The sequence below is a fragment of the Hordeum vulgare genome, chromosome 7H (assembly GCF_904849725.1).
Source record: "Hordeum vulgare subsp. vulgare chromosome 7H, MorexV3_pseudomolecules_assembly, whole genome shotgun sequence".
NCBI lineage: Eukaryota > Viridiplantae > Streptophyta > Magnoliopsida > Poales > Poaceae > Hordeum > Hordeum vulgare.
Window position 1 is genome coordinate 81,996,476 of NC_058524.1, and position 72,089 is coordinate 82,068,564.

At 43.8% G+C, this 72,089-nt stretch overlaps 3 protein-coding genes across 6 annotated transcripts; 1 reads left to right on the top strand and 2 right to left on the bottom strand.

The window, feature by feature from the left end:
* Window positions 1-9,443: 9,443 nt before the first annotated feature.
* LOC123410057 lies at window positions 9,444-10,606 on the bottom strand. Its single transcript, XM_045102940.1, has one exon. It carries the CDS (start codon window positions 10,420-10,422, stop codon window positions 9,583-9,585), a length of 840 nt encoding a protein of 279 aa, XP_044958875.1. The 5' UTR covers window positions 10,423-10,606; the 3' UTR covers window positions 9,444-9,582.
* Window positions 10,607-16,602: 5,996 nt separating this feature from the next.
* Window positions 16,603-21,316, top strand: LOC123407365 (probable glucan 1,3-beta-glucosidase A). Of its 2 annotated transcripts, XM_045100477.1 has the most exons (10): window positions 16,603-16,995; window positions 17,085-17,191; window positions 17,290-17,409; window positions 17,993-18,172; window positions 18,309-18,467; window positions 18,568-18,737; window positions 18,839-18,991; window positions 19,573-19,925; window positions 20,040-20,219; window positions 21,079-21,316. In XM_045100477.1, exons 1-10 carry the CDS (start codon window positions 16,923-16,925, stop codon window positions 21,162-21,164), a joined length of 1,581 nt encoding a protein of 526 aa, XP_044956412.1. In that variant the 5' UTR covers window positions 16,603-16,922; the 3' UTR covers window positions 21,165-21,316. The 2 variants fall into 2 exon arrangements, with proteins under 2 accessions (XP_044956412.1, XP_044956413.1); XM_045100478.1 differs by lacking the exons at window positions 16,603-16,995; window positions 17,085-17,191 and adding an exon at window positions 17,761-17,842 and having other exon boundaries at window positions 17,298-17,409.
* LOC123407367 (chaperone protein dnaJ 1, mitochondrial) lies at window positions 21,258-31,021 on the bottom strand. 3 transcript variants are annotated; one of them, XM_045100479.1, is made up of 19 exons: window positions 30,667-31,021; window positions 30,514-30,553; window positions 30,131-30,223; window positions 29,928-30,019; window positions 29,150-29,233; window positions 29,022-29,060; window positions 28,630-28,800; window positions 28,513-28,554; window positions 28,341-28,428; window positions 26,435-26,499; window positions 26,284-26,346; window positions 26,145-26,217; window positions 25,507-25,598; window positions 24,409-24,480; window positions 23,869-23,925; window positions 23,515-23,563; window positions 23,370-23,439; window positions 22,043-22,132; window positions 21,258-21,760 (listed from the first exon to the last, which is right to left on the bottom strand). In XM_045100479.1, the coding sequence occupies exons 1-19, from the start codon at window positions 30,724-30,726 to the stop codon at window positions 21,661-21,663; spliced, it is 1,440 nt and encodes a 479-aa protein (XP_044956414.1). In that variant the 5' UTR covers window positions 30,727-31,021; the 3' UTR covers window positions 21,258-21,660. The 3 variants fall into 3 exon arrangements, with proteins under 3 accessions (XP_044956414.1, XP_044956415.1, XP_044956416.1); XM_045100480.1 differs by having other exon boundaries at window positions 21,258-21,797; window positions 30,667-30,924; XM_045100481.1 differs by lacking the exon at window positions 21,258-21,760 and adding an exon at window positions 21,801-21,904 and having other exon boundaries at window positions 21,992-22,132; window positions 30,667-30,924.
* Window positions 31,022-72,089: the final 41,068 nt, after the last annotated feature.

Below are 72,089 nucleotides of genomic sequence, written 5' to 3' on the forward strand. Positions count from 1 at the left end.
CAGGATTAAAAGCTATATTGCGAAGGGTAAACCCTCCTTCTTCACTGTTGCTGAAGATGGCGCCTTGTACTTCAAGGGTCGCCTATTCGTCCCAAATAAGAAGGAAAATCTCAGAATGTCCGGTGAGGTGATGAAAGAAGTTCACGATACACCATTGTCTATTCACCCGGGTAGTACCAAGATGTACCAAGACATCCGGCAAATGTTCTGGTGGCCCAATATGAAACAAGACATTGCACGATATGTGTCAGAATGTGATATTTGCCGGCGGATCAAAGCAGAACATCAAAAGCCTGCTAGAACTCTGCAACCTATCTTTATTCCTGAGTGGAAATGGGACCATGTTGAAATGGACTTTGTCAATGGTTTTCCCAAGGCTCAGAAAGGAAATGATGCTATTCTTGTCATCATTGACCGACTGTCCAAAGTTGCACATTTCCTGACTATCAAAGAAACAATTAATGCTAGTCATCTGGCAGATCTTTATATGTCAAGGATTGTTTCACTTCACGGTATTCCATTGGTAATCAGCTCGGACCGTGGCAGCTTGTTCACTTCAAAATTCTGGGAAACTTTTCAGAAGGCTATGGGGACTCATCTGTCCTTCAGCACTGCATTTCATCCTCAATCCTAGGGACAGGTTGAATGAGTCAACCAAATTCTCGAGGACATACTTCGAGTTTGTGTCATTTCTTTCGGTAAGAAATGGGAGGAATCTCTCCCGTCTGCCGAGTTATCTTACAACAATAGCTATCAAGCTAGTCTGAAGATGGCCCCTTTCGAAGTATTGTATGGACGAAGGTGTCGAACTCCTCTGAATTGGTTAGAAACCGGGGAACGATCACTCTTCGGTCCGGATATTATTCAACATGCCGAAGATCAAGTCCGCATTATTCATGAGAATTTGAAGGCTGCTCAGTCTTGTCAGAAGAGTGAGTATGACCGTCATCATCAAGATATGGTCTATCAACCTGGCTAAAAGGCTTATCTTCGTGTCACACCAATGAGAGGTGCACACCGTTTCGGGATCAAGGGTAAGTTAGCTCCTCGCTATATTGGTCCTTTCACTGTTCTCGAAAGGCGTGGAAGAGTGGCTTGCCAATTGGAACTGCCAGCGAACCTTTCTCAAGTTCACGATGTCTTCCATGTTTCTCAGCTACGCCGCTGCTTCAAGGATCCTATTCGAGCAATGGATCATGATATGCTTGATCTGCAACAAGACATGTCTTATAAAGAGCATTCGGTCCGCATTCTTGACCAAGCTGAACGTAAGACTCGTCGCAAAGTCACCAAGTTCCTTAAAGTGCAGTGGTCAAATCATTCTGAAGATGAAGCCACTTGGGAACGCGAGGATCATCTTCGTGATGAATACCCCGAGCTTTTTCCTTCTACCTCTTAATTCTCGGGACTAGAATTCTTGTTAGTAGGGGAGAGTTGTGACATCCTCAACTTTTGCTACAGTGTTGCTTGTAATTAAGCTACAGTAACCACACGCTAATGATGGCATGTCACCGTGATTCCCTATCGTTGATCTCGCGTTAGTTCAAAACAATTCGAATTCGAAATTTAAAAATAAAATCAAACGGGGAAAGTTATCGAATGCAAAAATAAAGATGTCGGGTGAGTTATAAGAATCCCCTAATGATTTATAAAAAAATCACGCATTTTTAGAATTTATTAAAACCCTATATATTTAAAACAGAAATAAAAAAATTAATAATAAAAATCAAAGAATAACCCCCCCCCCCCGGGCCCAACTAGGCCTAGTGGCCCAGCTGACCACCACCCATCGGCCCACCTATTGGGTGGGGGTATAAAGCCCCCCTCCCCCACGAGGGGCGAAACCCTACGACGCCCCATCCACTCCCTGTCGTCGCCGTCAGGATGAGGGAGCCCTCCCTCGTCACCCCCCACCAACCGCTCGAGCCCCCCCACCTACCACTTCCCTCGCTCCCACCTACCGCGCTCGTTTCCCACCCCCCGTCGCTCAACCTCCCTCCTCCATCACGCCTCACCCCCCACCCAGCGCTCCCACTCCGCGCCGGCCTCCCTCCCCTACCGCGGCTCCCCTCCACCACGCCCCATCTCTCCCTCGCGCCTCGCTACACCCCCATCAGCCGGAGCCCCGCACCGTCGGCCCCTCCCCTCCAGCGACCCCCCTCCACTCGCCGCCTCCCTGCCTCCCACTCCCTACAGCCGGCGGCACTCCACCATCTCCCCCCTCGGCGCCTCCTCCTCCCGCCGTCGCCCCGCGTCGTCCCCGCGCCAGGCCGCACCGGGGTTGTGCCGGCGCCTCCGGCCGGACCCTCCTCCTCCCCGGCCGTCCCTCCGGCGACCTTCACCGACCGCACCGCACCGCCGGCTTCCCCGTCCTCGTCCTCAACGTCTCCACCGAGCCTCGCCGAACCCGCCCCCCTACAACGTTGGTCAGAACGCCCATCTCCCTCTCCCGGTTCCATTACGACGATTGCCGCCGCATTCCGACGTCATTAGGCTCCGGTAGATGGAGGAGTTTGCCTCCTCTCTCTGTGTTGAGAGTTCCCTGTTAGCACAGAGGTTGGAGATGAGAGAGAGGGAAAATAAAAAATGAAAAGATGTATATGTTATGTATGTATGTATATATTAGATGCATGTATGTATTTTGTATGTATGTATTATTATGTATGTATGCATGTATAAAAAATACATTATGAATAGGTGGTTGTGCGTGTGTTTTGTGTGTGTGTGGCCATCGTGCCACTTACCTGTGGGGCCAGCCCCACCCCAGTGTCTATGACAGGGAGGCCCCACACCCTCTGTAAAATAAATAAATAATAAAACAATATAAAAATAAAATATATGTTTTTGCTAAATAAATAAATATATATATTATTTAATTAATTAGTTAATTAAGTAAATAGATTATTTAGATAATCTGTTAATTAGGATAATTAAGTTATCCTATTAGAGTATGACACGTGTGTCCCCCACTAAATTAATTTGATTAATTAATATTTAATCTTAATTAAAAACTTATGTCTATGACACATGGGACCCACTGGTCAGTTGACTAGTCAGCTGCTGATGTGAGCATGACATCATGCTGATGTCATAATTGCATTTAATCAAATTAATTAAATATGTTTTTAATTCCTAAATATGGAATAAAACTTTAAAAAATAATATAAAATAAACCGTAAGTCAGATCAAAATATTTTCAACATGAAAGTTGATCAGCAGAACGAGACGAACCCGGATACACGGTCCATTCGTCTGTCATGCGTCCCTAGCATAGCAAACGTGGAACTTTTCCATCATTATCAGTCTGACCAGTAGTAGCCCGAGACCCGAGAAATATCGTCATATATTCTTCCGACCCGTCTACGACATATGTTGCTGCGTTAGCTCATGCCTAGTCTGCATATTGCCATGTCATGCTTAGTGTTGCACCTGTTGCTGCTATTTATTGTTTCTCCCCCCTCTTCTTACCGGTAGACCCCGAGACTAACGCTACTGTCGGGTACATCTACGACCCTGCCGACCATCCTTTTGCCACAGAGCAGCAAGGCAAGCAACCCCCCCCCCCCCTTGATCATCCCTATATCGCCTATGACTTTCTTCTTACTCCTTGCATTAGAATTTTGCTACTGTTGTAGTTAGCTTCTATATATGATGCATAGCCTATTCTTGATGAACTGCTGCTTTCACTACCACACTTTAATCTATTTAGTATAGGCGGAGCAGTCATCCCCTCTGACCCCGTAGTCCAGTTTCCCTGCTTTGCTTTCAAGTCTCGATCCTTGATCAACGAGCGAGACCCGGCACCGCACTTATACCCCCCTTAGTTGTGCGACGCTACAAAGATACTATCGGGTACCGAGGGTGACACCTCGCGAAGTACTCCTGATGATATCTCTGTAGTACAGCTAGTCGGTCGTGGTTATCGAGAATGATTCCTCTTTCACCATTCCCGACGATGCCTCTGTCGTGCAACCCCTCAAGTGTGGGACTCTCGAGGGTGATTCCTCTAAGTCCACCTTGACGGTTACATCGTTCGGAATCCAACAAGGGTGATACCTCGAATTCCCCCGATGTTACAACCACACAGTTACTTGACCATGTTACTGGGGTCATTGGTGATTGGTTGTTAGGCGGGTGTATTCCCGCGTGTTTGTGTCGATGGCCTAACTAAAATGATAATGGATTTGGGTATTTTATCTGGGTTGGTTGGAGACCTTTTCGCACTAACCGGCTACGCGGGAAGAATTATGGATACTCGATGTCGCGGTGTCAGTCGAAGCTTTTCAGATGTCAGCAATAGAGCGGCGCGCGCCCGAGTGGTCCCCAGATGCATCGTGCTTGTGATTAAGGGGTGCTAGGACTGACTGCGACCGCCCACGCATCATGCAGGAGCGCGGAGGGCAAGTGGGCCCACGAACCCTTTGTGCTTAGGAGTTAGACCGGCGGGCTGGCCTCTCTGTTGATTTAGAGTTGTGTTAGAGTTAGACCGGCGGGCTGGCCTCTCTGTTGATTTCTAGCCCTCGAGGCCCGTGGCTTGTAATATGAAGCTGATATTGTTTTATTTGTGTCTAGAGTTGTGTTGTGATATCTTTCCGTGAGTCCTTAAGAGTTATCGTACGCGTTTGCGTGTATGATTAGCGTACGATTAAAACGAGGGCGTCACACCCCCGCCCCTAACCCTAGGGGAAACAACGGCCACATATCCACCCTCCCCCTATATATATGAGAGGAGTGGGAGGCAGCCAACACTCTAATCCTTGGCAGCACCCTCCCTCTCTCTCTCTCTCTCTAGTAGTTCTTCTCCTGTGTCGCGTCGCCACGGTGCTTGGTGAAGCCCTGCCGAGATCGCACCACCACCACCATCACCACGCCATCGTGATGCCGGAGAACTCAACTACTACTTCACCTAAGCTCGCTGGATCGAGGAGGTGGAGACATCATCGAGCCGTACGTGTGTTGAACACGGAGGTGCCATCTGTTCGGCGCTGGATCGGGATGGATCATGATTGGATCGCGAAGACGTTCGACTACATCAACCGCGTTTCTTAACGCTTCCGCTTAGCGATTTACAAGGGTATGTAGATGCACTCCCCCTCTCGTAGCTATACATCTCCATAGATAGATCTTGGGTGCATGTAGGATTTTTTTGTTTTCCATGCAACGTTCCCCAACGGTACCCACGGGTAAAAATACCCCTTTTCACAAAACATCAATTCGAGCAGTACATAATTATTAAAAATAATCGATAAGCATAATATGTAAACAATAACGCATCATAGATAAAAACACATCGCATCATAAATAATGACACATTCTATTGGATCAAGAACACATAGTTATAAAGAGTAGCAAAATGCCATACGTTTTAAGTTCATAAACTCACGACTAAGTGTGGAGGTAATTTTGCTTGTATTCATACGACATATGGGTACATGAGTATGCGGATATGGGTTATACCATCCCATACTGTACTCACTCTACCCGATGGGTTTTAAATTTCCGTGTTTATATATCCATGGGTAAGTATTTGTGTCATATCCTTATCCTAATATGGATTTTACACACCGGGTACGTGGGTAATGAGTATCCATTGCCATCCCTAAATGGATCGATGTTGGATTTGATCTTTGATGCGTATATTTTTTTAGTACATCATCGATGCGTGTATGAGAAGGAAAAATGTCAGTACCATGATGAATGAAAACTTGACGGGCCCTATGAGGTATGAATAATTCGAAGAAATGCTCGTTTTTTTCAGTTTTACACGTGACAGATTGGATAATTACTCCAACTTTAGGGGTAGTTTGGATAACAAATGAAAAATTTAGAGACAATTAACGAATATGTTTTTTCCACTTACTCATGGTGGATGGGTAATTTAGTTCAACTTCAGGGATAGTTCTGATGACAAACAAAAAAACTCAAAGAAACAATTAATGAAGAGTATATTTTCATTTATAAGTGGCATGATGGGTAATTTAGTTCAATTTTATGGACAACTTAGGATAGGTGGACAGACAAAAAAAAAATGGAGAAACGCACGTCATTTATTATTAGGTATAGATATAGAAGTACCTTTACCTTGGAAATTAGCACCATGATGGTCTCATTGGTACACTCAATAGACTCAGTCCCCGACAGCATTCTGATGACACCTCTGGTCACCTCGTCCCGACATAAGGCCAACTCCACCGCACGACCTCATTCTGTCCGGCCCCGTCCGTTTAGGGTAAAAGGGACAAACAGGTCAGCCCAGCGCGAGACAGCCCGGACCCATCCTGTCTGTTTCGTGTTCGGCACGACCCATTTTGAGCGCAAACTTGCGCGGGATTTGGGTCGCGGCGGACACCAAACGGACGCGCGCTCGTCCGCATCGGGGACGCGCGGCAGGCGGCCACCAACCTCCCACCCACCCGCATCAATGCGCACGAGCAGCCGGGCCCACCTGTCATCCGCCTAGGGGACACTCGTGGTCCTTCTTAAATGAGGAAGTCGTGGACCGGTCGTCCATTGTTCCCATCGCCACCCCGCGGCCTCCTCGAAACCCGACAGTCCCCTCGCGAAACCCTAGCCTCCTCCTCGAGCTCGCTGGCCGCCGCAGCCATGGGTCTGTGGAACTACGGCCGCAAGGGCACCCACGACCGTGAGGCTGGCTCCTTGTCGGGACACCGCCGCGGCTCCGTCCAGGAGGAGGCCGTATCGCCACCGCGCCAGGCCGCGGTTCCCTTCTCCATCGCTCCCAGGCCCGCCGGCCATCGCGACCTGCAGTACCTCAGCGTTGAGGTCTGCCGGCGCTACTGGGAGACGAGGATGCCGGTCCTGTGGAGTGATGTCCACCTCCCCAACGCGTGGCATCTCTCCGCCGACCGCGTTCCCATCCCTCCGGTGCCGACGAGCGGTCGTGCACGCCGCGAGGAGATCGAGCGCCGTCGCCGCCTCCTCCCCAACGACCTCTACTACGACCCAAGGTACGCCGCCGACAGCGCCCTCTCGGACACATGGCTCAGGGACCAGCACGATGTGCGTCGTGCCTCGTACTTCGCCGGGACGGTCGCGGGGCCGCGGCGGGCACGGGAGGTGCGCGGGCGTACACGGGTGCGCGGCCTCACGCCCACGTCATCGCCTTCGCCGTCTTCGTCACCACCTCCACCTCCTCGCATGACGGAGGAGGAGGCCCGGCTCATTCAACGCATCATGAAGGACTCCATGAGGACGCATGATGAGCGTCAATGGCCGGGCCTGGACCGCGCCATGGCCCTCTCTGCGGCCGGCGACGTCGCCATCCCCGAGCCGATGGAGGAGGAGGAGGTGGCTGCGTTCCCTCCGGAGCTGGTGGGCGCGTCGTGGGGCTGGTCGTGCACCGCGGCGGAGATGGCGCAGGCAGTGGGGCCGTGAACTGGTGCCCCACGCCACGGCGGTCACTGGAGCGGGAGGCTTCGCCACGGGAGGAGGTGTTGCAGGCCAGCTTCGAGCACGCCCCTGCGCACCAGGGACCGCCGACCCACCTTGGACACCGCCGCCCTACGTCGACCTCGTCAGCGCCGGCGACGACGATGACGCCGGCGACCAGTGAAGACGGCGACGGCGACGGCAACGACGGGCGGGCTACTTTTTTATGTTAATTATGTCAAAAACTGGGCCGTCTTGTGACCGTGAAAACTGGGCCTTTATTAATGTTAATATTATTATGTTTTAAGCTTTTAAACTGAGTTTATTTATTTTTAGTTGAGTTTTTTTTTAAATCAAGTCTAACACGGACTTGATTTGGGGTGCGGCCGCGCGGTGGACGCATGCACGACCCAACGGACAGAGGCGAACATGGGAGAACCCATTGTCGTCCCAAACGGACAAAATCCGGTCAAATCGGACGTCTGTTTGGGGTCGTGAGTTGGCCTAAACTTCCATGACATTGGAAAACGTGAGCTGGGAACCCGTCCGGTCCTAGAGCCTTTTATTGGGGACATATGAAAGAGAGCCTGTTTGACCTCGTCATGCGTGTAAGGGGCGGTTAGCATGTCATTCTTGGCATGTGTGACCCAAATTGGGACTGTGTCAAGCACAAGTTTGCACCAGTTCTGATGTACTCCCTCCGTCTCGGTGTATAGGTCATCTTACGTTGTGCACCGTGACCAAGATGGAGAGGAAAACAAAAAAATTGATGTTATTTTGCTAATTAATATCATTGCATGCAATGAACTAACCATCGCATGTCGACCTAGTTAGTCTCAAGTCATTAAAAACATATACGCCGCACGTCTCTTATTGGTTGATTCCTTTATTCATGTCAAAAAACAAAAAACGAGATGAAAGTTAATGCATCGTGCCTAAGTGTTTTGGGATTATTTGGTTTTCGTAAGATGACTTATAAACCGAAACGGGGGGAGTATAAAAGTTGGTTGACAACTCTTCATCTCTGTTTTATCCTTAGTCATAATGCCATTGGGTTACGTGAGCGCTTTGACTAAATTGTTGCACGTTGATATGGGAGGCAGCTCCGGCTCTGGTGCGACGCCTCCTGTAGGCCGTCGGCATAGCCAAATGTCGGCCCTTCCCACCCCGCACACGGATCTACGAGGCGTGCCAAGTCTGCTCCGTCCGCTCGATGGCCTCCTCTACCTCCTGGAGCTGCTCCGTGCGGGCAGCGGTGGGTTCTAGTGCCCGCTTCGTCGGTGCTAACCACGGCGGAGATGGACGCTTGGCGGCTTGGGAGGATCAACGTCGAATAGCTCCGGCTCGGCAATGAGCAATACGAGCGGGGGGGAGAGGGCAGAGGTGGCAAGGGTGGCCAAGCTCAAGCGCAAGAAAGACCGCATCGTCCAGCGCTGTCAAGGCTACATCGTCATCTCCTTCTCCTCCTCCGATGGGGCTGACTCCGACGACTTCGATGTCGACCCACCTCCTGCTACGGACAGCTACAACATCACCGACGACGGCAAGGGCAAACGGCCGACGAGGAAGTGGTGAAGCTCACCATCTCCTTTTAGATAATCTAGTATTGATATGTAGTTAGAATGTGCCGGATCTCAAGTTGAGGTGCTTAATTATGTCTTTTCAATGATGTTTATGTAAATTATGCCCTTTTGATACTGGTTTATATGTCTGTTTCTTGTCAATTTTGATCGTGTGATGATCTACGTACTATGTTGTATGGATTTGTAGGGATAAAAGGTGTCGGACATGAGATACATGACACCAATTTAGGAAGTGTTCGATCAGTACCACAAACACATCCGGACAGGTGTGCGGACGTTTAAAGGTCCGATTTGCAAGATGTGGCTGTACATGCTCTCACCGCCATGGTCACCGGGCACAAGCACGCTGCGCGTAGGCGTATTGCCCTATAGCAATGCCGTCGTCGATCCGTCCTTTCTGCAGGTTGAGAGATGTGCGATCTGCCAATATACGATGTTTTGGCAGTTCTCTCTAACAGTACGTGGCTGCAGTAAACAATCCAAAACTGTGTGCTGTACTGCTGTTGCATTCTCTGTGGGAATGATCCATCAATCAAAAATGCTGTACAGAGCAAACGAAATATTCTCTCTACACAATCAAACGAGACGATGGGCCGAGCGGCGGCACCGGCTACCGTGCCCCGGCGGTGCGGCGCAGCGCGTGGGTGTAGTTGAGGATGGAGTTGATGCGCTCCAGCTTGAGCTCCTCCCGGAACTGCCGGATGAACTGCTCCGCCCGCGCGTCCACCTCCGCCTTCCCTTCGACGTCCTCCGTTCCCCGCCCACATCCGTAGGCTCCTCGCCCTTTGACCTTCCTCGGCACCGTATCTGCGGCGGACTGCCGCTGCCGCCCCGCGCGCGCCAGCGCGTACGCCTCGTCCAAGCTGATGGACTCCCCGTCTCCAACCTCGGCCTTAGACGCCGCCGCGGACGCGTCGAGTGCCGCCCGCGCCGCGCTCTGCGGCTTGGTCGTTGTCGTGGCCGACACAGCAGTTTCTTCTTGAGGGACTGACGCTGGCTCGTGCTCCACCATCCTGTCCACCTCCTGTGCCGCCGGTGCCGCGAAAGGCGCGCTCTGCGGCGAGGTGGTTGTCGCGGCCGCCGCTACAGTTTCTTCTTGCGCCACTGACGCCGGCTCGTGCTCCACCCTGCTCGCCTCCCGCGCTTCTTGCCCTTGGAACGTACCGTTGTACTGGTCTTGCACGTGGTGGAGCTGCGACGCCGCCGGCGCAGAGCACGCGACGCCGTAGTCGCCCAGCGAGTGGAAGGGGAAGTTGGAGACGGAACGCAGGCTCTCCAGCACGACGGTCGAGGCGGTGCGGACGAGCCTGCGCCGGGCGGCCGGTTCCGGCCCCCGGGACGACGACGACATGAGCGCGATGGCGCCGACGAGGAGGTTGAAGAGGATGAACGACGCCGCGCCCGGGCTCAGCCACGGCGACATCGGCCACCACCCGAGTTCCGGCGCCATCAGATCGAATGGGGATCCTCCTCCTGATCTTCTTGCTCTGCGCGGGGACTCGATCGCGCTGTGTCGGCTGTCGAAGCGATGAATAATGCGGGTGCCTTGGCTCTGCTCAGCTCAGGTGAGCTGTGCGTGCGTATATATAGGCTCTGGATTTGCCGGGCCGTGACAGCTCCTCGCGCGGCCGGCTGCCAATAAACAAGGCAAAGGTGGGAACACACCCAGGACAGGATGGAATAGCTGCATTCCTGCGCCGCGTACGGCACATCGCTGTTGCTCTCTGCTTTGCTCCTCGCGGCATGTGACTGGGTGCGTGGCTTGCGGCAACTTGGGCCGGCCAGGTAGGCGGCCAGCGAGAAGGTTCGCCGCGCCCCGGCGTTTCAAAATTTGCTCACGTGTCTCCCTCTTCAGGCGTGTTTCAATTTGGGCTTACTAGTGGAGCACACTCGCGTACACACGGTGAACGGCGTCGGCCGGTCCATGTCTCTCTCTGTTCCCCTGTGCCCTGACAGGTCCCATTCTTCGTATCCCCGATCTTATTCTACTGTACCCGGCGACGAGGCAGGAGGTGAAATCGACCTTTTTTACCTGCTCATGGGGTGATGGAGAGAGCGGTTTGGACTTTGGAGTCTCGTCGGCGACACGCAGGTCGGACTGGCGTGCAAGACACAGGGCTGTGCGCTGTGGGAATGCTAGTGACGAGTGGTCAACGTGTGCAGGAAGATCTCGGTGTGTCTCGATCGGAGACCGAAAAACATCAGCGCGTACCGGTAGATTCCGACCTAACCTCACCTAGCAACGAAGAGGTGTCGCAATTTGTGGAGTCCTTGATTACGCGGATCCGCGTTAGATATCTATATACTAGTGGCGGCCAGCGTAGCATGCGCCTTGGCCACGCATGTCATCGCCCACGAGTGCGTGTCCTGTCGACGACGACGGGCAGAAAATAGCAGGTCCTTCCACCAACTCTAGCACACCCGGTATAACACGATCTGTATCCTGCATTTATAGTTCATGAAAAAAGCATTTTATGGATTAACAAAAGTCACGACTGAACAGAACCCGCATTATAAAATCGTATGTATAAGCGTGCTATTTATTAAAATTGATTAAAAAATATAAGATCAAATATCCAAATCACAATACAACAATCATTCATATTACAATCATTATTCAAATCTTTGAAATAAAGTAATAATTCAATAAAAAAATGTTCTAAATACAACAATGATGAAAATCACACATGAACTAAATGAAATGAATAAAAAATGGCAAAAATTACTACCATGTCTCTGCCAATGATACTCGATGAGATGCTCCTGAAGTTGATAGTGGGTGTTTGCGGCGAAAAGGGGGTGGCCGCAAACTTGCGAATCCGAGGCGGAGGTGGGCCGGACGTGGTGGGGGTCAATCCGGTTCAGCGGGCATCCGGGGGCGACGCGGCTCGACGGACCAGATGGGGCGGCGAGGCGACGCGATGGAATGAGCTTAGGAGCGGTCCGACGACGTGATTCCAACGACGAGTACGTCCGAAATTCCAGGCGGCTGGCGGGTGGCGGCCCTGTGGGATGGGGGAAGGGAACCGACGCAGGCTGAAATGTCCCTTCCACCAACTGCTTTCGCGAGATACACGGCACCGACGAGGCGGGGGCGAAAATAGTGTATCCGCGGGTTAGAGGGGCGCTTTTACCGTGCCCCCTTAAACTTCTTTTAAGGGTCTATGGCGTTTAAGGGGTTTGTTCGGTACCCTTGTCACCGTGGAACTATAAAATGGCGGTTATTTTACGGGTTGAGGAGATATACGTGGTATGCTAGAGTTGCTCTTAGAGCATCTACATCCGGATTTTGCAAATCCGGCCCTCAAATGTCCGATAACGCGCCCAGGCGCGCACACGGATAAATGATAAAAATCGACAGCAAACATAGTATATAAAAATCGACGCACACGGATTATTTTCCATAGTGACAAGTGACAGTAAATTTCAGCACAGTATATAAATTTTTCCTTACCAAGTTCCACTCACCAAAGGCGCTTCACTCCCCGTCAACGGCGCCAGAAAAGAGTCTCGATGACCCACAAGTGTAGGGGATCTATCGTAGTCCTTTCGATAAGTAAGAGTGTCGAACCCAACGAGGAGTAAAATGAAATGACAAGCGGTTTTCAGTAAGGTATTCTCTCGAAACACTGAAATTATCGGTAACAGATAGTTTTGTGATAAGGTAATTCGTAACGGGTAGTAAGTAACAAATGTAACAACAGTGCAGCAAAATGACCCAATCCTTTTTGTAGCAAAGGACAAGCATGAAAAAACTCTTATATAAAGAAAAACGCTTCCGAGGACACATGAGAATTTATGCCAAGCTAGTTTTCCTCATGCGCATATGATTTGCGTTCATTACTTTGATAATTTGATATGTGGGTGGACCAGTGCTTGGGTGCTGTCCTTACTTGGACAAACATCTCACTTATGATTAACCTCTCTCGTAAGCATCCGCAACTACGAAAGAAGAATTAAGATAAATCTAACCATAGCATAAAACATATGGATCCAAATCAGCCCCTTACGAAGCAACGCATAAACTAGGGTTTAAGCTTCTGTCACTCTACCAGACCATCATCTACTTATTACTTTCTAATGCCTTCCCCTAGTCCCAAATAATGATGAAGTGCCATGTAGTCGACGTTCACATGACACCACTAGAAAAGAGACAACATACATCTTTTCAAAATATCGAACGAATACCAAATTCACATGATTACTTATAATAAGACTTATCACATGTCCTCAGGAACAAGCATAACTACTCATAAAGCATATTCATGTTCATAATCAGAGGAGTATTAATAATCATTAAGGATCTGAACATATAATCTTCCACCAAATAAACCAGCTAGCATCAACTACAAGGAGTAATCAACACTGCTAGCAACCCACAGGTACCAATCTGAAGTTTTGAGACAAAGATCGGATAGAAGAGATGGACTAGGGTTTGGAGAGGAGATGGTGTTGATGAAGATGTTGATGAAGATTGACCCCCTCTCGATGAGAGGGTCGTTGGTGATGACGATGGCTTCGATTTTCCCCTCCGGGAGGGAAGTTTCCTCGGCGGAATAGCTCCTTCGGAGCTCTAGATTGGTTATGTCGAAGTTTCGGCTCGAGACGGCGGCACTTCGTCCCGAAAGCTCTTATATGAATTTTTTTTCCAGGTCAAAACCCTTCATATAGCAGAAGATGGGCACCGGAGGCCTGCCAGAGGGCCCACAAGCCTGCAGGGCACGGCTAGGGGGTAGGCCGCGCCCCCTGGCTTGTGACCTCCTGGTGGATCCCCTCCGGTATTCCTTTCGTCCAATAATTTTTATATATTCCAAAACAATTCTCTGTAACTTTTCAGGACTTTTGGAGTTGTGCAGAATAGGTCTCTCGAATTTGCTCCTTTTTTGGTCCAGAATTTCAGCTGCCGGCATTCTTCCTCTTCATGTAAACCTTGTAAAATAAGAGAGAAAAGGCATAAATATTGTACCAGAATGTGTATTAACAGCCCATAATGCAATACATGTTGATATAAAAGCATGATGCAAAATGGACGTATCAAAGCCTTGCAAGAGCCGAGCGATGCGGTCTTGCTTGCTCTTCAGCTTGGCCACCCTTGTCGCCTCCGCCGCTACCAACACCCTCTCCTGCTTGGGTTGCTCAATGTCGAGCCGAAGGTTCTTGGCATTGATCCTATTGAGCCGTCGAACGTTCGTCTCTATCGTGGTCAATGACGGAAGGTACATCCACTAGAGGAGACGGTTGTGACATCCCCTGATTATGCTATAGTAACCCCTATAACCAAGCTATAGTGGTCACCATGATTAAGCTAATCATGTTGCTAAACAATGCTTGACCACTATGAATTTCATATCTCATTTCAAATCCCACCAACTAAAGCCATTGAATTTTATTGTGACAAAATAAAACCTCAAACATGCAAACTAAAATGTTCAAGGTGTTGTAAATATTCCTTGGGTAATTGCTTGGTAATACCAATATTTTAGGAAATGGTTATTTTCCAAAACATTTAAAATAAAGGTCAAAGTCATATTTTCAGCGGAGAGCCCACTCCATTCCAAAAGCCCGGACTGAAGGGAGGAAGGAATCTCTCCCTTATAAGCTGGTTGTGGCCTCCTCTTGTAAGGAAGGTGGGACTAAAATCGAGCGAGCCTCATTGGCCTACAACACCATAACATCCCATCTCCTTGAGAAGCCCCTCAATAAGGCATAGCGATGTGCGAGGTGGGACTAAAATCGAGCCAGCCTCACTGGCCTACAACACCATAACATCCCATCCCCTTGAGAAGCCCCTCAATAAGGCATGGCGATGTTGGCTCTAATATCAAATGTTAGCGTCCAACTCGGCCTAGCCCACTCCATTCCAAAAGCCCGGACCGAAGGGAGGAAGCAATCTCCCTCTTATAAATTGGTTGTGTCCACCTTTCGTAACCAAGGTGGAACTAAACTCGAGTCAGCCTCACCGGCCTACAGGAGCCCTAACACTAGACATCTACTTAATCAACCAAAAGCATCCGTGTGGTCCTTCTCTCTTTTCTCTTTCTCTTTACATGCATGGCCCCCCTCTCCCCTCTCTCCTCTCAACTGAACACTACATCATAAATAGCACATCACATTACATCATAAATAGCACATCACATGTATGATTTTCACCTATTTTCTCTCCTCCCAGTCGGATACTTTGCAATTAGCGTTGGATGACTTCCTCTCATATCATGTTCGTCGACCACGTCCGGACATAAAAACGAACATATATCAAAGGAACTAGCAAAGGGCCCCGTGCGTTGCAACGGAAGAAAAAAATACCACACGTTTTTAATCTTTTATAATCATTTTGATTTATTAAAATAATAAGCTAACTAACTAATGTAGTCAGTCCTGTCCTATTTTGTTGATAAATCAACCCATCCATTGTTAATTCCACCATGATGAGAAATTAAGCGGGACAAGCAAAGCAAAACAAGAGGCTACGTGAATTGATCAATGGACTGTTATCTTATTTCACTCATGGGGTAGAGAATGTGGGATCAGATGACAAACTGAAGGTGGTGTTCCATTCTCCGTCTCTACTACAATACAATCTTACATTCAATACATTCATTCATCAGCAAATAAATCCCCACAAAACAAAATTTCTTGGCGGTGCTTGGCACACGGTTGGAGGCATGGGGAGGGGATCTCACCAGATGATGAGTTCCTGTCGGAGGTGGGGATACGATGAGGGGAGCAAGGGTTAGGCGCCTTTATCTGGCCATAAGGAGTCGTCGTTGCCGCGCCATAACCTCGGAGTTCCCCGCGTGAGCCATGGAGGCCCGCCTCCACCTGCAAGTACTTCGCTCCGCCGCGCCGCCGCCGTTCTGCATCGAGCAGACGCATCATCCCCAGTCACTGTAGCTGTCGCGTTGATTTGATCCAGAAGTTGTGCTCGAGCGCCGAAACGCGGGCAGCAAGCGGACAAAGGTACGGCCGCGGAGGCGGGTGGGTTGAGATCGACAACAGTGGTGGTTGAGGTCGGCCGCGGCGGCGAGTGGTGTGGCAGCGGCCTGAGCACACGTCGGGTGGACCAGGGTCGACGTGATGCGCTCGAGCGCCGCAACGGGGGCAGTGAGCGGGGAGAGGTACGGCCGCGGAGGCGGATGGGTTGATATCGGCAGCGGTGGCGGTTGAGGTCGGCCGCGGCGGCGAGTGGTGTGGCGGCGGCCTGGGCACATGCCAGGGTGGCCCAGGGTCGACGGGAGGAGGCGATGGGTACGGGTATAATTTTTGCAGCGAATCATTTTATCCTTTTGCGTTGCAGATAAATGATGGAGCGCGGGTTGAACAACAAAAATTACAGGGACTTTTTTATAAAAATGCCACGGTGGGTTTTCCGACGGAAGCAATAGCCTCTTTATTGATAGGTAGGTATAGATTTGTGGATCGACGTTGGACAAGCCTAACCCAACGGTAGAAGACCGACACAGTAATGGATAAGTAGTAAATAGTGCCCGAGCGATCACAGCCGTCGAGCGACGCTAACAGCTGATGGACCGATGACGGCCGTCCGATAGCCGCGAAGCGTTAACCGAAGATGCGACCCCGTTTTACTGAATACGGTGACGGTGACCTGCGTCAGGTCCCTGACAGCAACGCACCGCCGCCGCGAGCTACCAGCAGAAAGCAGCTCGAACGAAAGCGAGCTGCTTGGCCTGCCTGGCCGGCGTGGCGCGGCGGTGCTCGTCAGTCGTTTGCGTCTCCACCATTGCTTGGGATGAACTTGGCGATAAGGAAGGTATAGCAGCACTGCGCAAAAGGCGAGATTCGCTGCCTCCCCGGCCATGCCATGCCGCACCCATCTCGGTGTCCGCCCCCGGTGGGCTTGGAATCTCCCATCCCTTTCGCTCTACACAAGCCCCACTTCCTCCTCCCCCGCGCCAGCCCCCGCGCACACCATCTGTTCGACGTATTGCCGACATGGGGCTCCCTCGCGCCGGCGCCCTGATCTTTGGCCTTCTGTGCGTGCTCCAACTGTCGCATTCGTCATCGGGTAGGAATTGCTCAGCCGGAACTGCTTAAAAGGATGCGGTTGTTCTTGCCGTGTTGGTGGCTGCTTAGGTTGTGCGCTTGCCTTTGCAGACAATGACTTCACCAAGGTCAGGGCGGTGAACCTGGGAGGTTGGCTGGTGGTGGAGGGGTGGATCAAGCCTTCCTTGTTTGATGGCATCCCAAACGGTGACATGCTGGTAGGTCCTCTCTCTTGTTCTCGGACCCCCCATGTTTGTTATATAGTGCTGTGCATTCTGCTTTGCCTTCTCGTGATGTGCTATCGGATTCGCTTCAGGATGGCGTGCAGGTGCAGCTCAAGTCTGTTGCTCTCCAGAAATACGTGAGTGCAGTTGGTGGTGGCGGCGGAAATGTGGCCGTAGACCAGGATGCTGCTTCGACATGGGAGACTTTCAAGGTGAACTGTCAAATGCACTTTGGTGCCTATTTGGGAAGCAGAATGGTTGATTATCTTCCTCTTATCTTGTCTTTTGGGATATCTTGGAGAAAACATCACTAAAATAGATGCATTCGTGATTTTTTTGAGCTCTCCATTTTTCTTCTTTTCTAAAGAATTGAGATGAAAATGCACTACAGAGTAGCATTTTCTTCAACCCGTCAAAGGCGATATTCTGATTCATGAAGTTAATTGGGTTTTTAACTCACCAATGTGACTCGGGAAGACCTGGTTAAATTAGAACTACCACGAAGTGTAAGGACCAGTATAGTACCCGAAGGCCTAAGGGAAAACTGAACTCTTTTTACACAGGTCAGAGAAAAAAAAATGGCGCTTAATAATAGGCAGGTGGCCGAATTGTACCATGTATGTGTGTGTTTCCCAATGGCAGAAGGTACACTTTTAGAAAACTGCACAAGTCTTCTGGAGCTGTCTTCATAGTGTGAAATAAATTTATCTTACCTGAGGAAAAATAAGGGTACTCAAATAAAACAATAATATGTTAGTTTGTTCCTGATTGCATTTGTCTTGCCGTTATTTTCAGCTGTGGAGAGTTTCTGATAGTGAATTTCAGTTCCGGTGCTTCAATGGTCAGTTCTTGACAGCAAGTAATCAAGATGTGATCTCAGCAACTACAGATTCACCAGGAGAGTCCGAAACATTTTATATTGAACGGAATAATACAATGCTTCATATTAAGCTTTCAAGTGGGAGCTATCTGCAGGTATTGATTATGCTGTCGATATGATCTTCAGATGTCAGCAATTATGTCAGCAATTAAGCTTTCTATAGAAATGAAACTAATTAGCTAAAGCTTCAGCATTGCAACCAGGAATGTTGATGTATACTCCATTATTCAGGTCACAAACAACAGTCAGCTTACTTCAAATTATCGTTCCCAACCTGGATGGGGTGATGATATGGCAACATTCCAGATGACAATAGCTGCCAACAATTTGCATGGAGATTACCAGCTTGCTAATGGGTATGGACCTGTGCAGGCAAAATCGGTCTTGACTGTAAGTTTTATAATTTCAGAGCCGTGTCACCTCCTCCCAGTCTGTAGTGCAGATTTTTATCCCATACAAGCATTCATTTGCTATTTTACACAATTTGCAGGAACACCGAAAGAGCTTTGTTACTGGAAATGATTTCTTTCTCCTCTCGCAAAACGGTATAAATGCAGTCAGGATTCCAGTTGGATGGTGGATTGCATATGATCCTGATCCACCCGCTCCATTTATCGGTGGCTCCCTTGAGAACCTTGATAGAGCATTCTACTGGGCACAGTAGGTCTAGCCTCTAAACTATTCTTGATTGTTACTCCCACAAATAAAAATCTTTTAAAGTTTGAGACTGCACCATATGGTGGATCTGATTTTGAGATCAGGGTTTATGGCTTGAAGTGCATCATCGATCTTCATGCGGCTCCTGGATCTCAAAACGGAATGGAGCACAGTGCTAGCAGGGATGGTTCAGTAGGTTGGCCTTCAGAGGTTAACATACAGAAAACTCTTGATGTCATTAAGTTTTTAGCTCGAAGGTAACATTAACTCTTCCACTCTCTCCCCCTCCCGCAAAAAAAATAAAAAAATAAAAATCTTTCACTTTATTTCCTACCCCTGTCCCAAAATAAGTAGTACAAAGTTGAGTCACTTATTTTGGGACGGAGGGAGTAGTTGCGAAGTTTTTGCTTTGTGTGGACGAAATATTTCTTGATGATTCCATTGGTGACATCAGGCCACGGAAGTAAATAAAGTTATCACTAAATTGGAAAAAAGACTCGGTTCTCATTCTCGATCATTCTGTGAAGGATTAATTTCTTTAATCACTCAAAGATATTACAAAAAAGGCGGTGGACAATGAGTAGTGATAGGCATTTGCACATCGTGGCATTGCTCCTTTTTCAACAGTATGTACTCTTGGTCACTAGAATAACAACTAAAAAGGCAACTTCGGAACATATGTTAACAACGTCTGATCTGTTCACTAATGAAGAGACAGGTGAAACTAAAGAGCCATGTTTTGGAATCGCTGACAGTTTTTTCACACGAACAACATGTTTCTATATATCTACCACAATTTTCTCAGTTCTAACAAGACACATTGTGTCTTTATCTGCAGGTATGCAGACGATCCCTCGCTTCTAGGTATTGAGCTTCTGAATGAGCCTTCTGCAGGAACAGTCCCACTAAACACTCTGGTGTCATATTACAAACAAGGCTACAAAATCGTACGAAGTTACTCGGAGACAGCTTATGTTATATTCTGCCAGAGGATAGGGAATGCAGACCCAATGGAGCTTTATCAGGCTGACCTTGGTCCAACTAACACTGTTGTTGACTTGCACTACTACAATCTGTTTGATCCCTATTATGAGAAGCTTAACGCAACAGAGAACATACGGTTCGTTTATGAAAAGAGACTGCCTCAAGTGCGGGCCTTGAACGGCGCAAATGGACCTCTTGTTTTTGTCGGTACGTCCCGCGTACTATTACAACTTATGTAAAAATTCAGACAGGTCATTTGGATTTTGGTCTATCATTTAACTGTAGGTGTTTCTCAGTTTACCCTTCTATGTCATTTCTCAGGAGAGTGGGTGAATGAATGGAATGTGGCAAACGCTTCACAAAATCAATACCGATCTTATGGAAAAGCTCAATTGGAGGTCTTCGGAGAAGCCTCCTTTGGCTGGTCTTATTGGACAGTAAAGTGCAACAGTGTGCACTGGGATTATGAATGGAACGTAAGGAATCGGTATCTTATTATTGGTAAGCAGTTTGTTCTTCAGTTGCCTTCAACTCCAGTCACGTAGGCCCCATTTGATAGCTCAGTTTTTTCTAAGTATTATGAGAATACTACAGTTTGATTTGCTTGAGCTATGGGGGGGGGGGGGGGGGGCGCTGTTCATCCTACCTACTCCCTATACAATAATGAATTAACGACAACTAATATGAAACGGAGGAACTGCTTCATTTGCTTGACAAAAACGCAAGCACATGTGTACAATAAGCCATCGGTTGAATTGGAAGCATCTTCCAAAAAATAAAATTATTTGGCCCAGTTTGGAATGGAAGAACTTAAAATATAGGAATAAGAAAAAACACGGGAATTAAAATCATTTTTAAAAATCCCTTGGAAAAATTTCAAAATTATCACTTGGGTGTCATGCGAGGAAAACAAAGAAAGTGTAGATACAAAGAGAAGAATACATGAGGTAGGACCTCATGTTTGTTTTCCTCCAAAATTTCTACGGAATGGCATGTTTCATAGGAATTTTAAAGGAGTGTAGGATAGCAGTTCCTTTGTTCCAAAATGCATCAAGATTTTTTTTTTCTATAGGAATCCTATCCTTTGAAATTTCTAAGTTTTTTTTTAGACAATTTTGTTGTTGTTGTTGAAGGGTCATAAGTTTTTTCTTTTTTACATGGTTGTAACTACCTAAGATTACCCGATGGGCTGAGCCACTTGCATCCAAGCTAGCAACATAGACGAAGTGAAGCATCTTCTGCTATTGTTATTGACACTCGTGTTGCTTAATGCCGTTATTACTTCCTTTTGTAGTTTGATTCAATACATTTTCCATGTCACGTGAAGTGTTTAACATCATATATCTTTTCTTCTGTATAGGGGGGTCGCCATTGGAAAGAGCAAATTACATTATTCTTGTGGCAGGATGTCTTGTGCATCTTTTGTTATTGACGTTGATACGATAAATACACGGCCAAAAAATAGTACACATGTGAAAGGAAGATTTATTGTAGTGTCAAATACGACTCCACATGTCAAAGACCCAATCCAAGGGGTCATTAAACCATGTCAATCGAGTGATATATATTGCTCTAATGAGAAACAGCATGTTTAGTGCATAATTAATATTATACATAATATGACGTGCAACGAATATCCTATCCAACATCTTGCACAACACGATTACTAGTGCACTGTTAAGGAGCGCCTTGACAACAATCTAGTATTGATGCGTCAAAACCAACTCCGCACATCCTTTGTGATAATCACCTTCCCAATAAAAAGGACAGCTCGTAAATTATTTCGTGCGACTTATGTGTTCCACAGGAACCAGTAATCCTCCTTTCCGAGGCTCCAAAATTGTGAATGCTCATGGCCAAAAAAGAACCTTGACCAGGTACTACTGCCCTATTCAGTTTCTGATATAACCGCTGCTTGATACCACCACACAGGTTCGAAGCCTTAACTCAAAGTCTTGCTCAGCATCAGATAAATCAGCATGACAAAGCCAAGCCCGATCATGAAATTTTGGTTCTTCATATTTTCAACAATAAGCTCCGACCTGTAAGTATCAACCAGTAGATAGCTGCTCGTAAAGCCTGTTTGAAATTTCATCTTTATTACTACCATATGATGCAAGCAATAAAACAGAACGATGAATGTTGTGCGGCAGATGAAACTTTGCTTGCACACCAGGCCTACCAGGCTACAACGATCAGAATAAGGTAGAGTCAGCACACCAATCAGTGCATGAACATTAGCTAAGCTTGCAGTTTTCATTTATGTCATATACCTCCCATGATGGTCAAAGATAATCAAAATACATGGTGAGGCAATTGATTACCAGTTTCCTTTTGCAAAAAAACTCTCTTCTTTCGTGGCTTCCTCTGCTGCAAAGTCTTCCAACAGTGCACGCTGACGTTCGTTAACGTTCCTGCAGATTAAAAGTTGATAATCGTAAATCTAACGAAAGAGGGTGCCATGACGTATACTATAGCATAAAAATAGTACACAGAAGAAGCCAAGGATTAAGGGTAAGGCCCTTTGAATGCACCAAACTGAAAAATTAGGCCTTAGCGTAAACTAAACAGAAAAGCAAGAGCAAGTAAAGCCCTGGAGTGATTGAAAGTGCACTAAGCAGAAACCAAATTGAAGCATGAAGTGCTGATGAATGCTGTGTCTCGTCACTATTGTAGCTCAATAACCAGTGGTCTGCCTATTGGAAGATAAAAGCTACTTCATCCGTCACTTATTTCCTAACGGAGGGAGTACAAATTAGAAGAGCGCTGGATTAATACTATCATGAGAACTTCAATCATCCCTTTCAAACATTGTTTACTGAAAGCCAGTAACTGAACCTCTCTAGTATTTCTACTTCCACCTAGGGCAGAGTTCAAGTTCTAATTAACCTTCATTTTCTTTAGTTTCTGTGCCGGACAGATTTTTTCAAGAAAACGCAAAAGACTCTTTGTGTTTCATTTCATTGAAAAGATGGGACTCCAAAGAGGCTGGTGATACATGGGCCGTGCGCCCGGTCAGTGGACATCCCAGGATGTGGGCAGAACAACCCACAGGCCTTGTGCCCCAGCGAGTGCCCAACACTTGGCCTCATCTCTGATCTTATCCACTAATGCGTCGATCGAGGGTCGCGCGTTGTCGAAGGTGCAGGTGTGCCGACCAGATCACCAAAAGCATTACGGAAATGTGAACAATCTACTCACACTAGTCACACTGACATTTTCACTTTAAGTGTTCATATCCTGCCTGTCACAAAACCTAATACTCCCTCCCATTCATATTACCTGTCTTCGATTTGTCTAGATACGGGTGTATGTAGACAAGTTTTATCTAGACAAATCGAAGACAAGTAATATAGATCGGAGGGAGTACCATTAATGGTACGAAAAGTTGATACTAGGTTAGGCTCAGTAATGCCATGGCTCTCACTAAGTACTAGTCCTGAAGAATATCTATTGCATCCATGCTTTGCTTCAAATAATGGAAGCCGAATGCATTAGCAAAGCCATTCTCGTGGAATGCAAGTTGAAAGGGAATCGAATATAACCATTTTAACCTCATGGACAAATACATGGGCAAATACAACACTGTACGAAACAGTGCAATGGGTAATGTCTGTAAAAAGGCCATCAAGGAAAATACAAGCAACTTACAATGGAAAATGTATTTTGAAACGGACATGTTGGTCTCCGAAATATCCTGCCCGGTTTGGCAATTCCAATCCTGATAACATTACTATCATTAGAACTCGACCAGAAGCAAACTGCCGACTTAAATTTGTTTATTTCCATAACCTACCTTTCCCCCTTAAAATGACAACTTGCCCTGGTTGAACTCCTCTGGGTATCTGAAAAATAAATAACAGATGTCAGGTAAACTAACAAATAGAGGAGGGGGGGGGGGGGGGGGATTGTCTAAACTTAAAAGCGTCTGGGTACATGCTTCTCAAAAGAAATATCTAGCCATACCAGACCCAGATGTTCTAACTAGAAAAGGTCCACTCTAGAAGCATTAAAATAGCAACAGGGAGGTTAACTGCCTAATTAAGCTATGAAAAATACAAGATATTATGAGATAACAGAAGTTTGAAGTGCTTTTGACATCTTCTCAGAAGGAATACATGTATGTCTTTTTCCCACCAAGTATTGTTACCTTAATTTCTGTTTTACCATCTAAAGTGGGTACTTCAATTTTTCCACCAAGCATTGCCTACATAAGAAAGGTAAATGATCAGCAAAAACCCAACACCAAGGCACCAATTAACAACAGAAATTCAAATGACCACATACACCAACAAATGCACATTAATACAAGACACATTAAAACTTTGACAGGTAATAGTCATGAACTAATGATAGTAATGTCTCCCAATTCCTAAACCTAACAAACTATCATTTCTTATTCCCGCACCTCTCTAGGTTCACCTGTGCAGCATTTCTCAAAGGCCCAAAAAAAATATCATGAATTGTTTTGCTGAACAGACTAAATTTGTCCTGAATTAGAAATTGGAATAAATTATAAGAACCAAGCTTGGCATAAGCTATAAGCTACAGATGGAAATAAAGCCGCATGACATAGAAGTAGGAAAGCAGTTCCTGACAAATAGGGTAATTCTTCAAAAGCTTGGCCTACAAAGGAGCAAAATAGTAGTACAGTAGAACAAAAGTGTTCCTGAAAGATATTTGCTACTACCTGTGTGAAGCTTATCTTTTTGTCCACATGTACATCAGCACCATCTCGAACAAACACTGGATCACTTGCTACCTACGATATACATGGTTCATGGAAGAATTAGAAGCTAGATTGCTTGATATAAAAGAGCTGGTAGAGCACCATCTCGAACAAACACTGGATCACTTGCTACCAATTACTGTTAGTTGTGACTTGTGAGAACGAAACCACACCTTTATAGAGAGGCAGGCCAAGTTCAGTAGCATCAGACATGCATAAAGATGAGGAATCCCACAATGCAACAGAAATTCATTATACTGGTCACAAATGCCTCAGCATTCATATGATTGGATAAACTATAAGCAGTTGGAGCTTATGGAGATACCTTTTCTTTGATAAAGGACATTTTCATTCAATCGATATATCAAGATGATACAACAGCCAACACACCCAATATGACCAAAAGAAAATATCGTTTTACAGCAAAATATATAATGCAAGCCTAAGATGGGGTAGATCACTGATATTAAGTAAAAGCCCTAGCGCTGCACTGTCACGTGCTTAGGTTCAGCCTCACATGACATGCACATTGCAGCACCAGGCACACCTAGCAATATTAGCATTGAAGACAGATAACTAGCGAGATATCAACCGGTGCTATCTGTGGTCCCCCAAGAGAAACCCTGAAAAGTGGTTCGATTGAAATGCTGAAATTCCACTCCCTACACAGCTACACCAACTGACCTACTGTTCATCTCAGCCAAGACATACTTTCTGATATTACAGTTCAATGGGAAAATATTATGTCTTAATGTCTTTAAATAAACAAAGGTAGCATAACTACAGTTCACAAATTCAATTAATTAAAAACCGATATGGTTCCAAATTGGTCAGAATGTCAGATGTCACAGAACAATTTCACACGAAAACATATTTGCTTCTAGAACCTTTTTTTTTATCATTCCAGATTAGCACTTTCAGTACTAAGTAATTAATTATATATGAACGATTAACTAAAATGCAGAAACATGTGAAGTTGTGAACCACTGAACCTCAGTATTACAGAACAAATAAGTGGATTTACGAAATAAAGAATTAAAAGCATGACAGTATTCTCACTTGAAGCTTAATGTATAGACTTCCAGGTATGGCTCCATGTCCACCGCTATTTCCAGCCTCCCGTACGTGAATTGTATCACCAGAATCAACTCCTACGAAAACAAATCTTTGGTAAAGTCAAGAGAAAAACAACATTCACAGTGAAATTAAGTGAAAGAGAACATGCAGTGGCTGCAAACAGCTACGAAGCAGTATCCTTCTTACTGACGAAAAATAAAACCTAGGAACTAGGACAGCTACCAGCCTACGTAAGTTAACATGTTTGACGATTCACGTGTCTCATGAATAAGCCTGTATGCGCAAAGAAATGTACGAACTAACTATGCAAGTCAAGTTTCAGGAAGAACTAATGTGTGGGCAACATATTACATACATGAGCGTACTATAGTGATGCACTGGGATTTTTGTCATGCAATGTCTATTAAACATGGTAGAAATATCAAGAATATAGCATGTGATGGGTCTGCCTCCAAAGGATATAACTCCAGAATGGTCTAAAATTATAACATTTTGGCAATTGTATTAGAATGTAAGACAGGCTCTAGCGCAAGTAACTCAAAAATAATCCAAAGGCATTTCTGTGAAAAAAGCTGACTGGCGGAACACAATTGAACTATTGAAGCTTAGCTGCACAGCACCTGCTGGAATGATCACGTTTGCATATTTCATACCATCTACCACCCCTGCACCTCTGCATGTTAGGCAGTGATCCTGTGAAAATCGTCATGTGTGAGATAGATTTAAAAAATCTGACAAACTTTACATGTTACTCAATACCTTAATCACTTTGCCGAAGCCTCTGCAAGTAGTACAAATGGATGTGAACGGATACATACTAACCTGCACAAACCACCGGTGCAGAGCTTACAAACAATACCCTTCATTGATATTCGCAACAACAACAAAAAGCATGAAAACAAATACTTACTTTTCCTGCACCTTTACAAGAAGGGCAAACATATTTTCTTGCATTGGCCGGGTATCCTCTCCCGTCTACATTTGAAAGTATATGAGGAGTTTTTCTCACAAAAGAAAAACAAGATAAGCATGGGATAAAGCAGGACAATAACTATAGTACTACACAAGAGTAAGATTGCAGCATTAAGTCAAGCATTTATTGCCATTTTAATATTATGTGATTGTAATGTAACATCAAGCAAGTTATCACCAACATTAGCATTATATGTCCAATATATGTCCAATAAAAAGATATACCGGCATGTGGTTTATATCACACCCACAGTAATAATATATGTTATTTTCCACACTAGGAAATGGTTTGAAATTGATTACTGCTGAAAATTGAAGTATTAATTTGCATACCTCCGCAATAGTGTTCAGACGGGAGAACAGAAAACACAAATACAGACCTACCTATATTGCAGACGATTTAACCTATCAGCTATTCATTTAGAATGTGTGGATGAATTCAGAGATAACTGACATCTAGACATATTTTGGAAAGAGAGATGAAACCATGATACCAGTGGATGATGATGTTACCTAGTTTATATCATGTGACATCGAACTGAATGCGAACGAGGACAACCTAATGGAATTTGACCTTCATCGATTAAGCTAAAGGAAAAACTAAATGAATTACAGTAGCTCAATAATATGTGCCTACAACAGACTACCAGATACAAAATCCAGAGAGAAACAAATAAGTTCAGGAAAATGTCAAAAATATAATATAAGAAACTTCACATCTAAGTCTGCTGGCAAATTTATTTCCGCATAAATGTCTAGATGTCTACAAATCGAACAAGTGATGGCGACACTGATGACTTTCCGATTAGAATAGGGCTACACCAAGGGTCAGCTTTGAGCCCTTATCTTTTTGATTTGGTGATGGATGAGGTCACAAGGGATATACAAGGAGATATCCCATGGTGTATGCTCTTTGCGGATGATGTGGTGCTAGTCGATGATAGCCGAACGGGGGTTAATAGAAAGTTAGAGTTATGGAGGCAGACTCTAGAATCGAAAGGTTTTAGGCTTAGTAGAACTAAAACTGAATACATGAGGTGCAGTTTTAGTGCTACTAGGCACAAGGATGGAGAGGTTAGCCTTGGTGGGCAGGTGGTACCGGAGAGAGACACGTTTCGATATTTGGGGTCCATGTTGCAGAAGGATGGCGATATCGATGAAGACGTGGGCCACCGAATCAAGGCTGGGTGGATGAAGTGGCGCCAAGCTTCTGGCGTACTCTGTGACAAGAGAGTGCCACAAAAGCTAAAAGGCAGGTTTTATAGGACAGCTATCCGACCTGCGATGTTGTATGGCGCGGAGTGTTGGCCAACCAGGAGACGACATATCCAACAGTTAGGTGTAGCAGAGATGCGCATGTTGAGATGGATATGTGGCCACACAAGGAAGGATCGGGTACGGAATGACGATATACGAGAGAGACTTGGGGTAGCACCGATTGAAGAGAAGCTGGTCCAGCATCGTCTCAGATGGTTTGGACATATTCAACGGAGGCCATCGGAAGTGCCGGTGCATAGCGGACGGATAAAGCGTACTGAGAATGTTAAGAGGGGTCGTGGTAGACCAAACTTGACATGGGAGGAGTCCGTTAAGAGAGACCTGAAGGTTTGGAATATCGACAAAGACTTAGCCATGGACAGGGGTGCGTAGAAGTTAGCTATCCACGTTCCAGAGCCATGACTTGGCTTCGAGGTCTTATGGGTTTCAACTCTAGCCTGCCCCAACTTGTTTGGGACTGAAAGGCTTGGTTGTTGTTGTTGTTGTTGTCTAGATGTCTACAAAATTACTTCAAGCGATAGGTGTAATATAAATAAGAATAACAATATGTCTAAATGTGTACTAACCACATGAGTAGCAAAGATTCTTTGCACTAAAGGGAACTTGCTTCGTACATCCTTTAGCAGCTTCACTAAAAGACAGATTCAGCTCGATCTACTTAAGTCAAGAGATAAAATTAGTTCATGACTAAAGGTGTTGTTACTTAGACATGCAAGACGAAGAATTTGAAGAATGAACCTCAATGTCACTGGCATGTACGTCTACATCATGCTGGAAAACCTGAAAACAAAGAGAATTAATGGTACTCCCATGTGAAATGTTGAAGTAAAAATAAAAGCGAAGAGTATGAATTACCTCTGAGAATACTTTGTAAAATTGATTAGAAAAAGGACCATCATTTTGTCTGTAGAATTCTGCAAAAGGGTCATTGTTCTGTTTTTTGAATCCTGAAAATGGATCTTGATAGGATCCATCAAACTCTCCCCTACCCCCTGTGGAATTTGCATCTGACCCTCTAGAAAATAGCTGCAGTGTTACAGCACAACATAAACTTAATGTGTACAGGATCTCAGACTTCAAAATGTAGATTCAAAGAGCTCGAGAAGTAATGAACTGGGCCATTTACTTTCAATAGTAGATAATAGAAATTGGAATGTTGCTATTCCATAAATAAAATATAAAACTACCACTAAAGAAATCATGAAAGAGAGAGGATAAAGTGCTAACAGCAGGTTCCAACTTATTACCATATCATATTGCTGTCTCTTTGAAGGATCCCGAAGAGTCTAGAGACCAACAAAACAAACATATGGCACTGTTAATTTATGCATAATAATCAACATCAAAGCTTAAGACATGGTCATAACTTACTTGCCTCGTATGCGTCTCTTACTTCCTGAAACGTCCTTTTCGCAGCAGTATTTCCTCTATTTGTGTCTGGATGGTACTTCTTTGCAAGCTACAGAAAAAATGTTTTGAGCTTTAGAATAAGAAAACTGTACATATTTCAACCTAGTAGCCATATCGTGGGAATGCCTCTTAAAGTATAATTTTACTTCCAAAATATGGATCAATCTACTTAACAATGATTAAAAGATCAATTGTCTCCATTTAATCCATCAATGTAACGCTAACTACCAACTTTACTGTTCACTAAATCTAGTTCATCTTATCTGAATCCCAGATTGGTCTATATATTTGTATAAAAGGACAGACCCAGTGCATAGAAGCTCCCACACAAGGTGGGGTCTGGGGAGGGATTATAGGAACCTAGTCTACCCCTGCTACAGTGCAATGCAGAGAGGCTGGTTCGAACCCAGGACCTCTTGGCACAAGTGGGGAGTACTTCACCACTGCTCCAGGACTATATATTTGTATAAGAGCAAAAATGGTTTAAGATTGCTGCATAGATTGCTGGCATTATCAACAGAATATAATCCAGAACGATTCATAATAATACTTCACACAAATAGGTGCAAACCCAAGAAAGACTGTCATTTGTTCGAAGTTAGCAGCATCACACATGACTGAATGATAGAAAGTGGATGAGACTACCGCTTGATAAATGGATAGACATGGCCATGTTAAACAAATAGTGAGCGAGCCTAGTCAGGCTTCAAGATTTGCTGAACTGGGATGAGTGAGATACTCACAGATTGAAAAGCCTTCTTTATGTCATCTTGCGAGGCATCTTTAGTCACACCAAGAATCTTGTAATAGTCCTTCTCCATCGAATAACGTTGACCTTAAAGTTGCACACAAAAAAGATTATTGGTGTATGCATTCGCCACAATATAAGGATAATAACAGGATATTACCATATTAAGTCCAATTCATGCAAGAACAGAAAAACAACCTGTAGAATGAAAGAACCTGCTCCGTATAGATGATGTAAACGCTGATCGACCAAAGCACCTATCAGCAACATAGGTGCCACTAGAGCTGCAAGCTGTGCGCATTCTCCACGAAAACCAAATAGCACAAGGAGATGGGTAAGAATCAAATAAAATAAATAAGATCAGCAGCAGCAATAATACAAGTTAATATTGGAAATGATAAAAGTAGCTAGTATATGTATGTGCTATTAAAATTTGCTTCCAAGCACTACACATATGAGCAATTTGTTTGGTGTCTTTAGCATATCAGATTTGCCTCGTGCTATTATCCGAACTTACAAGTGGCGGCAGTTTACACGCGGACCGAATTAACACGAAATCAGACAAGACAGAAGGACATTACGTGTGGACGGCCGAATCCATGCGCTCCTCTGCGCAGACGCCTGCAGGAAGAAATCGGAAACCGGAATGAAGTGAACAATAGCAACTCTGCACAACCCCTCGACCAAAATCAGGGAAATGGGAAAGGCGGCAAAGGAACGCGAGCCGGCATTACCTCGCCGGAACGGAGCGCGAGGGACCTCGACGCGAGCCGGAGCCACCCGAACCGGCCCATCCACCGATCGGCGGCGGCCCCTTTCGCGAGAGCGGCGGCAGAGGAGGGGGGCGAGGGTTTGGAGGGGAAGCCGTGCGACAGGGCTATGGGAGAGGGGGCCTGAGCCAGTGCCCGCCGGCAAACGTGGGCGGTGGGGAGGGCGAGAGCTTCTACTCACGGGCCGCTGAGAGAGAGGCGGGGCGGCGCTGGGAGGAGGGAGGGGGGGGGGGGGGCGTGGGCGGCGGCGACGGCTTGGGCGAGTGATTCGACCCTCTCTCCAAGCAACGGAGCCGGGACCCACGGCAAGGAGTGGCCCCGCGAGTTCGACGGGCTCGGCCACAAGGCCCAATATGCGGAGTTCGAATTCTGCCGCGAATATGGTTAGATCTTCGGTTTCTCACAAGGAAATTCAGTTCTCCAAAAAATGAGGACCGAACGGTCTTTTCAAAAACTACCGAAAAAGTCTTTCGTCTCGTTTTATAAACTAGTAAACATGCACGTGCAACGCACGTATCACGTGCGTATAATCTATAATAAAACATTATTTAATCTTATTTATCAGTTCTTTGTCATGTCATTTAAACGTGTCTCATGCACATGATGGGAGTGCGCGTGTAACACGATCCGAAAACATGTCTTCACATATAATTCACAATCACATAAATGTACTATCATTAGTTACAAAAATATTAAAAAACAACTAAGAAACAATATCTACTATTTGTTCTTTGATGATTATTCCTTTTGTTTTTACATATAAGTTTTTTTAGAGATTTTATTAACAAATTACATACGAATATACATAAACATACGAATGTAAAAATTTAGCAGTAGAAAAGGTCACAACCACTTAGAACTTAGCACACAGTCGGACACGTGCCCCGATCAGGAAAAGAAACTGAACAACTCGGTTTGCTCCACTCGCTCACTCCACATGTGGATAAGCTCCACTCTCCCTCATAGAACACGACTGCCCCTCTTCCACTGCATCCCCACCGGCGGCGAGACGAACACCCACCCCTGGCCGGTCCATGGCGGCCGCCCTTCCCTAGCCGCCGCGGCAGTCGCTGGCCTATGCCCCCCCTCCTCTTGCCGTTCGCCTACACCAGCCTCACAATCTCACCCACTCCCCCCTTCCCACACCCCGATCCACATCCCGATCCAGGAGATCCCCGGCCACCCAACGCCGTCGCTCTCTGGTGGCCGCCCCTCCCTTTCGTCTCCATTGCCGGCGGATGCCCCTCCCCTTCGCCATCACCGCCGGCGGACGCCCCGCCCCTGCTCTGCCCCGCACCGCCCCACCTTCATATCCGCTGACGCCGGCATGCTCGCTGGCGATGTCGGGCCATCCCCCCTCCTCCGGGCATGGGGGCGCTCGAGCTCGGCATGCTCGCCGGTGACGCCAGTGTCCTCCCTCCTCGACGCCGGCGCTCTCTAGTGGGCGGCCCTCCCCTTTGTCACCACTGCCGGCGGACGCCACTCGCCGCCATGAGCCTATCCACCTTCTCCTGTGCGACACGAACTTCCATCCCCGTGCTCGGGATGCCATTAAGGTCCGGTTGCAGCTCTTCTTCTCCCCTCGATCCGGATGCTCTGCTCTCCAACCCCATCTATTCCAAGCCAAAGATTTTTTTTCATCCTCTCATGCCCATTGCCTCTGGCAAATGTCATCTCCCAACTCATGGCCTTGCCCCCATGTTTTTTTCTTACTGCACTAAGCTGCAAAAGGACACAAAAGCTTTTATATCGGTTAATTTAATTGGTCACAAACTCACAATACTCCATACACAATCAGTGATAATAAGATTGCCCCTTTTGTGTTTTCTGCGGAAAGTAGCCTCCATGCTTCTCAAATCTGGGTGATGTTTTGTTCATAGACTTTCATCTAAAGAGAAGCACATCGATGGAGAAAAAAGACGTAGTCAAAGGGAATTTGTTTCAGGTACATACTCTGTACTAATTAAAACATAGTATGAGCAAGGTTGACACAATGATGTTCTATCTCAAAATGTTTTCTAAAAACTGACCTCATAACTTTTATGTGGTACTTTCATCTAAAGAGAAGCACATCCATGTAGCTAATTTGTTGATCATAATTATCAATGGACATGTAGCTAATTTGTTGCTCTATGTCCTACTGCCATAGAGCAGATCGAGATGCGAGCTGGTGGACACGATGAGGGAGCAAGCATCTTGAATTGGACAGTCGCTCTGTTCTAGGGAGGAGTTCACAGCTTGCCTATTTCCTCCATTGTTGCAGGTATGTTGATTGATTTTTTTATGCGCCAACTATTATCATATAGGTTACATTTTTGAGGCAACCACTATGGGATAAAACTGATTGATGTGTGGATTTGAATTATGGGTTCTAGTAAGCATGCACGTGCAACGCACGTCTAAAAAAATTGAATTCATATGGTATCATATAGAAAAATAATTTCTGCTTTTTTCAGACGGGTACAAAATGTTATTATGTCATTCAAAATGTATTTTCAAAATTATGACATATTTATGATCCAACACACGTTTCATAATCTATAGTAAAACATATTTGAGTTTTTTATTGAGCCATTTATCGGTGTCTTATACAAAACAATATGAGAACGTGCGTAACATATGATCCAGAAACATGTCTCCGCAAAAAATTCACGATCACATAATAATTGTATTATAATTCTTACAGAAATATATTTTAAAAACCAGGACTAAGCACATCTTGATGGTCCATCATTCGAAGCAATGAAAGTCCATCTATTGATGCGATCTATGATGCTTCATTCAATGTATGGGATATTGTTTTGAGATTCATTTTCTTCATACTTTAAAATATGCACCAAAAATCGCTTCCTCAGTTCAAAACAATCCTACATATGCATTAGACAACATTGTTATACCAAGTTTGTATGTGCAATGTGTATACAAATAAGCATGGTGTAAATACTCACCTCGGGTATAGGAAAATATAGCTTTCCATCGCACAATGAGTGCATGTAGTGAAAAACTAAATACCCCGACAAGGCACTGCATGTATGAAATAAACACATGATGTGTGTTGAATGAATGAATTATTTAATATTGAATGCATTGAAAAGATTCATACCAGTGTGAGTTTGTTGGAACAACCGGAACTATACATTCCCATTTAGAGATATCGTCCTTGAATGCAGGGTTTGCAACTTGGAGTGCGAAGTTTAGGTTACTGACCACGGTTTTAAGTATATTCTTCCCCAAAGTAGGTACGGGTATTGGATCAAAAATTGAGATAATTTTTTTATCTTGATCCAAGACAAACAATAGAAACAACCCAAAAATGTCCCAAGGCAATAAAATCTGCAATGATGCATGCATTTATAAATACATGAAATATTAATTAAAACCAAATAAACCACTGTTTTAAACGAAAAATTAAAATCTTACCATATCACACTGTGAGATATGATACTCATTGTTGTCAGGCCAGCTATGAAAGAATCGTTTAAACGTAGCACAGTCCATATTTTCATGATGACTTGGGTCTCATGCATATTGGAACATGGACTAAAATAAAAATAAGAAAACAATAGTGCTATGAGAAAAAAATATGTAGAACGCAATTATAGTAACTTACACAAAAGTTTAGATCCATGTAGTGAGATGGAATGTCTCTAAGAAGCTGGACTTCGTGCCGCGCTAGTATCCGCACAGCCATGTTAAAGCAATCAATATCCATATATTCATCATTGTTTAATATGTTTTTTATTTGTCTCAACTTTAAGCTGATAGGGTAAGGATCAGAGCTTTTCACCCATTCGCTTCTGTAAAATCAAAATTTCGTCAATTATAATGACATGAGAGTAATTTATTAGAATACAAAATGAACTAAAAGAACAAGGCTTACTCTAGTAAAGCGTCATCATCAATCATACTGATGAACAAGCACAGTTCGTCTATTAAGTCATCGTTTGTTGGGTTGACACACGGTGAAAGGATATATGACTGTGAGATGAGCTCAACATCTAATGATGTGTTCGATGTTTTGAGATTATGAGGGGGTCCATCCAGAATCATACAATCCGTGGGATCTATATTGATTTCGTCATCTTCCATGTCTCGATTTCTTATATTATCATCATTCAATTCCGAGTCCACTAAAATGACAGCTAGTTTTGTTCTAAAATCTGTCATATGATCCTATTAAAGTAGAAATAAGAGTTAGATAATGATACAACATAGAATAAGTATTACATAAAAATGATCCTATTAAAGCAGAAATAAGAGTTAAATAATGATACAACATAGAATAAGTATTACATAAAAATTACCTGCGTAGGAGTGTCAGACAAATCATTTCCAGTGAAGTACTCCATAAAATTTATCATCCACAGACCACAAGATGACCTATATATGATTATAGAAATTAAATATATCCAATACATTTTTATCAATTTTATAAATGTTTTATATAAAAATGATTTTATAGAAATTAAATTAAATTAAATTATAGATATTAAATTAAATCTTATAGAAATTAAATTAAATTAAATTAAATTAATTTATTTATATAGAAATTAAATAAAATAAAATTAAATTAATTTTATAGAAATTAAATTAAATTAAATTATGATAGCCGCGATGATAAGAAAATCTCACCCATGCAAGTGAATCGGACATGCCTACACGAAATAACAGAGTTGCTAATAAAAAAATTCTTAATGACGGGGTGGGTGTGTGTGATGAAAAAAATGTATATAGATAAATGCTACCACTCACAGCATCATCCACTCCCAACTCTAGAAAAAAAAACTCACAATCTCACCCACTCCCTCCTCTCCCCACCCCATCCCTATCCACAACTCCACGGCGACTTCTCTCTGGTGGCCTCCCCTCCCCTTCATCTCCATCGCCGGCAGCGCCTCCCCTTCGTCATCAGCTCCCGCGAGGGCCCCGCCATGTTCTCTACTCCGCCCCGCCCTTCTTCCTATGCGCCGACGCCGGGGCCCTCCCTCCTCCTTGCGACGCCGTGTGGTCGAGCTCGGCATGGTCGCCAGCGATGCCGAGCCTTCCGTCCTCCTTCGGACGCGGGGGTTCGCGAGCTGGCCCTATGCTCTACCACGCCCCGCCCCTTCTTTGTCTACGCCGACGCCGGGGCCCTCCTTCTTCCATGCGACGCCTTGCGGATCCTGTCGGCGAGCTTGGCGTGGAGGTCCTCGATGGCTACGGTGCCATGGTCGCGGTTGTGCACGAGGCTCTCGCTGGGGACAGGGAAACGCATACACGGGTCATCCTGGCCCGATTCGACAATGGCGCCAGATCTGGCAGACTACCCGTCGCCGGCAGGTTACTCCACCCAGGGCAAGAAAGACCCGCAACCCCCCGCCGAGGGCAAGATCCCGTCGTCTGCAGGTTACTCCACCCAGGGCAAGAAAGGGGATGGGAGCAACAAGTTTGGTTCGAAAGAGGTATACCCATCTGTCTGCAGATTGCTCTTAATACATTCTTCCCTTCGCCATGCTGTAATGTTTACGTCTTTCCACTTATCAAATTTTAGTTCTATGTGAAGTGATGCATATTGGAATACATTTTCCAGTCCTTCGAGCTGTTGCATGAATAAATGACAACGCATTAGCATCACAACCGAAGAATAACATAAATCGTCTTATCAAAAGATGGTGCAGTGGAACTAATAACTAACCATAGCGATGAGGTCTTTGCGGTTCAATCGTGGGCCTAGGGAGTCGAGCACCTGGATACGTCGTACCCCGGTATTTATAACTGCTAGGTACCAATGAAAGTCTTTAATGTTTACTGGAACATATATCTGAAAATAGAGTTTTGGTTAGTTTAGGTCCCATATGTACAAACATTCATCCATGATTGAATTCATAGTAATATTTAAGGAACTGGACTCACCATATCATGTTCCAAATAAGTTATAGCTCTGTCTAACACCCATCTTGGTGCGTCATCACGTATGAACTTAAATTCCTTTATCAACTTAGAGATGCATGCATTCTCTAAGAACACACTTCCACCTGTCCTCATCTTTAGATGCTCTTTAGCACTTATGCAATGTATGTATGCATCTATGATCTACAATATGAAGTGCACACCTTGGTTATAGGACATAATATAAACTCATGTTCAAATAGCATCGTCTCGTCATATACTTACTTCGTCGCCAAGAAATTCTACGGGGATTAAAAGACGTTCCAAGTGTCTTCTTTGGAGATTTGAGTCGTCAATGCTCACTAAATTTCTTTTATCGTTTGGTTCAGACATGATATTTTCAATCACAGACCAATCATCATCGGTGCAGGCATAATCTATCATGATGCAAGTAATAACATTTATTAATAACGAAGAAAACAAATGTAGCAAAACCAGGGAATAGAAATATTAGTCCGTGCCTTCTGGAGCCACCACGTAGTCTTGTGCCTTCTTAGGTTTGTTATGCAGTCGGATAGGCTTCCCTGTCTGCGCAGGCATTGCCAGCTTGTCCTCTATAATTTCTGCCCCTTCCCTGGCGGACGTTTGTTTTAATTCTTCATCCCCACCTGCCTCTGTCACTTCGGAGACTTCGCAATCAGTGGATTGCGTGCTCGTCATGTTCTCCACTTCATCGTTCTCATATATTCCATTTGATTCTCCCAGCTTGTCCCATAATATAGTTTATGCCCCTTCGGTGACGAATGTTTGTGCTAATTCCTCGTTCTGAGCTGGCTGCATCTCTTCACTTGTACCAGCAAAGTTTAATTCCTGAGAGCAACATTACAAAAAATAATTCGTATGCAGGACCTAAGATAATTAGAAATAAAACAATTTGGGACATAGTTGGAAAAGAAAAGATGCGTCTGTCACCTTGGAATCAATGGACTGCATGCTTTTTATTTTCTCCACTTCATCTGTGTCGGCTATTCCATTAGATTCTGCCAGCCTGGCCCCTATAGTTTTTGTCGCTTTGGTGTCATCATCTTGAGCTGGCTGCAGTTGTTCACTTGTTTCCTGGAAGTCTAATTCCTCGTTCCGAGTTGGCTGCATCTCTTCACTTGTTTCGTTGAAGTTTAATTCCTGAGAGCAACATTACAAAGAATAATTTGTATGTAGGACATAATATAATTAGAATTAAAACAATTTAGGACTTAGTTGGAAAAGAAAAGATGCGTCCGTCACCTCGGAATCAGTGGACTGCATGCTATTTGTTTTCTCCACTTCATCTGTGTTGGCTATTCCATTAGATTCTGCAGGCCTTTCCCCTATAGTTTTTGTCCCTTTGGTGTCATCATCTTGAGCTAATTCATCATCTTCAGCTGGCTGCAGTTGTTCACTTGTTTCATGGAAGGCTAATTCCTCGTTCGGAGTTGGCTGCATCTCTTCACTTGTTTCGTTAAAGTTTAATTCCTGAGAGCAACATTACAAAGAATAATTTGTATGCAGGATAAAATATAATTAGAATTAAAAAAAATTAGGACTTAGTTGGAAAAGAAAAGATGCGTCTGTCACTTCGTAATTAGGGGGCTGTGTTCTCTCCTTTTTCTCCACTTCATCTTTGTCGGCTATTCCATTAGATTCTGCGTCCTTGGCCCCCTTGCCGATGCTTTCCTGAAAACCCAAGCTTATCTTGTTATGTTCATCCTTGCCTTGTAGATCTGGAATCGTGAATAGGATGTAACTACAGAGAGACATCATTACCACGATGATAGCAGATTGAACCGCAGAGGCCACCGAGGATTGTGCCTGATACATGTAGGACGATGGTTCACCACAGACAGATGTATACAGCAAGCTGGAGGCCGATGCGGTGGAGGGGTGTGAGGGTGTGGCGGCGAGATCGGGAGAGAGGATGAAGGAGAGGTGGAAGAAAACCCTAGGGTTGAAAAACTGTTGCTTATTAGGCTCCTGATCGAGAGATCGTTAGTTATAGGTATTGTCCCTCCCGGAAATCATGGGAAGGACTTCCATAACGTGAGGATGGAAGGGAATCATGATCTTTATCTCAGGCCCCACGCTTTTATTTTTATTTATCTCAGACCGCCATCCTTTTTTTATACCCCACGCACCCAAAATTAATGGAGTTATTTTCGTAATACATTTATACAGTAATACTGGTTTTTGCACAGCTTGGACAAGCAGATCTGATGGTGCTTTTTGCTCACGTGTATACTATTATAACCAATATATTTGTTCTGTAAGCCATGCTCAGTTGCTCACCTGTTTGCGTCTCAACGAGAATTTTCTATAAATACTTGTGCATTCATAAGATGTGTCTATACTACATATACTTAATTATTTCACTGGTTAGTTAGCTCTTTTCTTAAATTCTGGTGGTGTTTATACTACATATACTTAATTTCGATCCCACTGATTGGCTATTGTTTTCTTGGCTCGTCGTTGTTGCTTTCGATGCCCTATCCCTGCGTATGAGCTCGCCGCCGCCATCCGGCTGAAGTAGCTCTGCCGCGCGGCCGACGCCGACCTCTCCGTCTGCGTCCTCGAGAAGGGAGCCGAAGTCGGTGCGCGGCCTTGCACACAGAATCCTGTTTTCGCCGCTGTGTTGTAGACTTGTAGTACTACCACAACACTTGCGACGACATTGATCGCCCTCTTAGTAATTTTGGCCTTTGTTTTTGTTTGCTCTGCAGGTGCTCATGTACTGTCAGGGAATGTGTTCAAGCCCCGTGCGTTGGATGAGCTCATCCCGGAGTGGAGGCAAGAGGATGTATGCCCTTCTGTACTCTGCATTCGATATATATTGCTCTATGGTTCGTTCGATCTTGCGCACGAATCTAAATGTTGTGACAACATCACAATGCTCGTGGGAGCACTGTTCGCTCCATCCACCCTACTGGGCAAATTACTTAAAACTTTCACTTACTTTTTTTAAGCGAACGAAACCTGTACCCGTGAAGTCCACTTTCTTTCCTTGCTTGTTTCAAATCTCATTCGGATGGCAACTTTTTCTTGTGTATATAGATGGAAACTTTGAACAAGTGACAATTTTGTCTACAACATGGCAACTTCCATGGGTAATGAAGCATGACAATTACTGAACACATGTGTGGTAACTTCTCTGCATAGCATGACATTTTTTCTCCTGCGTGTGGCATGTCAATTCCTGGACATGCGTGACAACTTTCTTCATTATACCATGCCAAATATTTTTGCCATAACATGTCAACCCTCTTATGCTAGCATGGCAATTCTTGAATATATTTATTGTCTATACCATGGCATTTCTCTCTACTATAGCATGACAATTCCAGCATGGCAATCCATGATCTTGGGTCAAACTTCTAGATTATAGTCGGCTATTTGTAAACATATAGACTACTCTCTCATGTATGTCAGCGCAATTTCCTCTATTGCAGCATCTTCCATGTTCTGTGAATTATGGAATGGTAATATTTGCCTCAATTGTGCTGTGACAGATACTTTATGATGGAAATCAAATAGTCACAGGCGTTGCGTGCAATGATGTTGGTATTGCTAAAGATGGTAGTAAACGGGAAACTTTTCAACCTGGTGTGGAACTAAGAGGCGAGTAACCTTCTTCACTTGGTGGTTCACATAAAAATACATGTTAATAATATGTTGCATATTTTCCTTCTAAATTGTTTTAGAGGTAGACAATACTTATTTCTTTGATTTGTTCTTTTCTCAAAGATTGATATATTTCTTTGATTTGTTCTTTTCTCAAAATTTGCATTGAGAAGTAATCAAAACATATGTCCCAAATTTGTGTCTACTAAAATCAAGGTAATTCCAACCATCTTAAATCTGCAATATTTCATTAATTGTCACAGTGATCCCATCCAGCTAAAATTTTGCTGGTATAGGGATCTTCAACACTGCAATTGACCAAATAAATGAAAATTTGTATGTTCCCCAAATGATGATACAAGTAATCATAAGATAAGGTGAGATGTGAATGCCTTTTCATTTTAGGACAGTTCATATGTGAACGCCTTTTCATTTTAGGACAGTTCCCCACGTGCACGGTGAGGCCCTCCAGTATTGACCAGCCAAGAAACTAAAAATGTCCAAAAAATGCACTGCATGTTGTGTGAAAGAAAACCAGATCAGAATAGTTATAGGTAGAAAAGCAAAGGTGCAAACAAAACACGAAAGATTGCACATACATCACCCCTCTAAAACATCTTTGTAGACAATGTTTTGGTGCTTGTCCCAGCTTTATCAATCTCCTTGTTAGGCTTGGCTAAAATCCGCGTCGTCTTTCTTGACACACCCCTTGACAATGCAACATATAGTTGGCCGTGTGAGAAAACAGGTTCTGGAAGGTAAATACGGACATTTGGAATGGTTTGACCCTGTGCCTTGTTAATGGTCATCGCAAAACTCAGGCGGATGGGGAACTGTTTTCTCTTAAGCTTGAAGGGAAGTGAGGTGTCCTCCGAGGGCGACATAGGGATCCTAGGTATGAACACCCTCTTTCCAGCATGCTCGCCACCAACAATCTCTGCATCGATTGCATTATCCTAGAAGGCCCTGATCATAAGCCGTGTTCCATTACATAGCCCATTATGAGGGTCGAGGTTCCGTAGCAAGATGACCGGGCAGTTGATTTTTACCTTCAAGACATGCGGGGGCAACCCATTTGGTGTGATCGAGTTCAGAAAGTCAATCGTGTAATTGTTCTGGAAATCATCCTCGATAGAGTCAAAGCTATGGTAAACCTTTTCTTCCCCCGGAAACCTCGAGATCATCTTGTCATTCAGGTCATCCACATGCTCGTTTTTTGTTGAGAGAATTGCACGTGTGCTCATGTACTCTCTGGACGTAGCATTGGTGTGCAGGGATGGGAAGACATCTTCAATAAGCTTGTTAACTTGTTTTTCATCCTCGGTATAAGTTATCACAATGTCTTCAGGGAGACACACATAGTCGTCACCAATTGTTTTTTCCGTTCCATTGCCTATCCTTAGGAGGTATTCAGAGGACCAAGGGTCTGCCTATGCCCGCATATTGCGCGTGAGGCGTATCTTGCAGATCTTCTCCCACAGATAGGATCTCAGCAATGTAGCATCAGTGATCTGTGCTCTTGTCCCTCGTGTCACAACGGGGAGGACCTGCCTGAAATCCCCACCAAAGACGACAACCTTTCCGCCAAACGGTAAAGCACATTCCATTATATCCTGTAGTGATCTATCGAGTGTCTCTACTGCTTGACGCTTTGTCATCGCAACTTCATCCCAAATTAGCAAGGAGGCCTGTTTAAGCAACTCTGCCGTACCACTCTGCTTTGTGAAACTACACGTGCTGTTGTGAGTGAGCTTGATTGGAATTTTGAATCTAGAGTGTGCAGTCCGGCCTCCAGGCATTATCGACGCTGCGATACCTGATGTAGCAGTTGCGATCGCTATTAGACCCATTGAACGGACCTTTGCAAGCAATGCCTTGTATAGGTAGGTCTTCCCAGTGCCTCCTGGACCATCAACAAAGAATATCTGGCTTTTTTGGTTCGTCACATGATCCATTATGTCATTGAAACCAGCCAGTTGCTCAGTGTTCAAACGGATGAATATGTCTAGATGTTCTTGGTCCACTTTGACTTGTCTCTCCTCTGTTACCTCTTTATACTCAACATCAGAATCACCATATATGTCAACCAGAACCGGAAGTCCATAGCTTTTAATATCCTTTCCCATGGATTGCAACAGATCCCTGATATCCCTAAGGACCATCTGCTCAAGTGCTACCTCATTCGACTGAGTACGGCGATAATCTTCACACATTGATGCTAGATGTTTGTCCCACAACTGACGGATTTGTGTTGCCTCACAGAATACCAGTATAGTCGCAAACAAACGTCTAAGAGCACAAGGCATTTGAAATGTTGCTGCCTCCGTCATGCAATCATCAAGTGTCCTGTCGTGCTCAATGAGGCCTAAGTGCTCACACGCCTCTCTGAAGGACCCACATAGCTTGCCATTTACTGTTTACAAATCATCAAATGAAGTGGCACCTCTGAGATGACTTAGGAGCACACGCAAGTAGTACCTCTCTCCTTCAGCAGGGTGTGCATGCACCAGCCTTCCAATCTGTGATTTCTTATTTTTTCTCGTCTGCCACTTCTTACCACCGGCTATCCACCTATAATGTTCTGGGAACTCTCTATACAACAATTTCCGTGCGTGCGGATACTTCTGGTTCATCTCAAAGTACTCGGTAAGCATGGATTTGGAAGAAGATGGCCGAGCAACAACATCTTCCAGATTATCATGTGCCTTAAATGCGACTGTATGCATGTTTGGCAAATGAAGCTGCAGCTGCAATACAGATGGACTGACACCAAACATTTTGAAGCCGAAAATCCTGTAAATAGCTTCGGGAGGAGATATATATCGTGCATCCCTATATTGCCGAATTTCATTGATGATTCCTCCATCATTGATAATATCCTGCTCAAACGCAAAAGACGCCTTATCATGCCCTTTGTAGATGTACTTGAACAAGTACTTGACTGCCTTGATGCTCGAGCATGCTTCGACATTAATGTGACAATTGTATGTCATCAGCAGAAAGGGGTTGTAAGGGACCACCCATCTATTGTCCAATTCTGCTCCTCTGATCCTAACTCGCACCCCATCATCCCTCCTTCTATAGATGGGATATGAGTCTTTCCCTTGTAATGTAGCATCACAGAAATCTCGCGGGTAATGAAACCGACATTGTCCATCTATCATGCAGGGGCAAATTTTCTTGAGTGCACTGCATGGTCCGTGCAACATGTGTTTGACTACTAGATCATGGATAACAGGATATTTCTTTTTGTCGGGTATCTCTGCATATATCACCCCATCATAATCATCCGGGGTCCTTATCTTGCTTTTTGCTTTCATGATCATAAGTATATGCTCATGAGGGAGACCTCTTTTCTGAAACTCAGTGACATGTACATAAGCCGCAACTTCTCCAAAATGCTTACCCTTAGTCAGTAAGTCCATCATACTTCGTTGTTTAGCTCTGTATACTCTTGCAACAAGGTCTGGACGGTCTTGTGGCAGCTGTCCAGGCAACAATTCCTGAGTTATCTCCTCCCAGTAGGGATTGCATGTCATCGTGATAAAATAATCCGGTTTACCCCATCGCTGAACTATTGCCATCGCATCCAGGAACCTGCGCTGCATGTCACGATCACCACCAGGAAATGTACGTGGAAGCACGATTCGCTTTCCAATCCGGTCACCGCGTGACTCGCCAGCGATGATGGTGTCAACAATACCCTATAATAAATAAATATTTGGCGCCAATTAGTACACATGGTCCAAGCAAAGAGTGTGGCATCTATAATGTAATATTTAGGTATAAATACAAGTACATTACCTGGTAGAGGTCAGCACGTATAACCTTTTGATTCACTGGCTTTGAGTACCAGTCAAGCCTCATTGTCTCAATCTTGATGTACATGTCAACAGCCCACTGTTGGAAAAGGCGCCCCCCAAACAAGATGATATTAAGAAGCTTCTTCCGGACCTGCAGCTTGAAGCAGTAATACTCCCTCGCGCTAACAAATTTCCTTGAGTTTGTGGCATTCATCTCATTGTCACCAAAATCCTCAACCGGGTTATCCTCGTTGTCATATAAAAATAGTTTAACATCATTTCATTTGGTATAACAGAATCATAAGAATATAAAAACAACAATCTGGTCACATACCTGCAGGTACATCAGTGGCCTCTTCATCCTGGTGTGCGGTATGACCAACTTGTTCTGTTATATTGTCATTATTATCGTCTGAAAGATGGATTAGTGAGTAAGGCTGACTTTTACTAAAATGGAAAAACCAATAATGAACATTATACCTGAAGGAAAAACAGAGGCTTGGTTCTCTTGACGTGTAGAATAATCCACTGAATCCTGGTTTGTGTCAGCGACCGGCCCAATATACGGCATCTCACGATTCCAACCAATCTCCCCATGTGGGAAGAATAGTGGATATGACAATGGGTCGTAGCACCCATAGTATGCTCTAATATACAGGGGCTGGTCTCCTTTGGCATACACGATAACACTTCTATCAAAAGTTTTTTGTGGGTCGCTCCCTTCAACCCAGATTGCTGCTACCTGAGAGGTAGTTGGGGCATTGTACCTTCTTTGATCAAGGTTGATATCTGTATTTAATGAGATTCTGTATTCATCTAGATTCGGAACAGTACCAAGGCTTTTTAAAACTTGAGCATAAGGGTTGTGCTCTAGTATTTTCAGAATCTTTCGGATGAGATCTAACCTAAAATTCGGAGACCTCTTAACCCTGTGAAACAAGTTTTCATCTGTATCATAAATATATAGCTGCAAATGTCGAGGGCCATTATCAGAAGACAATAGATCGTCAAGAGCGTGGTACAACCCCCCACATGCACGAAATGTATATACACCGGTCCCTGCTGCGGTGCTGACTCGACGATCAAGTGTGACTCCAAGACTTGTGAAAGAGAAATGAGAGTTGAAATACCGTATATTTTCTCTGAAATATTTAGCATCCTCATCATCCTGACTTGTAAACAACCTTTTCAACTCTTCAGGAACATCTGGAGTAAATATATCCACTTTCCCCTTTCTGCAACAAAACGCAGGCCCCTCGTATTGAATCCTCAAAGCTCCACAGTGGCGGCAATCACTAACTTCCCTAAGCACATGGTGTTTTTTGGGCAGGTTCATGTAAACCCTGTCATAAATATCAGTACTGGGAGTCGCATGACCATCGTGTTGATCCACTCGGTAGGATTCAAAAGCAACTTCTAGATAAGATTAGACACTTGCATTAATCAAACTGCATGTAGAAATCATAGTATCATATGTTATAGTTTACTGCTAACTCATGATAGCAACAATATACCTCGTTCCGCGAATATCCTAGCTTCTTCATCATGGTTAACGTCTGTAGTTTCTATCTGGTTCCTATCTCCATCGCATTCTAGTACCGAAGATATGAATAAATCATTAAGGGTCAGAAATCATGTTAAGTTCATGTTCAACAACAATGAGGAGATGAAACACAAAAGGACATAATGCACACCATCAATGTTGACGGTGTGGACATCGGGCTCCAGTATTCCGTATGCATGTTCTTCATGGTCGTTGCCTGAAAACATTTTGTGTCCCAATGAGTAAGTACCTTTGGTTGTAACCCTTTGTCATGTACCAGTTTTAGAAAAAAACGCACAACACCTTGATTATGAGTGGTTTGCCCTGCAGCTGGTGTAGGCTGCATCACTGGACCATTATCATCAGAATGCGCTATACCTGAAACTATAGGAGAGGGCCAAATTAAAGAACAAAGTCAAACCTGACCAGTTTTAGGAAAAAACACACAACACCTTGATTATGAGTGGTTTGCCCTGCAGCTGGTGTAGGCTGCATCACTGGACCATTATCATCAGAATGCGCTATACCTGAAACTATAGGAGAGGGCCAAATTAAAGAACAAAGTCAAACCTGACCAGTTTTAGGAAAAAACACACAACACCTTGATTATGAGTGGTTTGCCCTGCAGCTGGTGTAGGCTGCATCACTGGACCATTATCATCAGAATGCGCTATACCTGAAACTATAGGAGAGGGCCAAATTAAAGAACAAAGTCAAACCTGAGAATTTAGCACCATTAATAAGTCACAGAAGTAACCTCTTGTTTTAAAAGAATCTTCTTGGATACGTAGGTTGAGTTGTGGGTTCTCTACCACTTCCATTTGTGTGACTCTTACTTGTCCAGACTTTCGTTGAATCTGGTATGCATCATTTCTGTGCAACCAATCGGATTCGTCGCCACCATAAATATTCTCGTTTTCGTCTAGAAGCTCTCTGGAATTTGGTACTGCACCACCCGCACATGTTATGTTAGCCAGTTGTGTGACTGCTGATTGTCCGGTAGCATTGACTTGTGTTACAAGGTTACTGCCATCAAGGACGACAACATTATGCTTTTTCTGGTCACGGGCCTGTCGCTGTCGCTTTAATATTACCTCTCTATTCTGTGCATACCGCTCACGTTCAATGCGGTTCTTAATATCACTACAGTCTGAATAGACAAAGAATATATCGTTAAATAACAATACGTATGGGCCTTATATCATTTAGTTGATGGTCATTACCTTGTGATATAGTCAGCTCTGCGTTTGCCGCACTGTTCTCGGCAGCGGCAATCTTCTTCTGTTTATAGGCCTCACGCCGTCTCTTATTAATCTCATCCCTATTTTGTGCATACCGCTCTCTATCCCTCTGCCTTTTTACTTCTTTAGGGTCTGTAATAAATGAGACAATTTAGCAGTCCAGCAAGAAAACAAAAATATACTGATTAGGTACTGATCATCACCCAACGATTGGGAGTTGCTTATATCGTGGAAGGGGGTGCGCGTCCCGTTCGGAGTGGTTGGTGTCATACGAACTCCGCCAACTCTGTTTATGTGAAAAATGTCATCATACCATTGTACATGAAGGTATAGAGTTCCATGTTGAACTACATCCTATAATACAAAGTTGTACTAAGCTTAAGACACTTATTTTGGGATGGAGGGAGTACATGCATGTACTGTATATAGTTATATATAGTGTGACGGCCAGATTGCTCAAGTGCGACTATATTTTTTTACAGTTTAATATTAATATCATCATTAGTACACGGACTTGCACAACATTAACAAATTCATACACAAGCTTGAAAAATACATAAAAGTGGCCACAGAACTCACTTACAGTTTAATATCATCACTGGTACACGAACTTGCACAGCATTAACAAATTCATGGTTGAAAAAGTCATAAAAATGGCGACAGAACTCACTATGCTGTACCAGTTTGGTACAAAATAATGTAGCAGCTGCTAGTTCGGACGCCACGGCAGCGTGTGCACCAGCGCTCCTTATTTCAAGAAAACCCCATGATTAAGTGACACATATTCCAGAATTTCTATGAAGTTAAACTCTTCAGTGGATCAAGATGTAGTTGTTATGATAATTTTTTGCAGAAAGACAACCAGATCAACCAAAGCAATAGATTATTAATTATTTAGAACAATGCATCATGATGTAGTTGTTATGATAATATCTTGCAGAAAGACAACCAGATCAGTCAAAGCAATAGATGGATCTGAACGCAGAGAGAAGGCAACACCTTATACGGCGTATAGCTTGTCGTCGCGGCCGTGGACGGGTGCCTCGGCGGCTGCAGCTGTATTGGTGAAGACCTCGTCGTCGCGGCCGTTGGCGGATGCGTCGACGTTTGCAGCTCTGTTGGTGGAGAGGTCGTCGTAGCGGCCGTTGGTGGATGCGTCGACGGCTGCGTCTCGACGGCGACGACGACGCATGAACTGCTTGACGTGAATTATTTGTTGCTGTTTGTTTCCCTTCCTTGCTGTTTGTTTCCGTAATAATTTGCTGGACGTGACGTGAATTCAGGTACTTTCTGTTATATGATTTCCCTTATTTGCTGTTTGTTACCGTATATTCAGCTACTTAGGTGCTGGACGTGAACGGGGGGATATTTTTGGTTGCTCTGGCAGAGTTTTCGTCCGTCAGACTAATATGGTAGACGCACATTTCAGGTGGGCCTGCCACAAATTGGATGGTTAGATATAATTACAAGATCTGATCGTAAGGTTATAATTCCTCTGCGGGAAATTGTGTAGCTTTGCTTGGGGTGACGTAGCGATGAATACGTTGGACTGTTTATTAGTAGTAGAGATAAAGCAACGATCCACATACAAAAAACATACAACTCAACACCATACACACCCAAGGCACATTCAAGGCGCTCACGAAGTGATGATCAGCAACATCAAAACTCGACGACCCAGGAAACTCCAAAGCGGTGCTTCCAAGAAAGAAACAGCACCGAAAGCCGCCACCGCCCGATCCACTGAATCGAGGTTTTCACCCGGAGTACGGCGAAGGACACAGTGCTACCGCGATGGAGCCTTCAGGAAGGCAAGGACACATGAACGCCGCCGCCATCGATCTGGTCCGAACCAGACGAGGTTTTCGCCTCGGCCACCACCCTCCGCCTCCGCCCGTGGTACGACACGGCAGGAGATCGCCGCCCGCATCACCACCGTAGATTGTCGAAGGCCCGCCCCCAATACCGCCCATGCGGCCATGGCAACGAGCATGTCAGCACCCGAGCCGCGAACTCCGCCCACGAGCCAGCAGCTCCCACCACCAGGGTCGCCACCCCGCTTCCAGATATTTCGGAGACCATCAAAGGTGCCGGCTTGAGCCGACCGATAGGACGCAAGCATCAACAGAACCGTCGGTGGCCGTCCCACCCCGCAACATCGATCTGCAGCCAGGAGGCCAAGCCTGGAAGAGGGGAGGGGGAGCAGAGCTCGTCCGGACCGGCGCCCCCTGCGCCAGTGACAAGCAGTCGGTATGCCCGTCCCTCCAACAGCCTCCCCTGCGTCGCCCCTGACGTCCTACCACGGCCTCTGCCCACATCCACGCGAGAAGGGGTAGCCACCCGTCGTTCGCAGGCGAGGACCGACGGATCAACCGCATCCCGACACCAAAGAGGGCCCCCAGAGAAGCCAGCACCCTGACCGTACCACAGTCGTGACGGGCGGGCGCCCCGCCACCAGGCACCATCTCCTGAGCCGCCCATCGGCCACCAGGTCCGCCTCGAACAGAGCCGCCGCAGCCCGCGCCGCCCGCAGGGCAGATCCAGCCGAAGCCACCCCCGGCATGCATCCACCCTGAACCATCCGCATCCGGCCCTCCACTCTCAGCATGCCGCTCTGCAACATCCCCACGGAGCACAGTCGAACGCCGCCGCGCCCGAATCCGCGTTGTGCCATCACCAGGAAGCGCCCACCCGCGCGAAGCTCCCGTGAGCGAGGAGAGAAAGGGCCCCGCCACCACCAGCACCCATCGGGCTTTGCCCGGCGGCGAGGGAAGGGACGAAAGGGAGAGGGACGCACGTCGACGGCTAGGGTTATCCCCTCGGTCTCTCGCGGGAGCGATGCGAGGGGACGAGGAAATGTCTCAGACTTTTCCCTTTCAAAAACTATACTGGCCAGTAAACAAAATCGGACCGGATTTTTGGTTTGGTGTTGGTTTTTAACCTGATAGAGCCGATGCACATGAAGTAACGTCCGTGAAGGTTGCAAATTAACAAGGAATCAACAAGAAGTATGATCGAACAGGGAAATGAAGACAACCTTTGGTAATTATGAACCTTCATGTACATGTCGTCTCCTGAACACATCAGGTCACCTGTCGAGGTTAGGCCCGCCACCGGTGGAACCAGACAACGCGTCTGCTAAGGTTGGACCAGCCACTTCGAGTCGAGAGAGAATGATATGGAGGGTGACATGCCTGCGTTTGACTTGGTAGGCTAGAATTTGTTTATTTTCGGTCATGAATAGACCGGGATGTCGATGTGACGCTCCGTTGGACACTTGGAGGTGTTCCTTACGTATGTTTGGTTCGGTGAACGAGTGTCTTCAAAAGTGAGAATCGTATTAGGGACCAACTTTTTGGGTTTTGGTTCATTTGATTTTGGTCTAGGCTTTTTGATTCGATAGATCGGTTCTCAATTAGTATATCCACACCTACTTTTTTCAGGTTTACAAGGCATGCATGTACTTCAGTAATAAATTTCTCAAGCTATACTTTTGTGACCGAGTCGAACAAGCGATGGGGCGTCCAAATCGGTCACCTTCCGATTCATAGAATTGCCTTTTCATATGGATCTCACTCATCATGACGTTCCTTACGACCCCTCTTACCAAGTGGGGAATATGAGTAAAACAATATCCATGACATTTGCTTTACCGTCCCTTCCCCATCCACGTTGCAATGTCCTCCTGCCAGGCTCGTGGCATCGGCTCAACTCACTAACTCACAGTGTCATCTTCACACCCGACTTGCAACATCATTGTTGTCGCTCGCAGCATTTGGTAGTGGTCCTTGCATCACCAACGTTGACCCTTGAAGTGTCAGCGGTCGTCTCTTGCAGCAGCTCGAGGGTAGGCTTGCAGCACCGCTCCACATGTGAGTGGGCGGCCTGCATCAGCGATGCACGAGGGCCCATCAAGTGTGTCGAGGTGCAAACTCTGAAAGTTAAAAATTTAAAAGGACTCATTCAAAAAAAAAGTTGATGCAATAAATTCTAAAAAGCCCGTACTCTGATTTCTAGAAATGATGAAGAAATAAATAGAATGATGTGTCGGTTCAATTTTTTAAAAATATGCCAGTTCGGTCTTTTAAAAATGCTCATAAAGTATATGTATATACATTTTATAGGGATGAATGTTTGTGCGTTTACATAAACATATGTATTTATATTGTGTTAAAAAATTGACCTTCAAATTATTCCCTAGCAAATGTCCATGAGTTAACCGGGCGCTTCACATTCCATCAAAGAAAACACAGCCTTGATAAAGGGAATGGATAACCATTTTTAACGCAGTACACATGCAAATGTTCATATATACGCACGTATATTTATTTCTATAAACGTATACATGTGTATCTTATTCGTATGAACACCTTTAAGAAATTAAACCGGCATATCATCTTAAACTCTGATGGTCTAAGAATATCACTATACCTCTAACCATCCAACCACAGGTTGACGTTCTGCCTCATCCTTGAAACGAAATTGACACACAGCCTTTCGTGGCTATCCTGAACAAATCTAAAAATAGAACTGAGGCATCCAAAAGGGTGATCTATCTCTCTCCCACACGCGCACGACTTTTGCACAGTGACAAGAGAGTCTTGATCTCGTCGTGCATTTACACGTCCAAGTCAGCCAAACTGGATCTGTGCGTGCCTCTCCGATCAGGCCATTGCGAATCTTTCAATAACATGTGCTGGAGCACATCTAGAAGGAGACGCGCATTCTTTTTCCAAAGCGCACGGCCCCCGTTGTTTAATCGGAGGCAACCAGATTGTAGGTATATCTCAAGAGAGTCAACGTACACACTGCTACGTCAACACAATGAGTCCTTTTAAAATTTAGTAGTATTCATCATAAAAAAAAATATTATTTCAAAACTGCTAAAATTGAAGCTTATGTTAACATAAGCTCTACGTCAACACAAGCTTCAACAGGCTTGAGCCTTCCTTCAAAAATTTAAAAACAAAATTTAGTAGTATTCATCATAAAAAAAATTAATTAAAAAACTGAGAGTTAGTGTATTTTTTTCACATGGTTAACATTGAGCCCCTCCTTCATTTTCTTTCAAGATTCGCTATTGGGTACATGCATATGTTAAGCTGCAGACCGATTGTTAAAACTGTTATAATGCAAAACCTGTATTACTGAATGCCCAAACCCAACAGAAAGTCTATTTGTCATTTGGTATGCAGAATAGTTATTCTTCACTCGAGGTAATCTTACGATCATTTGATAAATAAATTACATTTGAAATACAAGTACTTATATTTATATTGATTCATTACGTAAAATTTGACATAAAATACAAAAATATAGGCCATACGATCAGAAAAATTACATTTTATGTCTATTTTTACACTATGTTTCTATGTTTGCAATTTTACGTGACATAAAATATTTTTATGATGATTATATACTTTCTTATGGTCTTTTTTTACATATAAAATAAGACAAACTTTACAAAACATAAAACTACGGTGCATTGATGTTAGAATAGAGGGGGTAAAGAATAACTATTCCTCGCATAAAACTACGGTGCATTGATGTTAGAATAGAGGGGGTAAAGAATAAATATTCCTTGAACTTTGATGGTCTAAGAATATCACCATATCTCTAACCATCCAACCACATGTTGATTTGCTTAATAGATAACGTTTTACCTCATCAGTGAAACGAAATTGACACACAACCTTTTCTGCCTATCCTGAACAAGTCTAAAAATAGAACTGAGGCATCCGAAAGGGTGATCTATCTCTCTCCCACACACACACGACTTTTGTACAATGACAACAGAGTCTTGATCTCGTCGTGCATTTACACGTCCAAGTCAATCAAACTGGATCTGTGTGTGCCTCTCTGATCAGGCCACTACGAATCTTTCCATGTTAACTAGATGATTCGTTGGCGCGCGTTGCCGCGCCCGTCCTTTTTGAATGTAGTATGAAATGCTTGAAAATTATGTAAAAATATGTAGTTATTTTTTCAGCAAAATTATTGTTTCTTTCTCAAAGGTGAATGCGGAATGGAAGTTTAATCATTTTCAGTGGGCCTGTTATGCGCCTTATTTGTAGATACTTAGAAGACATATGGTAATATTTGTAATAAATTGTGAACAATATTAAACTGATAGACATAGTGCATATTTCTCAATCAAACTCGTATATCCAAATGGTTGGTGTGCTAATATGTATCATGCGGAACTGGATCTTAAAAAGAACTATAAATTGTTTGCAGAGCTCACCTTCAAGCTATGATAAAACAAAATCACAAAATACAAATCAAACTGATACAAAATTAGGATTGGTACTTCCCAAGTCATAGCACTAAACTTTAAGAAGCAATGTGTCATCCTGAGTCGGCTACACAGACAACTACATGCACCATGACCACCGCAATCGTGCATTAGAACCAATTTGGTTAGAAACAAGAGAACAATAGCTGGATCTCTGTTTTATGCTCAATTGGTAGCTTGTAGACAAGTGAAAACCTACAAAATTATAAAATGACAACTTTTGTTTCTTTGATACTCACAAGCATAAAATTAGAAGTCTGCAGGTGTGAAGTTTTAGATGGTAAAACTATTTCAATTGAAATTAAGGAAATATGATATATGTAGTAGTAAACCGAAATACATGAACATGAAATATCCCAGGTCATGCTAAATAAAGCATCAACACTGGTAATAAACGTGAAATCCTCTATGAAAATGTAAACTATAATGCATGAAGTAAGGCAAAATTTCAACTTTATCAATCCAGATAGTGAAGTTTATTTTAATGACCTCAACAGTCAACACCCCCTCTTCCAATATCCGTGAAACAACCACATCAAATTATTTTTACATGGAAAATACATGAAAAGTGGATCACAAAGGCAGAGGAGGAAACAATACAAGACTTGGTAACTCACTTGACCAAGAATATTTTCTAGGAAGGACTTCGTCATATCACATAGGACACTGTTTATTGCTGCCATCAAGTAATGCCTACATAGTATATTTTATTCGCATCAGCACCAGCCTGTATAAATAAATTATAATTTATTTGAGAAGTGCTTGAGATGTCGTCTGCAGAAAATGTATGCACCAAGAAATGAAGCTGTGTCTACACTACATACTGAAGGAAACTCCATAAATGAACAAAGATTAAGAAGTGATGCTTCATAAAAATAGCAAGAACTACTCAAACAGTATACACACATATTAAACAAAAACCAAGTTTTTTAGCTATTTCTTCAATCTACGGAAATAAAACTGCTAGGTGTAGATCCTCCTTTATGATGAGCTTATTTCTAATTACAATTGATTTAATTCAAGGGAGTTCTCTATGTAAAGCTTAGAATGGACATCAACATTTGCAAATTGCCAGAATGAACGCTGTGTGATGTCTGATTCTAAGAGGCGAACAAGTTGTCTGGTGTGTCCCAGGTTAGTGGATAACCGGAAACTAATTGACCTAGCATCCATACACGCATCCGGTGGAGACCACAGGAACACATACAATGTAAAGCAAATCCAGTAAACTGGTTAGGTGCAGTGGTGTTTATTAAAAACATGCCTTCTTCTAGTTAGATTTTACCTTTGCTTTTTGGAGAAAATATATACTCACTGGTCAGCTTTCTGTATGCTCCGAAGACATAACAGAAAATAGGAACTGGAACATGTAGTCATTCTTAGGAGCTTCCCCTGATAATCATTTTAAAATAAAAAATTCCAAATAAGTTTTCCGCTGCACACGTTCTTCGTTTAACACAGGAACTCTAAGAACAAAGCGCTTTAGATTTTCATGTTTAAGACAGGACAACGAACATTGTCCTGTTGGCTGGAAAATAACAAACACATTACAGTACCTGATTTCATCAACCTTGTGGCTGCTAGATTTCCTGCCATTAGAGTACCTTGTTCGAAAACACGAGAGTTATTATTAGAAAATTTACCGATTTTAAATTGAAAACACTGTGCAAACCAATAACCAGTATAACCTCCAATATAGAAATATACCTAATGGATATCTTTTTAGGGCATAGATCCAACAATGTTGTGCTAACTTCCCCATTTTTCTATATGGATGTGTATACTACAATAGAAGCCACTCCCAAGATCAAACATCATCAGAATCGGTACTCTAGCTTTGGTAATTATCTGCCTTGATCAATCATTTACTTTTGAGAGTCCGCACAAATCCATTTAACTTGGAGCATGGTGGAAAACCAAATCGAAAAATAGTGAATTTTAGAACAAAATTAATAGTTGCTATCCATCGTGGACTGGAAACTGAAAATTCCCCAAATGCGCTAGTAATAACCTGTCCAATGCCCTCATATATTGAAGAACAAAACATTCCCACATCAAAATGCCAGAACCAGTCTCCAAGATTTACCCGAATCAATAATTGGCTGCAGCCAGTACGAACACCACCTGCACAAAATAAGGATTGGTGGGATATTAGAACACCGTAATCATTCGGGGGAAGAAGGGTTCATAAAGTAAATAAACAAGGTAGATAGAGGGTAACCTAGCCAAAAACCATGCTGCCAGAGTAGAAAGATGGGAGAGTGCCAGGTGAGGAAGCTTATATACACATACAAAGGCTTGTAAACTGAAGAAAACAGAAAGTCACCTACAACATTAAGCGTTGCTGGCAAAGTGGCACACATCATCCACCATAAGTGCGTCCAGAGAATGAAGATTGATTACTTCATTCAGACCACATCGGAACTATTTCGCCTGTCAAACAGACAAAGAGTCGAGCGTCAGCCCACATCAATCTAATCGGTATGCGTTGTGCCAGGCGAGAAGCAGGGAGCTTTTACTTTGTAGCCCGGCTAGCCTCTCCACGTGTAACCTAGCCAAGCCGTGACTCCCCCGTTTTAACAATGAATTGTATATTTCCCCCCTAAAATAAATTGTTAAGCAATCAGTCCATGATGTCTGTATATGGATGAGTTTGGGCAACAAATCACATGAACTAAATACAACTTACAGGATCCTCATCTGGATCAACGAAATTCGGGTACTCAAGTTTGACAACTTCCGATTCAGAATTCTTGAAGTCTCTAATATATTGATCACCTTCTATAGACATCTACATAGGATCTGTAAATAAAGAAATCATATGTAGAATAAATTGGTGATTGCACATGAACGAACCTATCTTACACCCATTCGAGCCCCTCGAAGTGATGCATGCCCTGACCCCTTACCAACCGAGAGGCCCCAATTGAAACCGATCCGCTGTGTGCACGTACCTCAGGCTGGACGCTCGACGTAGTGGATCTGGCGACGGCGCTCCCAAGGACTCCAGATATGGCTTGAAAAACAGGACACATGCTTCAAAGGTGTAGTGTGCCACCGATCTAGGATGGAGCTTGCCGCCGGCTCGAGAAAAAGATGCTCCCTGCTGCGCCTTTAGGGAAGACGGGGGAAGGAGGGCAGTAGAGGGTAAGCGTAGACGAAGGCGGCGATCCAACAACGGTGGCGGCGCAAAGTACGTAGTGCGAGAGAGGAGAGATTGGGGAACGAGAGAGAGGAGCGGTCGGACAGGGAATGGGAGGAAATGTTGGATGGCCCTTCATCAGGGATCGGACGTTACAGGGTACAGGTGAACGAGAGGGCCTCGATTTAGTTTCGGGAGTAGCTGCCCATAGGACAGTCGGCCCAAGAGCAGCCCACACACGAGGGAAGGCGCATAGGAGAACCAGCAACAGTCTATCAACGAAATCTGACGGTCAGGAACATGAATGCGTGAGAGAGCTGGAATGTGGTGCGGTTTTACTGTCCTTAATAACATCTACTGGAGCACATCTAGAAGGAGACGCGCATTCTTTTTCCAAAGCGCACGGCCCCCGTTGTTTAATCGGAGGCAACCAGATCGTAGGTATATCTCAAGAGAGTCAACGTACACACTGCTACGTCAACACAATGATTCGGTACATGCATATGTTATAAGCGGCAGACCGATTGTTAAAACTGTTACAATGCAAAACTTGTAATACTGAAAGGCCAAACCCAACACAAAGTCTATCTGTCACCCAGGGTGCAGAATAGTTATTTTTCAGCTGAGGTAATCTTACGATAATTTAATAAATAAATTACAATTGAAATACAATTAATTACATTTATATTGGTTCATTCCATAAAAGTTGACATAAATACAAAAATATAGGCCATACGATCAGAAAAATTACATTTTATGTCTATTTTTACACTATGTTTTTGTGTTTGTAATTTTACCTGACATAAAATATATTTTACGGTGATTATATAGTTTCTTACGGTCTCTTTACATATGAAATAAGACAAAATTTACGAAACGTAAAATTACGGTGCATTGATGTTACAATAGAGGAGGGTGAAGAATAACTATTCCTCACCGAGAGTAATGAATAGTTAATCCCAACATATTATATATATGGTAGAAAGTCTATTCGTCACCTAGGATGCAAAAATAAGTTATTCTTTATCCAGATAATTTTACGACCGTTTCATATATAAATTACATTTGGAATACCAATAGCTACATTTATATTGATTCATTACGTAAAATTTGATGTAAAAAATTAAAAATATAAGTCATAAGACCAGAAAAATCATATTTCATGTATATTTTACACTATATTTTTATATTTGTAATTTTACGTGATATAAAATATTTTTTATGATGACTATATATTTTCTTGCGGTCTCTTTTTACGTACGAAATAAGAAAAAAAATATGAAACATAAAATTACGATGCGTTGATGCGAAAATAAAGGGAGGTGAAGAATAACTATTCTTCATATTCTTCATCCATATATATACCAAATATTTCATACGACAAGGTGTAGTTACCCCCATTTTTGTTTAGAATGTTTTAGGTAATATGTATCATGTCACAGTATATGCACGCGTATTATGTAGTATATAACAAAGTTTAGGTAGTATATATATGCTATTTTTTAGGTAGTATATAACATATTTTAAGCATACTCTTTTTACTTATAAATATGTGCGTATTTCATAAATCTAATAAAAACTAAGGATTTCCTTACATTTTTTAGATAACTCACTTTAGATTATCTTAAATATAGTATATAAACGTACTAAAAATGCTAAGGTAGTATATATAGTATCACAAGGTAGTATATGAGACGTGGATGTAACTACTTCCGGTCGTAGGATGTATTTTTCATATATATTTTCTTCTTACGGTCTCTTTTTATGTACGAAATAAGAAAAAAAATGAAACATAAAATTACGATGCATTGAAGTAAAAATAAAAGGGGGTGAAGAATAACTATTTTTCACCCAGGCTGACAAATAGTCAATCATATATATATATATATATATAGAGAGAGAGAGAGAAACTCTATTATTCACCCGAGATAATTTTATGATCAATTTATAAAAAAATACTTTTGAAATACAAATAGTTACATTTATATTGATGCACAATGTAAATATTGACAAAAGAAAAACAAAAACATAGGTCACAAGACCAGAAAAATTGAATTTCTTGTATTTTTTACACTATTTTTGTATGTTCGTAATTTTACGTGACATAAAATATTTTTACGCTGATTATATTTTTTTACAGTCTCTTTTTACATATAAAATAAGACAAAATTTACAAAACGTAAAATTACGGTGCATTGATATTAAAAATAGAGGGGGGTGAAGAATAACTATTCCTCACCCAGGGTGACGAATAGCGCGACCCTATATATATATATATATATATATAATAACTCACTTTGAAAAATCTTATATATAGTATATGAACATAATTAAAATAATAAATTAGTATATATATAATACTTCATGATAGTATATGAAACATGTGGGGTAATTACCCCTGAATAGTAGGATGTATTTTTCCTATATATAATGTACAAGAAGATGTCAAAAGACTAGAATATACAAGGCCAAAGACCATCATCGATATAACTCTAACACCCCCTTCCGCTTAAACTCATGATGGATTCACAACATTGAGTTTGTAGAGGTGAAATCTATGTTGTGCTTTAGTCTGGGTCTTGCCGAAGAAGTTCGTTAGATGTAACTCAAAAGGCACATACTAAAGAGCAACCACATGATCATGTATAATAGCGCGCACATAAGAAGCATCAACACCAATATGATTGGTAAGCTCATGCTTCACTTGGTCCCGCGCAATACTGATAGCACCTATAATGTCGGACAAGAGGGTGGTAGGTGTAGTAAGAGAAACATCAAAATCCTCTAGTAACCATCGTAACCAAGTCACCTCTATCGTGGAAAGAGTCATAGCTCTTAACTCGGCCTATGCGCTCAAACGGGAAATTGTTGTCTATTTCTTCATCTTCACACAATGAGCGAACCATCAAGAAAAACACAGTAAGCATAAAGTGAATGGTGATCTCAAGGATCACTAACCCACGTAGCATCCATATAGGCCTGGAGCTGTAATGAGCTGTAATGAGGAAAAAAGACGATGAGGAATCATGCCACAAAGGTATCGTAGAACACAAAGAAGATGACTATAGTGAACGGAAGCGGAAGCGGAAACAAACTGACTCGAAATATGGACATGATAGGAGATATCTAGACGAGTTACAACAAGATGTACAAGACTATCAACAAGATGAAGATAATGCATCGGACCAGACAAGAGCTCAGCATCAGAAGCACGATAGTTAACATTGAGCTCTGTAGGAGTCTCAACAGTACGTTCATCACTAAGAGCCCCATGAACAAGAAGATCCTGAATATACTTCTCTTGAGAAATAAAAAAGGCATCAAAGGTGCAGGAAACCTCAATCCCAAGAAAGTAACAAAGAGGACGAAGATCAGATGTAAGAAATTGCTCATTAAGACGGGCCTTGACAAAAGCAATGCACTCAAAATCATCACGAGTGTTAATCAAAAGAGCGCGACCACGAGCAGAAAGGTGAACAAATAGCATAGGATCATGAGCACTGGGCGAAAAACCAGCTGCTGTGACCACATAAGCAAAACACTCGGACCAAGCGCGGGAGGCTTCCTTAAGGCCATAGAGAGAGCGACGAAGGCGGCAAACCATGCCATCGGGAACTGAATGCCCTAGGTGGTGGTTGCATCTAAACTTCCTCACTCAAGTCACCATTAAGAAAAGCATTATTAACATTAATTTGAGACATGGACCAGTAGCAAACAGAGGCCACAACAAGAAGTGTGTGAATAGTGGTCATATGGGCCACATGAGGAAAAGTTTCATCGTAATCATGACCATGCTCCTGCTGAAAGCCACAAGCCACAAGACGAGCTTTATAATGCTTGACAGAACCATCAGAGCGAGTCTTAATCTTATAGACCCACTTACAAGTGATGGGACGAACATGAGGAGGAAGGGAAACCAGATCCCACGTGTCGATGCACTCAAGGGCAGCAATCTCCTCTACCATCGCAAACTGCCATTCAGGATGAACAATATCATATCGATAGGGAGTCAGCTAAAAAATGGTCGAAAGACCATAGCGAGAAGGAGAATATCTATCAGGGGTGGACGAAGCCAAGAATGAAGACCATAAGTCGATCGAGAGGAGGAAGACGACACACTAGAAGTAGAAGGCACACTAGTAGACTCATTCATAACACGTGTGAAAAGATCGATATTGTTGACTAGAGGGGGTTGAATAGGCAACTAACATTTTTTAAGATTTTTTAAACAAATTAAGTTTAGAAACAAATAGGTTGTCTAGATATGCAACTAAGTGAGCAACCTATATGATGCTAACAACAAGAATAACAAGTAGATAACAAATACAAGTAAAGGTAAGAAGTAACCACAAGTGCAACCGATGAAGACGAGGATGTGTTTCTGAAGTTCCTTACCTTTGAGGGGAAGGACGTCTCCGTTGGAGCAGTGTGGAGGCACAATGATCCCCACGGTGTCACTAATGCCAGCGTATTCTCCTCATGCCCTCACACAATGTGAGTTGTCATGATTCCACTAATGGTGCCCTTGAAGGCGGTGACCGAACCTTTACAAACAAGGTTGGGGCAATCTCCACAACTGAATTGGAGGCTCCCAATGAGACCACGAAGCTTCACCATAATGTAATATGGCTTTGAGGTGACCTCTTCCATCTAGGATGCTCAAACACTCAAGAGTAACAAGATGCGTGAGAGATTAATGGGGGGAACGACTTTTCTCTTGGTGGAAGTGTGGATCAAGGCCTTCTCCTCCAAACCCTAGAGTACCAACAAGGATTGATGGCTAGGGAGAGAGATCGGGCAAGTTTGAGTTTAGGAGCAGCAATGGAGCTTGGAGAAGAAAAAGGTAAAGTCTCCTTGGGGAAGAAGACCCCTATATATAGTGGGAGGAACTCTAGCCGTTATTCTGTCCAACATCATAGCTAAGCGGTAGTACCGTGCAGGGGGGCGGTACTTTCGCGTGCACGGAAGTACCGGCCACCATAGGCAACAACACACACCCGGAGAGGCGGTAGTTCCGCCCAAGCGATACTACCATCTGGCTCCAAGCAGTACTTCTGCTTAAAGTTGACGGTAGGAGCACCAACACCAGACGAATAAAAATAAGCAGAAGTGGGGAGCGGTAGGGGAGAGCGGCAGTAACGCTCGAGCGTTACTATCGCTACCCCGAAGCAGTACTTCCGCTCAAAAATTAAAAAGGCCCTGGCATTACCAGATATAAAATATAAGCGACAGTGAGACCAGTAATACCGCTCCCCAAAGCGGTACTTCCGCTCATATAACATCTGGGCACGTGAGGAAGGCTCCATTGCTGAGAGAAATGGATGGGGTGCAATAGTGTAAGAGATTGTTCCACCCAACCTTTCCAAAGCAGATCCCCTCACTACTGGAATTCAGTTATTTGTCGCCAACCCCTTCTTTGCCGTCAGCCAGCGGACGGCAAAGACCCTATTTGCCGTCAGTCACCAGAAAACTGACGGCAAAGAGCAGACGGATGTCAAAGATACTCTTTGCCATAAGTCTTGTCTTTGCCGTCTGTTGGCGGACAGCAAAGAGCAGGAGGGCAGACGGCAAAGAGGCCTCTTGATAGTAGGGGTTTACCTATGACTCAATTCCACCAACGCTAAATCGATAGCTAAGCACCGTCTTCTCTTTCAACCACTGAGGGAATATAATCGTCTCTTGCCACCTGATAATTCCCTGAAATTTTAATGCACACGATTAGTACACAAGGGGCATCGTCATCAACCACCAAAACTGCTTAGGATAGATTGTGCTCTTACAACCTCCCCCTTTTTTGGTGGGTTGATGACAATACGGGATTTTCCATAGTATGAATAACTAGAAGTCTTAGCATTCCCAATATCTTACAAAATATAGACATGCTACCCCTAGATGTGTGGTTTATTTGAGTATGTCTTTGGAATGCAAAAAACACCCACCAGGATCAACACTCCCCCTATATTTTATAGACACGGCCATATACTTGCATAAACAGAAAATGAGAGTTAAGCAAGGATGTAAGTAGAGGAAATATGAACTTATATAACAACTAAACTAGTCATGACATAATAGGGAAGATATCATATGTCTTACACCATACTTTAGTTCACACAAGTCATTGTAACACAAACCAAAGTAAACGAAGAAAATGAGTTCACGAGAGGAGATAGTAGATAAACAGTAAAGCACTTGTGACTCGTGCAGCTTAAGCTAAACTCTCTCCCCCCCTTTGTCATCGAGACACCAAAAGGGGCAGATAGGATGATAAGAAGCAGAAATGATGGTAAGCTGAGTACTCCTCGTCATCATCACCCTTTGACTCATCTAAAGCGGCACGCACCCTCTTCCTCACACTCGGTCCACTGACAGTTTGCCTTGATCAAGTCCTCCTCATCAGTGATATTGTCCTCTGATCTTCTCTGGACATCAAGGCAAATATTCCTCATGATCAGCTTGACGTGACTGTGTGTCTTCTTGGAGTCAACATGTGCCTTATATTACCCCTTAGCTTGGAAGCAGAAGAGATCCTTCATCTTATTCCTTAGCTTGGATGCCCAAGATGGTTTAGTCTCACATGTGGGTACAAACTCATAGTCAGGCTTGGGCTCATCATCCGAGTCTGTGGGAACAATATCAGGAACATCAGGTGGAATCCCCCAATTTTCCTTCATACGGAGCTTGAGAACACCATGATGAACCATGTGGCTAGTCACCAAAAGCTTAGTAGGAAAGGTAGCATTCCAAGCATCCTCAATCAGCTTGAACATATATGGGACATAGACTGGCACTTTCTTCTTGTCAAGAATAGCGGAACGCAACTCCATCCACATAATGTGGGAAATATCCAAAATGGACAGGCGTTCTCGCTCCTTTATGCAGAGAAGTAATAGGTTCACAAGATAAGAATGCACCTGGTCTTTATTGCCAACCCGAGGAAACAAAGTGTTGCGGAAAATCATGTGCATGATGTCCAGGAAGGGAATGAGCTCAGTGCGATCTCCCTTAGAAGTCTTCACAACCTTGGAGTGATGGATAAGCTTGGACTTGTGAATAGCAGCAACACCCTCAGTATGCGTCCTCAGTCTAACAAGCTCATCTAGGCCACGATCAACGTAGCCTAGAGAGTTGATGAAGATCTTCCAGTCGGAGTGCAGCACACGACCACCAGTCATCCATGTCAGGCGCCTCTCATCATCCTTGTGAAAGTGGACCGTGGCATAAAATTGAGCCAGAATTTCGCTGTCAAAGTCCTTGTTGAAGCTAATAATAGGACCAAGACTCGAGTGCTGACAAAGATCATGAGCTTCACCCAAATATGCAGTGTGAGGCTGGGAAGTCATGTGCCCTGTATCAATGCTCTTCGCCTCCGCAAAGAGATTGGTCCTTGTCTTGATGATCTTGGTATAAATAAAAGACTGAGCTTGTTCCAGAATGGACACCTGGCAAGAGCCTCGACCCGAGGAACGCAATAGGGATCCTGCTTACGAAAAACCACAAACTCCTCTCGAGTCATATCCTGAGGCTCTTTGGGACCCTTCTTCTTGCGGATTGTCTGCTCTCCAGACTACCCGTGCGTTTAAGTACTAGAACCAGTCGCTGCCTCATCAGAAGTGCGAGGACGCTTGGAGCCACGACGAGGGTTCACGCGACGAGCAACAGGAGGAGAGCTACCATCACCTGGAACTGACAAGAAGATTTACAAGAAAGACGGGTGTAAAAGGACTACATAAGTCAAAGAATCAACACAAAGAGTAGATAGATGCACAAGAAAGATCTGGGTGCTGGTGCAGGAGTGGTACTTCCACCGCAGCAGTAGTATCGGTCGAGCACGGGCGGTACTACTATCCGGATGGCAGAGAACTGTCGTGACAACGGGGACGGTAGTGCCGGATCCCTAGTCCCTAATTTTCTGATACTTCTATCTAAACCATTGCAACTAGTATCCACCCCACATCCCTAGCATGCCATGAAAGAGTAATATAGACATGGAATCCTCATGCATTGCCCTAGATCAAGTTCCAAAAATAACACCAGAAAGACAGGGGGTCGAGGGCAGTACTAGAGTCCATGGCACGAGGAATACGAGGGGAGTGATCCCACCGGACAAAAAAGTGGAGGGTAGCACGGAATGGGAGATCCCGAGCCGGCCTCTTGCGGTGTTCTTGGTCGCCACAAAGAGAGAGAGAGAGTCGAGGGGAAGGGAAGTGAATGGGTATGGGGGAGTTGGAACTCCCCTTGTGCATTGCTTGAACCTTCCACAGACTCCTCGAGGCGGTAGTACGGCCGCCTCGCATGGTAGTACCGCTTGAGCGGTAGTACCGACCTGCGAGCGGTTGTACTGCGTGTAACCAAGAAACAAGCCACAACAACCAGCAAAATGAGACCTATCAGACTATGTAATGGAGAGAAAGATGACACGCAAGAACTTGTGAGATTATAAGAAGGCACTCCAATACTAAAGATTTCAAAACAAGAGGAGAAGCAAATCTTGGAGTGACCAACAAAAACCTCATTCGGTGGGGGGCGATGGCCGGAGCCACCTATGTTTGAATTAGTTGGTATGGCACTGTGAAGATTTTAACCTTGGTCCCATGACCAAAACTCGTCTTTGAGGCACAAGTGTCATCGACGATGACTAGAGTGAAAGATTTGATTGATTTATGCATAATAGGAGGAGGGGAATTCATTGAGAGAATACACTCCCCCTAAATTCATGCCTACATCTAAAAAAGACGGTATGATGAGAGTGGTGGGGTGTGCCTGATTTCAATTCACATTGCTCAAATCAATGATATTTAGCTCATGCCTTAACTAGCGAAATCTTGCTTCATTTAATGGCTTCGTGAAAATGTGTGCAAGTTGATCATTAGTGTTAAGGTAAATGAGGTCAATTTCCCCACGCTTGATATGATCCCGGCTGAAATGGTGACGAATAATAATGTGCTTCGTCTTGCAGTTTTGAACCGGGTTGTTGGAAATCGAGATTGCACTTACATTATCGCAATAAAGAGGTACTTTGTCACAAGTGACACCGTAATCCTTTAAAGTTTTCCTCATCCAAATCAACTGAGCATGACAACTTGCAGTAGCGACATACTCGGCCTTGGTGGACGTGAGAGAAACACAGTTTTATTTCTTGGAAGACCAACTTACCATAGAGCGACCAAGAAATTGGCAACCTTCAGAAGTTGACTTACTCTCCACACGGTCTCCCGCCCAATCCGAATCCGAGTATTCTATGAGATAAAATGAAGCACCTTTGGGATACCATAAGCAAAGGTTTGGGGTATGAGCCAAATATCGAAAGATTCACTTGACAGCCACATAGTGACTTTCCTTTGGTGCGGATTGAAATCGTGCATAAATTCTCACACTCAACATAATATTTGGTCTAGATGCACAAAGGTAAAGCAAAGAGCCAATCATAGAGCAATATACCCTTCGATCCACAACTTTACCATTGGGATCGAGGTCAAGATGGCAATTGAGAGGCATGGGAGTGTTTGCCTTGGATGGTTTGAGATCATCCATCTTGAACCTCTTGAGCATGTCTTGAGTGTATTTTGCTTGATTGATGAAGGTTCCTTGACTTCGTCTCTTGACTTCGAATCCAAGGAAAAACTTCAACTCTCCCATCATAGACATCTCAAATTCTTTGGTCATTAGTGCGACAAACTCTTCATTAAAATATTTGTTAGGAGAACCAAAGATAATATAATCAACGTATAGTTGGCATATGAACAAACTCCCTTTGACCTTATTAGTAAAAAGAGTGGGGTCAATTTTCCCAATTTCAAACCCACGATCATGTAACATCTTAGTAAGGTGCTCATACCACGCTCGTGGGGCTTCTTTAAGGCCATAGAGTGCCTTATCGAGAATGTAAACATGATTGGGTAACTTGGGATCCTCTAACCCTGGGGGTTGCTTGACATATACCAACTCCCTAAGGGGTCCATTAAGAAATGCACTCTTCACATCCATTTGATATAATTTGAAGTTATCATGTGAAGCAAATGCAAGCAACATGCGACCAAATTCAAGGCGAGCAACAGGAGCAAAGGTTTCACCATAGTCGATACCCCCGACTTGGGAGTAGCCTTGTGCTACCAATCTTGCCTTGTTACGAATGACGACACCGTTTGCATCTTGCTTGTTCTTAAAGATCCACTTTGTTCCAGTGACTTTGTGGTTCTCCTTTGGTCTTGACACCAATTGCTAAACTTTGTTGCGCTCGAAGTTGTTGAGTTCGTCATGCATGGCTTCAACCCAGTTCATGTCTTCGAGCGCCTCTTGTACCTTTAGGGGTTCAATGCAAAAACAAACACATGATGTGCACTAAAGTTTGTTAATTGACGACGAGTGGTTACCCCTTTCATGAAGCTGTCGTAGACATTCTCTAACACATGAGAATTATTTACGAACTTGGCAGTATCCCTGGCAACACGTCTTTCTTGAATGTCCTAAAGGGTAAGCTGAAGAGGAACCTTTTTGTGACCTTTACCGCCTTTGCGAGCTTGTTCTTGATCTTGAACTTGGTCTTGATCATGAGCTTGGTCTTGATCTTGAGTTTGCTCGGAGGTGTGAGCTTGATCAAGGACATCACTCTGTGAAGCGCTATCATGAGGTTGATATTCTCCTTGATCTTAATCACAGGGTTGAGGGCCTTAGATTTGTTCTTCGGAAGCGTGTGTGTCTTTTGTTGGTGATGGCTCCACTTGAGTGGAACATTGTCCTTCTCCTTCTTCCACAAGGGGTTCCTCAACGGGTAGGAAGTGTCCCACACCCATTCTTCTTATGGCTTGGGAAGGAATGTATCACCTAGATCACAAAGACCACTTTGCTCCACTTGGGAGCCATTATACTCATCAAACTCCATGTTACACATCTCCTCAATGAGTCCATTGGACTTGCTGAGGACATGGTAAACACGAGAGTTTGTAGCATAACCAAAAAATATGCCCTCTTGAGCTCTATGTTCAAACTTAGACAAACGAGCGCCTTTCTTAAGAATGAAACACTTACAACCGAACACCCGGAAGTACTTGAGGTTGGGCTTGTTACCAGTAAGAATTTCATAAGGAGTTGATACGTCTCCAACGTATCTATAATTTTTGATTGTCGCATGCTATTATATTATCTGTTTTGGTATATGCATTTATATGTTGTTTTATATTATTTTTGGGACTAACCTATTAATCTAGAGCCTAGTGTCAGTTTCTTTTTTTCCACGTTTTTGAGTATTACAGATAAGGAATATTAAACGGAGTCCAAACGGAACAAAATCTCTAGAAAGATTTTTCTTGGATTAGAAGACACCCAATAGATTTGGAGTAGGGGACAGGGCAACTACCGAGAGGCCATAATCCTGTAGGGCGCGCCCTGGGGGGTGTGGCCGCGTCCCCTGGCTTGTGGGCCCCCTGCAGGTCTCCTAACCCTATTCTTTGGCCTATAAATTCCCAAATACTCCCGTATCACCAAAAAGAGCCACAGAAATACTTTTACGCCGCCGGGAGCCTCTGTTCCCGTGAGATCCAATCTGGGAGCCTTTTCCAGTAATATGTCGGAGAGGGAATTGATCACAGAGGGCATCTACATCAACACCATTGCCCCTCCGATGATCTGTGAGTAGTTCACCACAAACCTACGGGTCCATAGCAAGTAGCTAGATGACTTCTTCTCTCTCTTTGATCTTCAATACCCCGTTCTTCATGATCTTCATGGAGATCTATCCGGTGTAATATTATTTTGCGGTGTGTTTGTCGAGATCTGATGAATTGTGAGTTATGTTCAGATTATGTATGAATATTATTTGAGTCTCTTCTGAATTCGTATATGCATGATTTCATATCTTTGCAAGTCTCTTCGAATTATTGGGTTGGTTTGGCCAACTAGATTGGTAATTCTTACATGGGAGAAGTGCTTAGTTTTGGGTTCAATCTTGCGGTGTCCTCACCCAGTGACAAAGTAGGGGTAGCGAGGCACGTATTGTATTGTGGCCATCGAGGATAAAAAAGATGGGTTTTTCATCATATTGCTTGAGTTTATCCCTCTACATCATTTCATCTTACTTAATGTGTTACTCTATTCTTCATGAACTTAATACTCTAGATGCAGGCATGAGTTAGTTGATGTGTGGAGTAATAGTAGTAGATGCATAATCGTTTTGATCTACTTGACACAGACATGATGCCTATATGCATAATCATTGCCTTAGATATCTTCATAATTATTTGCTTTTCTATCAATTGCTCGAAAGTAATTTGTTCACCCACCGTATTATTTTCCTTTATGAGAGAAGCCTCTAGTGAAACCTATGGCCCCCGTGTCTATTTTCCATATTATATTTTCAGATCTATAAACCAAAAATACCAAAAATACTTTGTTGTAATTTATTTACTTTTGTTTCCGCAATCTTTTATATCTATCTCTATCAGATCTCATCCTTGCAAATAACTCTCAAGGGATTGACAACCCCTTTATAGCATTGGGTGCAAGTGTTTGATTGTTTGTGTAGGTACTACTATTGGGGCCTTGCTTGTTCCTCCTACTGGATTGATAGCTTAGTTCTCAACTAACCGAGGGAAATACTTATCTACTTTGCTGCATCACCCTTTCCTCTTCAAGGGAAAACCAACGAAAGCTCAAGAGGTAGCAGGAGTCTTGTTCAAGCCTTTGCGGAGGTAGAGCCGATTAGATGCATGTCATGAAGTGTTGATGGCTTTGGCCCAAAAGTTACACGGAGATTTAAACTCCGCCATCATGGCTCTTGCTGCGTCCATCAACGTCTGGTTCTTCCTTTCCGCTACAACATTTTGTTGAGGGGTATATGGTGTGGAGTATTGATACTTGATTCCCTCGTCACTCAGAAATTCATTTAAGGTGTAATTCTTGAACTCGGCGCCATTGTCACTTCTAATCATTAATATCTTTGCTTCATGTTGATGTTGAACTTCATTGGCAAAGTCGATGTCAGTTTGTTGGGTCTCACTCTTCCACTTGAAGAAGTACACCCAAGTATATCTTGAGTAATCATCCACTATCACCAAGCAATACTTTCTTCCCCCAAGACTATCAAAAGATGGTGGACCAAAGAAATCCATGTGGATGATCTTCAAGGGCCTTTTCGAGTATATGGTAGTCATGGGGCGGTGAGTTGTCTCATGAAGCTTTCCTTTAATGCATGCACTGCAAGCATGATCTTTGGCAAAACTCACATTTGTTAGTCCAAGATCGTGATCCCCTTTGAGGAGACTTTGCAAAGATCTCATATTGACATGGGCCAACCCGCGATGCCAAAGCCATCCCACATCAACTTTAGCCATTAGGCAAGTCGCGGTCTTAGTGGGTCGCTCCGAAAAGTTAACCACACAGAGACCATTCTCGACATGCCCAACAAAAGCTACTTTAAGAGTCTTGCTCCACAAAAGGGCCACTGAGTCAGTACCAAAGAATGTACTAAAACCCATGAGTGCAAGTTGATGAGCGGAAAGTAAATTGTATGCGAGGGTCTCAACAAGCATGACCTTTTCAATGGTAAGTTCGAGAGAAATTACCACCTTGCCGAGACAGTAATTTGTTTACCCACCATATGCTCTTTTTCATGAGAGATGTCATTAGGGAAAACTATAGCCCCGGGGTCTATTCACAGCATATTGATAAAACCTTAAATATCTTGCTACCATTTACTTATTTTTATTTTATCTTGCTATCTACAATTATCTACACGCCTCACTTGCTTGCAAATAACAAGACAACAGGATTGCCAACACTCTTGCCCGTGTTGGTGCAAGTTGTTTGTTCTTTTGTGTGAAGCCGATGAAAACGGTTGTGGTTGATATTCCTATTGGTTCGATAAACCTTGGTTTCATAACTGAGGGAGATACTTACCCACACTATGATGCGTTAACCCGTTCCTCTTCACGGAAAACTCAACATGGATCACAAGTATCAACTTCACACAAAAGAAACAAACACTTGCACCCAATGCGGGCAAGAGGGTTGTCAATCCCCCTGTCTCGTTATTTGCAAGCAAGTAAGTAGTATGCTGGAAGTTTCAAAGTGAAAAGTAAATAACAAGTAAGTAAAGGCAGCGAGGAAATTGTAGCGTTTGTGAATTTATAAGTGAATAGACCCGGGGTCCATAGTGTTGCCTAGTGGCATTTCTCATGAACACAAGCATAGAGTGGGTAGAAAAATTACTATTGGGAAATTGATAGAAAATCGGAAAGTTATGCGATATTTACGGCAATGATCATGTGTATATAAGAATCACGTCCATAAGAAAAAAGATTGACTCCTTCCCGCACCAATATCCAACATGCATCTAGAGTATTAAATAAAACAAAGTAATGCTTAGAGAACAATGACATGATGTAGACAAAGGGAACTCAATTAATATGAATTAACTCCGTCGTTTTACCCTTAGTGGCAACAATAAAAAGACGTATCTTGTCCCCTACTATGTCACTGGGATATAGAAATCCGTCAAATTGAACCCACTACAACACAACTCTCTCACTAAAGAAAGATCAATCTACTTGGCCAAAGCAAATCAATAGATCGGAGAGATTTATGAAGCTATAATGATCATGCACATAAGAATCATATTTAGAATTCAGAGAAGACTCAAATATTTACCATGAATAATCTGAACATAAACCCACAATTCACCGGATCCCAACAAACGCACTGCACAGAAGAGTTATATCAGATAGATCAAAGCGAAGATGTGATGATCATTGTATTGAAGATGGAGAGAGAGAGAGAGTGTGAGAGATAACCATCTAGGTACTAACTACGGCCCCGTATGTCTATGGTGAACTATTCACACATCACCATGGGAGCAACGAGGTTGATGTAGAGGCCCTCCGTGATCGATTCCCCCTTCAACAGGGCACCGGTAAAGGGCTCCAGATGGCCTCACGGTGAAGAGAGACTTGTGGTGGCGGAAAAAGTGTTTTGGGGTGCTCTCTAGGGTTTTTGGGATTAATGGAATTTATAGGACGGAGAGGTACGCCAGGAGGCAGTCGAAGGGGCTACGAGGTAACACGGCACGACCACCCCCTGGGCGTGCCCTGTTGTGTGGTGCTCCCCTCATAACGCGTGTGGCCTCCTCCCGAAGCTTCCCGATCTTCTTTTGGTCCAAAAAAAATCACCAAAATTTTTCGTGACAATTGGACTTTGTTTGGTAATGTAAACCTCAAAAGCTAAAAACACGCAGAAAACAACAGCTGGTACTGGGCACTGGGTCAATAGGTTATTGCTCAAAAATAATATAAATTGGTAAATAAATACCCAAAAAGTATCCTAGAATAATAATATAAGAGCATGGCACAATAAAAAATTATAGATACTTTGGAGACGTATCAGAGTGGCCGAAGGTGGCGCATGATGGCGACGAAGGGGCCAGAGGTGGCGCGGGATGGTGACGGCATGACGTGGTGGCTGTGAGGCGGCGATGGCAATGCAGTCGACAATCTGGAGGAAGAGGAATGGGGGATGGAAATGAAATGAAAGGCAGTTGATGGTTGGCAAATGACCGTCAGTTTTACATATTGTGTAGGTGGAGATGCAAATTTGCACCATGATGTGTTGTAGTTTACATTTCCACGAGGCAGAGATGTAATTTTTTGCATCTATACCATTTGTTAGAGAGGTGTTTTTGGGTCTTGAAGATGCAAAAGATAGTTATATTTTACATATACATCTTCCATTGGAGATGCTCTTATAGTATATCCGCAATACGCTTAAGCATGTTTATTGAAACTCTTGGAGTGCGTTTGGTTGGTCGTGTCGTTTTTAGGCACTTTGCATACTTAACCCACTAGGGCCCTACTGAGCA

What these genes read in the sequence shown, in the direction of transcription:
- LOC123410057 (XM_045102940.1), bottom strand. Translation starts at nt 10,422, where the DNA reads ATGGCGCCGGAACTCGGGTGGTGGCCGATGTCGCCGTGGCTGAGCCCG.
- LOC123407365 (XM_045100477.1), top strand. Translation starts at nt 16,923, where the DNA reads ATGGGGCTCCCTCGCGCCGGCGCCCTGATCTTTGGCCTTCTGTGCGTG. An exon ending in CGACATGGGAGACTTTCAAG is followed by an intron (nt 17,410 to 17,992) that starts GTGAACTGTCAA and finishes CGTTATTTTCAG; the next exon opens with CTGTGGAGAGTTTCTGATAG. An exon ending in ATTAAGTTTTTAGCTCGAAG is followed by an intron (nt 18,992 to 19,572) that starts GTAACATTAACT and finishes CTTTATCTGCAG; the next exon opens with GTATGCAGACGATCCCTCGC.
- LOC123407367 (XM_045100479.1), bottom strand. Translation starts at nt 30,726, where the DNA reads ATGGGCCGGTTCGGGTGGCTCCGGCTCGCGTCGAGGTCCCTCGCGCTC. An exon ending in AGAGACAGCAATATGATATG is followed by an intron (nt 28,801 to 29,021) that starts GTAATAAGTTGG and finishes GTAACACTGCAG; the next exon opens with CTATTTTCTAGAGGGTCAGA. An exon ending in TACATGCCAGTGACATTGAG is followed by an intron (nt 28,429 to 28,512) that starts GTTCATTCTTCA and finishes TGACTTAAGTAG; the next exon opens with ATCGAGCTGAATCTGTCTTT.